We start from the raw sequence: 72,089 nt of genomic DNA, 5'->3' as shown, positions 1-72,089 counted from the left end.
CTGTCAACCGCAGATGTCCCTTGGCCTGTAGAAGCTTGGCTCTTCTGTCTTCCCCTGGTAATCTTTCTGGGTGCAGCTTTGTCTAGATTTGCCCTTTTATAAGGGACACAAGGCGTATTAGAGTAGAGCCCGCCTTAATGTCCTGCTTAACCTGATTGCCTGGTGTATGCAGATAAGGTCACATCCTGATGTAATGTTAGGCCTTTAGCATGTGAACTTTGGGTTCAGGTAGTGGGCCCCCTTTCTACCATCACAGTGGCCTTGAACAAGGATCTTCTCTTCTGTGAACTCAGTTCACCCATCTGCAAAATGAGATGTCGTATTAGGTAAACTCCAAGGGCTTCGGCCCCAGTGCCCTATGGGAGCCAAACAAATCCCAGTCCCCAGCAGGACGGGGGTACTGTACTTGCTGCAGGATTAGACTAGGCAGGTTTTCTTTTTTTAAATTTAAAAGAATTGAGATGAAATGTTTATATTTAACTGAGTCTAATTTATTAAAATAATTGCCTTAATCAATACTAATTACAAAATGCCCCAGAGACTGCAGAGACAGAGGCCACCACTCCAGCTTATAGCAGCAATGCCACCAGGAGCTGCCTGTCGAGGGGGAAGTGCCCTTCCCTGGCATTTTCAGGCTTTGTTTGGGGTACCCCGTCTCTCTCCAACGTCTGTGTTTGAGGACTCTGCTATCCTGGGTAGATGGAACCAGATTCTGGGTCTAGTCACTTGGAACCAGTCAGTCACTAGGGTGACCCAAGGCTGAACCAGAACCACTGGGAAGTGGCATTAGTCATCTACATTTCCATCCTGGACCACCATCAAACCATGCAGGCACAAGCATTCACGCCCTGTGCTCAGCTGCACCCAGGGGAGCTGGAGTCCTTGGGGGAGGCTGGCAACCCCTTGATGCACGTGGTCCCCTGTGTGGATTCCAAGCATAGTGTCCTGGCTCCGTCTGAGATTGATCCTCAGACCCCCAAACAGCAGCGACGACATGGCCGAGAGGGCTCCAGGAGCGCTGGCCAGGTGGCACCTCTGACTGATGTTTGCAGGTGAGGAATAGAGCAGCTCTGAGGATGCAGGTGCGTCTTTATTTGGTGTAACCAGAGCAGGAGGGTGTGCAGGGCAACTGTGGCTACACATTCAAGTCTGGAGTTTCCTGGATGTAACAGTAGTACGGAGTTGCTGGGGGGTGAGGGACACATTTTGTGACTACATGCACCAACAACTAGGCCAGGTCATTGGTCAAGGTCACTTCAGGGTCAAGCCCACCATCTTTGGTCTGCCCATCTCCATCCAAGTCTACCTGTGCTGTTCTTTCCCCTACCTCATTGATTGCCACTACCAGCTGCACCTACCCTAGGGTACTGGCAGCTCTGATTGTAGCATCGAAAGTTCCACATGCAGCCACCCCGAATATTGAGCAAACTGGGATGATTGGTCAGTTCACCCCAACCCCTCCTGGCCACAACTCCAAACACACATGCACTTAAACCCAAGATAAAAGTACAAATTCAAAATAGCTCCTGCAGCTTCTAAAACGAGCTGCCCTACCACTGCCAAGCCATCCTCAGGCCCTCACCATGCTTCCTGATATGCCTCACCAGCTCACTGTCATCATCTCCTCCTCATCTGTCACCCTCCAGGTCAGAAACCCCAACAGGGCAACGAGAGGGGACTGGACACAGGGTCTGCCCGAGGATGGGTGGATGTCCAGGCGGAGAAGAGAGCTCATCCTCACAGCTATTGCCTAGGGATGTGTGAAGAGAGGGCAGGGCTAACGCAGAGCCATACTGCTGTCTTGAAATAAATACAGGTGTTAAAAAGAAATCTAAACAACGCAGAAGCCAAAGTCTGATTCCCCTCCACTCCTCACTCCCACATCTCCTTCCCAGAGGCAACCTTCTCTGGTCAGTTTCCTGTGCACCCTTCTAGACAGATGTACGCAAGGCAAGCTTCTCTGTAAAGATGGCTACAAAATGCACGGCCTGTTCTGCACCTTGCCCTCCCCCTTGGCCCTGCTCCTCGGCTGTGAGCTGTAGTTAGCATTTGCAGGTCTACGTCTCACTCTCCTTTTATAGGATTCCTTCCTCAAGGCTGGCTGGTCCAGAGACTCCAGAACCCCTCCATCCTGGTACTGCTCACTCTCAGCCTCTTGGGCCTCTTGTCAGTCTTGAGCAGAGTTTTAGTTAATTAAATAATGTGCTGGGATGTTTAATGAGGAAATCAGGCTTGAATCACCAAATAGACCAGCGAAGTGTGTTTCAAAATCACCCCAGAGGCCCATTGGAATGAAATTTGTTGCCCTTTGCTTTCTTCTAAGCAATCGCAAAGATTCTGGTGGAATTCATAATTCATAAGTCATAATTTGTTGACCCACCTTGATCTGACTTTTGAGCAGGGTGAGAGAGAGGAATCTAGTTTCATTTTTCAACATATGGGTGTCCAGTTTTCCCACTTCCATTGGTTAAAAAGTCTATCTTTTCTTCAGTATATGTTTTTGGCAACTTTGCTGAGGATCAGATAACTGTAACTAAGGTGTGTCTCTGTGTCTTGTATTCTATTACACTGGTCTTCATTAATTTTGATACCAATACTGTTTTTGTTGCTCTGTAGTATAATTTAAAGTCACGTATGGTAATGCCTGTGATTGCTTTGGCTATTCTGGGTCTCTTACTTTTCCAAATGAATTTTAGGATGTTTCTTTCTAACTTTGTAAAGAATGTCCTTGCTATTCCGATGAGAATTGCACTGAATCAGCATAATGTTTTTGGTAGTAGGGTCAACAATCTTTATATTGGCACAGGCACTGACTTCTTAACAAGACCCCATAAAGTACAAGAAATAAATCAAGAATCCATAAGTAGGATGGCATCAAATTAAAAAGTGTCTGCACAGCGAGGGAAAATTTAAAGAGAGTGAAGAGACAGCCAACAGAAAAAAAAATCATTATCAGCTGCTCCTCCGACAAGGGATTAATATCCAGAATATATAGAAATCTCAAAAAGCTAACACCAAAGAGAAGGAGAAGGGGAGGGAACAAACAAACAAAAAAACTCGGTCAGTTAACAAGCAAAAGAACTAAACAGACATTTCATAAAGGAAGAAATGCAAATGGTGGACAAAAACAGGGGAAAATGTTCACTGTCTCTGTCAATCAAGGAAACGCAAATCAAAACTGCACTGAGATTTCATCTCACTCCAGTCAGAATGGCAAACATTAAGAAAACAAAAAATAGTAAATGCTGGTGAGGATGTGGGGGAAAAGGGGCACTCCTCCATTGTTGGTGGGACTGCAAATTAGTACCACCATTCTGGAAAGCTGTGGGGAGATTCTTCAAGACTAGGAAGGGGATCACTCTATGACCCAGCTCTCCCACTCTTTGGTATTTATTCTAAGGAACTAAAATCAGCAGACTATAGGGACACAGTCACATCAATGTTTAGAGCAGCATGATACACAATAATCAAGATGTGAAACCAGCGAGGTGCCTGTGAACAGAGGAGTGGATAAAGAAAATGTGGTATACATACACAATGGAGTTTTATCCAGCTGTATAGAAGAATGAAATTATTTCATTTGCTGGAAACTAAATGGAACTGGAGACTATTATCCTAAGTGAAATAATGGAGACTCAGATAATGGAGAGTTGAATGTTCTTTCTCATATGCAGCAGTTAGAGCAAAGTAAGGGCTGGCAGGTAGATCCCAGAAAGACAGGGGAGAAGAGTTGAAGTGAAATAGGGGAAATGGGAGGGACGGGGTACTGGGGACTTAAATGGAGTAAATCAAATCCCATGAATGTAAAATTATGTCAGAATGAACCCCACTAGCATGTATAACAATAATGCACCAATAAAAGCAAGATAAAAATATATATATATCAATTTCAGCTGTGTGGAGCCTATGCAGGAGGTTCAGCAGGCCTGAGCAGCTGCATCCCTCACATGTGCTGGTGCTGCTGGGGCACTGGCTGGGGAAGCCCATGCTCTCCTGTGCTCTCTTGCTGCAGGGAGCTTGGGTGCTCTGCTGCAGGCGTCAGAGCCGCCTCCAGTTCAGCTGGTTGGACAGGTTGCCCAGCCGCTCCCCTCTGCTCCCACCTTTGATCTGCCAACCCTCCCCTCATACCCTACTCCTGACCCCGTTCTTAGGAGAAGGGGCTTCAGACATGATCATCCTTTCCTCCCTGTGTTCTGGTGAGCAAACCAGGAGCGAGAGAGGTTCGGTGGCCTGCCCGGATGGACACAGTGCCAAAGACAGAGCCAGTGGCAGTGTTGAGGCCCAGGATGAGGCTGAGCCAGAGCACACGCCTTCTCTAATGAGATCTTTCAGCCCTTCACACAAGCTCTTCACCCATTCATTCATTTCCAGGCACTGGAAGGAAGTGCATTCAACTCCTGAATGCCAGGTTCGGTTCTGAGCTCAGGAGACACACTAGCAAGCGAGGGGGCTGCTCTGGACAACCAAGGTCAGGCACGTCCATCCTGGTGATGACCACCAAGGCCAAAGGACAGAGGTAGCAGCTGCAGTCCAGGGCTCGCACCTCACCCTCGCTGTCCGCTGAGGCAGGGCTGAGGCTGTGGCTCCTGGAAAGTTCCTACAGGGCGAGCCTGAGCAACCCCTGCCAGTCCTATCGGCTCCTGGGGTCTCAGTTTCCTCCCTGTGAAATGGAAAGGGTTCTTGTGGAAAGGGAATCAAAATGCATTCTGCTGTCATATATAACTAAATAAATAAACAGATGGATTTTTTAGAAATGGGAAAGGGTCACAGAAATGAACTCCCTGGGCAGTTGCAAGGCCAGGCCCTGGGGCCAGCCAGCACACACAGGATAGAAGTTCAACCCACTTCCGCCCTCCTGATCACCACTATGCTCTGCCCTGCACAGACACCTGCGCCTGGAGGCAGAGAGACAAACTACCAAAGAGAGCCATCTTGGACTCCTGGCTCTTCCCAGCCTCAGAAAGCCCTTCCCTCCTCCCTCCCTTCTTCCTTCCCCTCTCCCTCCCTCCCCTCCCCCCTCCTTTCCTTCTTCCTTCCTTCTTCCTTCCCTCCCTCCTGCCTCCCTCCCTCCCTTCCCTCCTTAGGGCTGTATTTTTATAGCCTCAGTAAATTCACTCATTGACTCATTCAAACAAGAAAACTTGATCTTGAAAATATCATAGTGATCTCTATTTCACAGGGATCTTGTTAAGATTGCACAAATCCACACATGGACAAGTCACTCCATGGCCATGCTTGAATCAGATAGCTGTCCCTGTGACACATAGGATAGAAAGAGGAAGCTGGTGCGACATTGTCCCCACTGTGATCATGGCTCAGGCCACCCCGGCAGCAGGCCTCCAGTGGTCAGGTGGGATCTAGAGAGGAACCACTAGGACACGTGAATGGGAAGAAGATGGCCCGAGTCAGCACCACAGCCTGGCAGAGCAGAAATACCACCCTGGCCCTGAGGCTGGGCACCCTGGAGGTGAATCGGCACCCTGGAGGTGAATCCTCACCTTGGAAAAGGCACGCCACTGCCCTGAGCTTCCATTCCCTCATATGGAAAGAGAAAACGCAATTCCTGAGTCTTAGCATGCTGACTGTGCAGATCCTGGGAGACCATGACAAGGACAACAGTCACTCTCACCTTGACTGACTGCTTGCTCTGAACCAGGCTGAGTCCTCATAATGACCTCCAGAGACAGGAACTGTCATATCCTCATTTTGCAGGTTAAATAACAGATAAAGTTGGGCCAGCACAGCTGCCAAAGGCCCACAGTTGGAAGCATCAAAGGGTGGGTGCACTGGCTCTGGGGCTCTCCACATAGCCATGGGCAACATTGTTTCCAATAGTCCATGGACAAGTCACACAACATGCACAAAAAACCCCCGGCTTGAGGTGCATGGGACAGGGTGATTGGGATGGCCAGGATCACCATGGGTGCTTTGCTGTCCATGGGCAACATCATCAGTTGTCTTTGGCCACTAGTGCTGAATGGACCCTGGGAACAGTGTCTGGCCAGTGTGCTGGGGACTAGCAGAGTCCTTGGCTTGGGGGGCAGCCCTCCCTTTGAAGACCTGGATTTTTAAGGCTGACCTTCTGAGTAGCAGGATTTTTCCTGGGTGTGTAGATCACAGTTTTCAAGTGAGTATTAAACATGTCACCTCCTCCTTTCAGGGAGGGTGAACTGAGTTGGCGAAGTGAACACTCTCGCTGCCTGGGCTGATATGTCTTCCGAACGGTGACTACATAGAAATATAGCCATATTTCCAAATTTGTTATTCTTTTTGTTTGTGTATATTCACCAGGAAAACCCTTCACTTCATGCTCATCAAAAAATCCTGGGTCCTCCATGGCGGAGCTCACCCTGCTGAAAACGTCACGTTGTGGGGTGGTCTCATCTGCTGCCAGGCTGGTGGCAGAAGAGCTTTGGTGGGGAAGACATGAGTGGAGGGGGTTGGGGGGGGACAACGGAGCCAGGCTGGCTCTAGACAGCTCTCGCTATTGACCCAGCTGTCCTCCTCTGAGTTATTGTTGTGCTACAAATTACTCCAAAACAGCAATTGCAAAAGCCAACATTGAGGACCCTGCAGTTTCTGGGGGTCAGGAATCTGCACACAGGCCAAAGGGTTCCACTCTAGGTTTTCCTGGGCTGTGAACGAGATGGCCCACCCTGTAGTCACCTTGAGGCCACAGATGCCCCTCCACTTACCATGGGGGTACGTCCTGCTAAGACTCCGGTGGGTTGAACACATTGTAAGTAAGCAATGCACTTACCACACCAGCCTGCCGAGAAGCATGGCTTAGCCCTGCCTACCTTGGATGTCCTCAGAACCCAGGTGGCCAGCAGGTGAACAGCCATCTACTTCAAGGCCTGTTTGGAAACAAAAAGCTGAACATCTGTGGAATTTACTGAATAGCAGGACACGTTCACACCCCAGCAAAGCTATCAAGCAGGGATATTGTAACCTGAGCCACTGTTAGTCAGGAACCACTTACAATTTCAGAAACTTCCATAGCTGTTGGCATTCGGCTGGCTACAGGCTGTGGGACTAAGTCACTGATCCTTGCTAGTTCCTGCCACCTGGGTCTCTCCTGTGTGGCCCTGAGCTTCCGCATAGTGAGCAAGGGTCAGTAACATAGAAACCTTCGTCTTGCATTTTCTGATCCCGGAAGAAACACTCCATCTCTCCTTGGTTTTCTTTTACTCTTTTCTCTTCTTCCATTGTCTTTTAGAGTATTTATTTTAAAAATTTAAATCTTCAATTGTGGTAGAATACACACAACAAGTTTTACCTACCTTAACCATTTTCAAGAGTTTAGTTCAGTAGTGTTAAGTACATTCACGTCGTTTCACAGTCCATTTCTAGAACTTTCTCTTGCAAAACTAAAAGTGTTCTCCCTAAATGACAACTTCCTGTTCCGCCCTTTCCTCCACACCTGACAGCCACACTCTACTGTCTGTACCCCAGCTATCTCCTATAAGTGAGTTCTTGTCTTTTTGTAAGTGGCGTATTTCACTTAGCATAGTGAACACTTTTTTCATGAAAGGGTATTGGATTCTGTCAAATGCTTTCTTTCTGCATCAATTGAGATGGTGTGTTTTCCCCCAACATCCTGAAATGGGAGGTAGTTTGTGGAGTAGATTTTTGTACTTTGAACCATATTGTCATTCCTGGAATATATCCCACTTGATAGTGGTGCCTCACACTTCTGGTGTACAGTTGAATTCTTTGGCTAGTATGTCGTTGAGAATTTTTGCATCAATATTTATCAGGGAAGCAGGTGTCATGGTGGCTCAGGCCTGTAATCCCAGCAGCTTAGTAGGCTGAGGCAGGAGGAGTAAACGTTCCAAGCCAGCCTCAGCAACTTAGCAAGGCCCTAAGCAACTTAGTGAGACCCTGCTCCCAAATAAAAATAAAAAGAACTGGTGATGTGCCTCAGTGGTTAAGCCCTTCTGGGTTTAATTCCCTGGACCATGGAAGAGTTTAAGGAAGACTAGTGTTGATTTTTCTTCTAATACTCCATAGAATTTGCCAGTAGCCATTTGGTCCTGAGCTTTTTTGGAGAAGGCAGGGTTTTTGCTATATATTGTTTTTTATAAGGAAGTCACTGGGTTCAGGTCTCATTTAAGAGGAGGGTATCATCAGGAGGAGGAAATACGTGTGCCTGTCTTGGAAGGCTGTGTAAATGGAACTGTGTCCCATCAGTGGGTCAAAGGAGAATCAGATGTGTAGGTGCCCGCACACTGAGCCTGGGGTCTCAGGAACTTGGTGAGCTGACACTCTCTCTATGTAACTGACTTCACAATGCCATCTGCTAAGTGCTCCATCCTATTCTATTCGGGTGGCCTAGATTGTTGATCAATGGGTATTTTTTTCATCTTTGCATAAAATTTACACTTTGACTCTTGAGATTCCAGTTCTCTCAAATAAAGAAGATTTCAGCCATCCTCGTCCTCTGTGTTTGTGTTCTGAATGAATGTCCTGGTTGTGACTGTAATTCTAACAATAGCTTTAACCCTTTAACTTTTAACCTGGGCATAGACCAGTGACATGACCTCCTGTTCCAGCCAGCCCTGTGACCAGAGGGGACTGCCATCACCCTCCAGGGTCTATTGCCCAGCTGGGACATGGGAGGTGAGGAGGATTCCTTGAACCCTCTGCCTGCCATATGTTCAGCTTCAATGTCTTCATCAGGATATGCACCCACTGGGCCCAGGAGATTCCATACTCGGGATGTCATCCCTTAGTGTGCTTCCAAGCCAGAAGCTCCTAGAGTCATATAAGTGTAGTAAAACAGCAAACAACAACAAAGAAGTCACTTGCAGCTAGAGTCCCCCAGAAGACATCCCTAGGATGAGGATCTGAGTGCAAGCAGATTACTTGAGAGGTGGTTCCAGGAAGCATGGTTGGGGGACAGAAAACCAGGAAAGGAAGCCAGTGTAGGTCCCATTAGTGAGCAGGTGACTAAGTGGGGTCCTTAAGCACAGAGTCATGGGAACTCTGTAGGACCGGTCTCAGAGTCGCTTCCCCTATACAGCACAGCAGCGGTGGCACTTACACCAGGCTCCTGGTTTTCAAGGGCTGCACTTCCTGGGCCTCTGTCCTGCTGCAGCCAGAGACAGACAACCTGACGGATCCTGAGAGCCAAGGGGGCTGGGGAGGGACATAGACGGCATCCGCTGCTAAGATGTGAAATCAGCTCCATAAACTAGGACCTGAGACCTGGTTCTGTCCCTGACCATCAAGATGTCCCTAAATATTCCCCCATCTACAGGGTGACCAACCTGGGATTTCTTTTTTGTGTGAAAACAACTACTTGGGATCACCGACAGCCACCTTTTCAGGGCCAGTGCCTGGGTTTCCTGTCCTCTGTGTGTGTCCCTCCCAAGGCACTATGGCCGAGGTCCCTAGAACAAGGCTGCTGGCTGCAGCTGATCCGCATGTGTAACCTCAAGAGGGTTCCCATCTGCCCGACGTGTTATTCATGTCATCTGATGCTCTGATCACTTTGTTCAGAGTGATGTCATTTGTGGATGAGCTTTTGTGAAATCTCCAGAACCCTCTGCTCTCCCGTCCTCTCACCTCCATGTCTTCTGACACAGTTGGTCCCATCTCTGGATGGGGAGCCCAAGGTGGTCTGGCCTGTGAGTCAGAGGCCCGCTGAATTTCTTGTTATAACCAGGGAGAAGAAGGAAACAGAACACATGCGAGGAAAGTTTGGGCCTGGCTTTGTTGGCATTGCTGATTGGGACTCAGGCAACAGAGACCCCGGTTCCACGTGTGCCTTCAGTCCTCCTGCTGTCTCTTGCCTCCCTCCCCATGTGTTAATCTCCATGATGTTAGGACCAAATAACTGCTTCCTGAGCGTGCATGGATGTGAATAAGTGTGGGGGAGAGGCTGCCCAGTCACAGACGCGAGAATGCCTGGAGCCCACAGGGTAACACGTGTCTGCTTCAGGACTTCTCAGAGCCTCGAGCTTGTGCACTCTGATTTTTACTGAGGAGGACCAAGCAGTGGTGTCCCCTAAATGAATGTGACCCCAGAACGCTTTCTGACAGCTGGGCTAGAGCTCTGGAGCATGAAGCTTGGGAAATGCTCCCCTGCATTTGCACCATAGAAACTAGAAGGAAGGGAAATTCAGAAGACCATGGCAGCCTGCAAGGGTTCAGTGGATGCAGCAGGCTGTGGGCACAGCTACTGGAAACCCTGTGAGTCTCTCACTTACTGAGTGTCCCCAGTGAGCTGGCGCTCTGCTGTAGAGACCCTCTTGGCTAGGAGAGAGAAAAGTGAAGGAACCTATGGGAAACCTTCCTGGAGAGGCATTTGGTAGCTCTGGGAAGAGTGGGGAGCCTCCGGGAGCTTCCTGTGCGGGGCTGAGCAGGACCTACACCCAGGGGCCAACTCTCGGCATGGTACCAGGACCAGCTCCAATGGACCACTGCAAAATGCAAATGTGGGGCCCCTTGTTTAAATATTTCTGAGAAAGTCAAGACCATGAGAGAAGAGCATGGGAGCAGGGCCAGGGCCTCCCAAGCTGCATGAAGCCAGCCACAGTGCAGCGTGGCCCTTCTGTAGGAGCACCCACCTGGGCCCTCTGTGGAACCCCTCAGGTGGAACCTAGCACCCTCCACCCCCACCTGGGTGCTGCTCCAGGACAGGCCTTCCCTGCACTGTCTAGGCAGAACACTGGTTCTGCCAGCTCTCCTGAGTCAGCGTGGATTAAGCACCTTGCCAGGGATTATCTAGGAGAAGCGTACATTTTTGGGAAGAGTCTGGGAGTTGAAATTCTCTCAACAATGATGGGCAGCTTTGAAACCTCTTTCTAGGCTTAGGAACCCTGAGTTGGGCAAAAGCGTTGGAAATGCACCTTTGGGCAAGAAGAGATCGCGTGAGGAGCCAGCGAGGGCGAGGCAGGTGTGCGCCTCTGCAGAGGGGCTGCTGGCACTTGGTCTCTGGAGACTTTCTGCTTTCTCATGTCCTGGCTTTCCCATTCAGCTGGTCTTTAGAGAGTGAGCGAGCAGGAACCAGGCAGAGGAAGGGTGAGGGCCATGCCAGGGTCCCCGCTGGAGGTGTGGGGTGCACAAGACTGAGAGCAGAGATCTGGAGACGGGCAGGGTCCCTCCCGTGCAACTCGACTCCGCCTCTGGGTCTGCAGCAGCTCGGCTGGCTGAGAAGACGGAAGCTAATGGTGGACAGAACCATGGGGCTGTCTGGGGACTTTAATCGTCCTCATCACCCACTGCACAGCAGCCCAGATCATTGATGGCAGGCCACTCACCAGCTTCAGGAGGCTCCAGACTCCGGGTGTCTTCAACCACCTCCAGCAATTAAGTTCAGTGTGTCAGACTTTTCTGAAATAAGAAGCCGAATGAATGGAATTAATCTCCCTGATTTAAATCCATTAGAGCCTGTGATATACTGGGGCAGGCATTTAAGAGCCACTTCACCTCACCCGGTCATGCCCGAAGGGTCACCGGTGACTCACACTTAATAGTGGGGAAGGCTTTCATGGAGGGGCGGCTTTGAAGACGCACAGGGTGTGTTCAGCAGCTTGAAGGTTTAATGCATTTTTAATTAAATGTGCTTTAATAGGATTCAGCACCAACTATCATGTCACTGCAGATAGGTTCATTGTATTTGTTCAGTTAATTACACGTGTGTTATTACCCAATTGTAAACTTTGATGACCTGGAAAGAAGCTTGACTTCCAGGAACACCCGAGAGTTCTGGCACTTTCAGGAGTAGCGTAGAGCACTCCCTGCCCTACAGCCCTGTGTCCTCTGTGTGTGCACACCCCACCCCACACATGTGCACACCTGCAAGCACACCAAGGAAAGAGCTACGTGTGTGTGCATGCATGTGCGCTGTTTTCAAAGAGAAAGGTTCGGAAGGAGATGGGCTTAGTCCTGCTTGATGAAAGTCCTTAGAGAAGACACTGAGTGTTTCTTGTCCTCAGTGTCCCTCTTCCATAAAACAATAATGAAAACTACATTCACTAGAGTGATGAGGTGGCTATCAGCGATGGCAATCTCTACACTTAAGAGTATTTTATGAGTCTCAAGAACCCAGTGTTATTGCTGTTGGTTGCAACCAGTCCACCCACATGCATTCCAAAACGCAGCCCCCTCTATCTACCTACTTTGTAAACTTAGTCTACTTACGTCCATTCTCTAAGCTCAATTCACCTATATCCATTCTGCAAACTCAGGCCTCCTATATTTGTTCATCTGCATCCATTCCATACACTTGGAGAAGGGAACTCTTGCTTTCTGAGTTTTTGTATGTTGAAGGATAGCTTCATTTGTCTGGGCAGAAGGCATGCCCTTCAAACACTCAGCAATGACCTTGTGAGCTTACCCTGGGCAGGTCAGGGTCCAAGCTTCCATATGCTTTTCATACCTGGTTGCTTCTCTACCAACAACCAGGAGAGTCTCTGTATATTGTAGATAGGAAACCAAGGCTTGGGTCATTGAAGTATTCACTGCTATCTATTGGACCTGAGCACATGCTAAGTGTTATGTCAGGAGTTGCATAAAAAGAGGAAATCCAAACATGTGGCCCTCACCTTCAAGGATCTGACTTGGTGCAGGAAGTCCTGAGAGCGCAGGAGGAATTGCTTGTGCTCCTGGCTCTTTAGTTTTTCGCTGGGATCAAACTGAAAAGATGAGCATATAGTGCCTAGAGATTCCCACTCCCTCCCTCCCCACAAGGCCAACTCTGAGCTTGGGAGAGGCAGGAGCAGTGGGGGCCTGGGAAGGACATCCAGCACACCCAGGAGAGACCCACCTGAAACGTCCCAGACAAGCCTCGAAGACCCTGCTTCTTGACTCCAGGTGCTTACAGTGGGGATCTTGCTAAAACACAGATTCCTGTTCAGTAATGTTACAGGTGGGAAGAATGTGGTGGCTAATTTCATAGATCAACTTGGCTAGCCCACGGTACCCAGTTGTTTGGTCCAACACCAGTCAAGATGTAGATGATTTTTTTTAAAGATAAGATTACTTTTTAAATAACAGATTATGAGTAAAGCAAATTCTTATCCCTTGCAATGGGGATGGGCCTAGTCCAATCAGTTTAAGGCCTTAAGAGAAAATACTGCAGTCCTCTGAGGAGGAAGAAATTCTGGCTTCATTACTACCTTTGGATTAAAGCTGAAACACCAGTTCTTTCCTAGGCCTTCAGCCTGCCAGCTTTCCCTGCTCATTTTGGTGTTATCAGCCCCCTGATCCCATGAGCCAATTCTTGAAAAATCTTATCAGTGAGTGCAATGGTAATGCCAAGAACTCAGGAGGCTGAGGCAGGAGGATTGGAATTTCAAAGTCCTCCTGGGCAACTAACTTAGCAAGACACTGCCGCCTCAGAATAAAATATACAAAGGACCGGGGTGTGGCTCAGTGGTAGTAAGCATTCCTGCATTCAACCAACAGTACCCAAAATAGGGAATCTACCTGTAACTTGTGCACCCATGTCTATGTCTGTGTCTGTCTGCATCTAAATGCTGTGGATTCTGCTTCTCTGAAGAACCCTGACCAATACTGAGGGGCCCCACACTGCCTTTCCTGGGGGCTCCAGGGCATGCCAATCCCCTGCTCTGTGAACCAGACTCGGGCATAGCTGTAGACCAAAGTGACATTGGCAAGTGCCAGCACTGTCGCGTGAAGAGCCAGGCGCATCACATCGCCCTAGACCTCCCAAGTTCAACTCTGGCTGCTGCTGCACTGTGCCAGCCCATGACTAAATTCTCCCTTGTCCTCGGGTCCCACGATTGGTCCAGGCTGGTGAACAGCTGGCGTCTCTAAGAGCGGCCCAGGCTATGCTCCATCTCGTGGCATTCAGTTGCATAAACATAGCTTTTCCGACACACTCTCAAGTCCAGCAGAGGCTTCGGGACCCCGTGCCAAGCAGCTGGCTAGAAGCTGAACAGGGAGGGGATCAGAGATGGTGTGAATTCCATCCAGCATCCCAGATGCCTGGTGTCCCACAGACACCAACAGTGGCCTCAGCAACCGCCTACCCACTGACACCAAGGTGGAAAGGGTTTTTTGCCTGGAGTGGCTAGTCCCCTCTACACTGGCTGCCTAGGTATACAAGCTCTCCCAGACCCCCAGGAGGGAGGGGGTCTTCCGCATGGAGGGCAAGTCCTCTTTACCCTGGCTAATGCAGTATACAAGCTCCCCCAGAACCCTGGTGGGAGGCGTCTCCTGCCTGTAGGAGCGATTCCCCTCTACCCTGGCTGCAGAGGTATAGGAGCTCCCCTGAACCCAGATGGAAGGGGTTTCTCCCCTGGAGGGCGAGTCCCCTCTACCCTGGCTTCTGTGGTATACAAGCTCCCCCTGACAAGCAGGTGGGAGGGGTCTCCCATCCCGAGGGGCGAGTCCCCTCTACTTTGGCTGCTGCCCTATAAGAGCTCCCTGGACACCCAGGTGGGAGGTGTCTTTCGCCTGCAGGGCTGAACCCCTTTTCCCTGGTTGGGAAACTATAAGAAGCTCTGGACACCCTGGTGGGAGGGGTCTCATTCCTGTAGGAGCAAGTCACTTCTACCCTGTCTGTAGTGGTATAGGAGCTCCCCCGACACCCAGGTGGGAGGGGTATGGCGCCTGGAGTGGCAAGTACACTCTACTTTGGCTGCAGGGGTAAACAAGTCCCCACACACACCCAAGTGGGAGGGGTTTACTGCCTAGAGTGGCAAGTCTCCTCCACCCTGGCTGTGCAGTATAGGATCTCCCCACGACACCCAGGTTGGAGGGGTCTCCCTCCTCTAGGGGCGAGTCCCCTCTACCCTGGCTGCATTGGTATTTGATCTCCACCTGACAACCAGGTGGGAGTGGTCTTCCGACTGGAGGGGTGAGTCCCCTCTACCTTGGCTGAGGAGGTATAGGAGCTGCCCTGACACCCAGGTGGGAGGGGTCTCTTGCCTAGACTGGTGAGTCCCCTCTACATCGGCTCTCCATTCCCTGGCCTGGCTCCTCCCTGGAGCCTCCAGTGCCCCTTCTTGCTCCTTGTGTCCCTGGGCTTTGACTTTGCACCCCTCGCTTGGGCCTATTTTCTGCTTCCCTTGACTTCCCTTCCCTGCAGAACCCTAGTACTGCCTGCCTGCCCAGTTCTGCCCTTCCCTGCTCTGCACTGGCATAGGACCACATCTAGATCCCTAGCCTGGTCTCCTTGCAGGAGTCCTGGCCCCCAGCCCAACCACACCCATCCTTTGGCCTATTCCTCTCTGCCCTCCTTTGGAACTCCTGTTGTCCCTGTCCCTGCCCTGCCCCTTTTCCTGATCCCTTTACTAGGATGCACACTAAGGCTTGGGACTTGACCTGGTCTTTTATCTCTTTGGGATCCCTTTGGGAAAATGTAGCCCTGCCCCTTGCCTGGGCCCTTTGGCCGCCCTCTGCCTGGGCCCTGCTCCCCAACCCTGACATCCAGCAGTGGACCTGGTCTTTGAGTCCTCCTCTTCCTGTGCCACCGGCTCCCATTTTTATTCTCCCTCCCCTCACCAGCCTTGTTCGTTTTCATGAGACACCTGCCTAGTTCCCGCCACTTGGCTCTCCATTTCTTGGCTTCATCCCTCCCTTGAAGCCCTGGCTGCCCTTCTCGAGGATCCTGACCCTCTCCTGTGATTTCAGGCCCACTTTCTGGCCTCCTCCTGTGCCACCCCTCTCTTCCCCTTGTATTGTGGTATCCTGGCACTACCTGGACCCTCCCCCTGTTTCTCCGTAGCCTGGGCTCCTAAAAGGGGTCCTGGCTCCCTAGCGACCCTGCCCCCAAATCTAGAGGAAAGGTATCCCCTCACAGTGCCCTCCTTTGGCCCTCCTTTGGTCCTGGTCTCTCTGTGAGGTTCTACTCACCTGGGGCAGAGGAGTGGAATTGGCTGGCTTCTGGGCCCTGAAGGCTCCCTATGGGAAACCCAGCCCTGCCCCTCTCCTGGACCCCCTTCACCTTCCAAACCTTGACACCTGGCAGTGGACTTGGGCCTTCCACTGACCTTGCCCTGAGCACTCATCTCCCTTCCCTCCCCTACCATCTAGCCTTGCATGATGCCCCTGCCCCAACCCAGCCCTCCCTAATCCTGATATTTCGTGCTCCAGTTTCTGGGCCTGGATACTTGCATGATCCCTGGACCAAGTTCCTCTTGTTGTGTGGCAGCCAGGGTAGAGAGGACTTGCCCCTCTAGGTGGGAGGATAGAAGGAGGGAGGAGTGGGAGAGAGGGGAGGAGGAGAGAAAAGAGGGAGAATAGTGAGGAGAGTGCAGAAGGGGAAGAAGGATGGGAGGAGGGGAGGAGAGGGAGGAGGGAAAGAGAAGAGGGGAATGAGGTGGGAGGAGCCAGGAAGAGGAAAGCAGGGGCAGAGGGGAGGGGTCAAGGCAGATAGAAGGATGTGCTGAGGGAAGGCAGGAAAGAGGAAGGACTTTTCAGGACTCACCCAGCAACTGCAGGAGCACAGGAGCCAGCAGGCCAGATGCTGCTGAGGTCAGCAGCTCACCTCAGCAGCCCACAGAGCTCAGGTGGGATTGTCATCTTTGGTGTCTTTCTCGGGGACCCTCTGTTCCCAGATCCCCCTACTCTGAACTGTCCCTAACATGGGCTGAGGACCTACCTGACAAGGCCAAGAGACAGTTCAGGGCTGACAGTATTACAAGTCCAGAGCATCAACCACCAGCTCAGTTCCCTAGTGTCTTCATACCTGCCCCAAGAGAAACACCCAAAAAATCATTGGGACATCTGACTAGCTTGAGGTAGCAGGCACTAATAAGAATCAGTTTTCTGATCAATATTACCAGTCTGTTTTCAGATTAGGAAACTGAGGCAGTGAATGGTTAAGGCCTGTCCTGCTCTTATCACAAGACCACCCAGTAGGAAGGAAAGGGAAGAACAGGAGTTACACTTCTCCCTGAAGGTGACCTCTAAGAGTCCAGCTGATACACTAAGCTTGGCTTCTGTGTGGCCTGGGCAGGAACAGTGGCCATGAGGATGCTGGGGCCCAGGATGCAAGCCTGTTGGGTAGGTACTGGGAGCACATGATTTTCTCTGGTGCCATTAGTGGCTGGAAGGGACATTTTCAGGGAGGTCCTGAGCTGAGGCCCCTATCTAGAGGCTGGTGTCAGAAGGCTGTAGAGGGTTGGGACATTGGTCATCTCAGGATTCATAGATCCAACAGATACCAACAATGTCCCTGTGAAGTGGTCATGTCACAGACCACAGTTACAAGGCAAAACGGCTCAGCACACTGAGACCAGAAATAGATCCAGGTGGGGGTGGAGGGCCCAGAGTCATCCCCACAGTGGAAAGGGTCAGGGCACCCCATACTCTGCATGATGCTGACTTTTACCAGCCCCCCATCACTGACTCACCACCCCCTACCAGCCATCTGTTCTCCTCATCCTCACATCTCACATACACTACCCATCCTCCATCTATTCTCGGCCCTGAAGACATGTGAAGGGGCAATTCAAATTCCCATGGTGCTTCCTGTGCCCTTCCCATACCCCAAGTGCTAGAGACAGAGGGTAACAGTGGCTCTAGAGGGGGTCAAATCACTATGTGTCTCCAAGGGTTGTGGCTCCCAGCCCCTGCTACACTGTCCAGGGGTCCCAGAGGCCCCATCATTATTGATCTTGGCTGCAGGGATGGCATGCAGGTCAGGTCAATAATGGGAAAAGCCACCAACCATGGCAGGAGAGCACCTGACACAAGTTGAGATGCTTCAGGTCCAGCCATGTGCAGTGGGGAAACGGACTAGTTTGGGCAGAAACCTACCTGCAATCCTACTATGACTGGGACAGAGCTGCTGGGACCAACTTGACTCTGCTAGGTGTTCCCTCTGCCCCTCTGGCCATAGGCCTTGCTCTTGCCCAGCCTGTCTGCTTTGTGACATTGGGATTACCTGAGAGAATAGGGTGCCTTTAGACCTAGGCCTGGGGCTAAGTCCCTAAGTCTGCTGATGACTCCTAAGGGTCAAATTTTGTTGACTCACTTTATAGATGAAGAAAATGAAGTTTGCTGGTTAGGGGGAAGCTAGAATTCCTACCCCAAACCCATGACAACAGGGGCACTGAAAGACTACTACCCTACACACCCCTAACCAAAGTTCTATCCTCCCCCCACCAAAGAAAAGTTTTCAGCCAACACAGCACCCTTAGTGTCTACCTTGAGCCCTTTTCAAGCTAAGGACATGGAGGCTGGCAGGGGAGGGTCCTGGCTTGAGGGCCCTTCACAAAGAGAAACACTGCAACAGAGGCCATCCACTCACTCACTCCTCCCTGTGTCCCTCCAACATAAGTCAGGAGGTCCCTTCCCCAGGGTCTGTCCTGTGTGTTGCAGATGGAAGAACAAGCATAATAGCAGGTACCATACACCAGGAGGGGTGTGTGGGAATGGGGGGGTGTTAGTGGCCACAGTCAGCATGAGGATGTTGGGGAGAGTCCACTGTCAGCAGACCCTCTGGTGTGTAGAGTTCACAACTCAGGATCCAGACCTCAGGGATTCATTCATGGTTAAGGCTGGGCTGCTAATCCAAGGGCTCCAGAACCTCCCATCTGATGCCCATCTTGCTGGTCCCAACTAGTGAGCCTTACCCTGGAGATCCACAAGTACCTGGAGGCTCTCTCTAAAGCCCCATACTGCCCTAGGACACAGATAGTTCAGGCTGCCCCAATTCCATGGATTCAGTCAATGTGTCCTCGAGTGGTGGCTGGTAGCTACTCCTGTTCCTCCTTCTTCAGGTGGCAGCAAACACCCACTGTTTAATTTCCTGAAGGATTCTGTCTCCAAAATATTTCACTATGGTCCTGTGGCTAATATGGTCCCAGCTAGCAGCCTGGGATCCAGTCCCGGGTTCTCAGGAGAACTAATAAGGAACTAGCCACTAGCCCACATGCCCCTGACCTTGGGAGTGGCATTTTAAGAATGGGAACTCCTATGCCTGGCCTGGGCTCCTGCACTGCTGCACACTTGCCCCCACATCCATCTGCCAACCCTGCCCCTTCCCAGGATACCCAGCTTGGCAGGCTCCACAGTGCTGGGTCTTGCCCTCCCTTATGCCCCACACCCACTCCCAGGTCTAGCACCCTGACCTGAGCTGCTAACCCTGGATCTTCTGCTGACACCAAGCTGACCATTGCCTGTGAGGCTCAGAGTGTCAGCCTCTGACAGGGATTCTTGAAGTACCCAAGTGTGTACAAGGGGTATGTGCAACAGGAACACATATTCAAAGGCACAAAATCAGACAATAAGAGTGCATGGGGGGGCAAACAATGGAAGTGAATGTTGAGGGTGCATACAATAGGAATGCACTGTTAGCATGATTAGTATGCAAAACAGGAGAACATCCTAAGAACACAGAACAAAAGTAAGTATACTTAGGCGTTGGGCTGCTGGAGTTGCTAATGTTGGGGCCACAAAGATCTAGAAAGCTGGTAGAGGGTCTCCTTTCACTGTAGTGGGAGGAAGTGGTTAGGAACCTCTCCATGTCTTCTTGAGCCCTCAGCAGTTGTAAAACATGACCAGCCAGGCAGGTGGATGGCCTCTGCCCAGGCAGAATTCATTCTTCTCTGAAAAGTCACATACATGCAGATCTTGAAGCCACCCTCTGGAATCAGCCCATCCTGCCTCTCAGCCTCTTGTTAGGAGAACAGCCAGCCAGGCTGCCACTGGAGACATCTAAGTATAGATCAAGCCTGGCACATCCTCCTGACCAGGGTCTGCTCCTGCTTCCCAGAGACCTTTGAAAGACCTGAGGAAGTTAGCAGCACATGGCACACTGGCAGCACACTAAGAAACCCTGTGAGGGCTTGTGAGTGTGCCTGGCCAAGACAGGTAGGACCCCCACTGGAGTAATTCCCAGTGAGGCCAGAATGGTGAGACCACAGAACCCAGTCTAGGGTGCCATAGGGAAGCCCTCATCAAAGACAACGGGCCTTCTTACCTCCTTTTCAACAAGCACTCGGCAAACTGGCTCAAGAATTGGCTGCTGCTTGTGTAAATAATGTGTTTTTGGCACAGGTCACACCAATGTGTTCAAGTAGTGTCTGAGACAACTCATTGGCAGGGTTGAGTTGTTAAGACACACCACCATGTGGCCCACAACACTGGGGTGATCTAGTGTTATACCCTTTACAGAAACAGTTTGCTGAGCTGGTTTGTGACTGACCCCCTGCTACATGTTGGTGATGCCACATTCACTCTCACAGTGGCCCAGTAGAAGCCACTCAACTTCTCACCTAATGAAAAGGAAAGCAAGGGTTGGAGAGGACCACTGTCTTGCTGAGGCCATGTGACTGAATGTGAAAAGCCAAGAGGCATCTCACTTGATGTGGAGTCAACCCCCCAGGAGACCTGGGCAAGGTTAGCATCTCACTGGGTTGCGGGTGAAGGATATGAGGAGAGACGTAACAAATTCTTAAATACTGGTCAGGCCCATGGAAAAACAATTATTTTGATGAAGAGGCTTATAGTTTCAGTCCATGGTCTTTTAGTCCTGTTGCCTTTGGGCCTGTGGTTAGGCAGCACATCATGGTGGGAAGATATAGCAGAGGAAGCTGCTTATTTCGTCATGCGCTTCCAGCCCATGCCTGCAGTAACCTAACATGGCTTGTAACCAAACATGCATAAAAGGTCAACTTAAAAATACAAAGAGCTGGGTGAGGTGGCACTCATCTATCATCCCAGCAACTTGAGAACCTGAGGCAGGAGGATTGCCAGTTCAAGGCCAGCCTCAGCAATTGAGCAAGGCCATCAGTAAATTAGTGAGACTGTGTCTCAAAATTCAATAAATAAATAAATTAATTAAAAGGGCTAGGGATGGACTCAGTGGCTAAAAACCTCTGGTTTCAATCCCTGCTACCAAAACAAACAAACAAACAGTAAAGAGAATAAAACTAGTAATAAGGACCAGACAGCTATCTCTAGGCACTGGGAGGAGGTGCAAAGCAACACAGTCCTCACATGGGAGGAAAGGATGATGGCACTTCATGGAGACAAATATAGGGGGGATGGTTTCTGAGCAGGCAGTAATTTAGCTGAGCTGGGAGGCCTCTGGGGCCATGGCTTCTCCATGCCAATCTAACCACCCCCAGGATCCTGCTGGGGTTGGGATGCCTCTTGTTATACCATGTTCCAGGGACTCTGGCTAGTCACATCAAGGATGCTTGCTGACCTGATGACACCAAGATAAGTCCTTGGGGTGGGCATGGCCTGGAAGGAGTCTACATGTGCAGGTCAGTGCCTCTTTACAAACAGGCAGTTCTGCACCACCTTTGATGGCCATGAGCCCAGCCATATATGAAGTCCCATGTCCAGCATAATGAAGGGAATGTGGGCTGTAGAGGTGTCTTCTATTCTTGGCATTGTTATCATCACCCCCACTACCACCATCATTATCTTCATCATCGTCATAATCACTGTAACTGCATTAGTCATCTTTCTGTCACTATGACAAGATATGTGAGAAAATAAACTTCCAAGAAGGAAAGGTTTATTTTGACTTATGGTTTCACTCCATGGTCTTTCATCTCTGTTGCCTTTGGGCCTGTGGTGAGGCAGCACATCATGGTAGGAAGATATAGCAGAGGAATTTGCTTATTTCATCAGCTAGGAAGAGAGAGAGAGAGAGAGAGAGAGAGAGAGAGAGAGAGAGAGAGAGAGAGAGAGAGAGAGAGAAAGAAGAAGAAGAAGAAGAAGAAGAAGAAGGAGAAGAAGGAGAAGAAGGAGAAGAAGGAGAAGAAGGAGAAGAAGGAGAAGAAGGAGAAGAAGGAGAAGAAGGAGAAGAAGGAGAAGAAGGAGAAGAAGAAGAAGAAGAAGAAGAAGAAAAGAGAAGAGAGAAGAGAGAGGAGAGAGAGAGAGAGAGAGAGAGAGAGAGAGAGAGAGAGAGAGAGAGAGAGAGAGAGAGAGAAGAGAGAGAGAAGAGGGGCCAGTATTCCAGTATGTGCTTCAAGCCCATGCGTGTAGTAACCTAACTTCCTTCCACTAGAAATATTCCATCTTCTAAAATGATTCAGTACTTTCCAATACTGCCTCAGGCAAGAGACCAAGCTTTTAACACATGGGTCTTTGGGGTACATTTAGGATCCAAACTATAGCAATCACCATCACCCTCACCACCACTAATACTACCATCATCACCACCACCACCTTATGCAAAGCTTTTGGATGAAGGGCAACATGAGGCAGACCTGTAACCCACACAGAACACAGCCAGTCTCATACAAGGGCAGAGAGACCGAAAGGCAAGTTCTATACAGACATCTGACATCCCTGGGTAAATGCCTTGGCCCAATGACATCTCATACCAGCATCAGAGCCTTGAGGTCATTTAGGGGCTTTTTGGATGAACATCTGTCTCCTAAGTAGGCACTGTCAGTACACTGTCATACCCCTAGACTCACACAGAGCCCAGTAGCAGGGAAGGGCAAGGGAAAGGCTGAGGAAGGGAAGAGGAGATGGGGTCTCTGGTTCCTTTGGGACAGTCCACTGTGTGGATATTTCTTATTTCTGGAAGTTTCATGACATCCCCACAGTGCATTCTCCCATAGCACAGTGAAGAGGTGACAATCATCACCTCTCCTCAGACAACAGTCTTGAGGCTTGACAAGATCAATAGCAGGGCACCAGAGAGGCCAGGGTATAGGGCACATAATGAGGCCCTAGGGTACCCTCCATTATGATCAGAGTCAACTACGAGCCCCAAAGACCAAACAGCAGAGAACAGCAGCCACTTTGGGCACCCTGACGCCCTAAAGCACTTTTTCCTTAACCTAGGCCTCCTTCCCTGGACTGGCCGAGGGTAGACCCTGGGATGGTTTTTTAGCCCTGGACTCAGATGCAGCCTTTGTACCCACTCTAAGACTAGTTGGAGACGTTGTCAGCCCCATCTGTCTGTAATCACACCAACAATATGAGGATGATGATGGGCTAGCACCCACCTCCCCAGGATCTCAGACATATTCTCACCTAAGTCTGGCCTCTGTGAACAGTGCCCTGCCTATCTAGAGGCCAATCTGGGTCCTGGTACCTAAGTCCAGGATAGGTAGGCTTCTGGTGAGACCGTGGCCTTGCTCTATGTAGGCAGGAGCTCAGCTGTGTCTAAGTTGGAGGAGGTAATGCTGGCCAGGCTGCATGGCAAACATACCTACAGTCACTTTCCAATTTCAGTCTCAGCAAAGAAAGGAACCTGGCAGATAAATCTAGAGCCCAGCATAGCCTGCCTCACCTTGAGAGATGCCACCCTCACTCAGCATTAAGTTGTTGCTGCTTTTCATACAACACTGGTGGTTCCCCTCCTCTTCCCACCACCATGTTAGACACTGTGATCTATGTTAGAGACATGTGTTGTTCCCCTTCCTGATATGATGGTGACACAGAGCACACCCTTGGAAAGGCAGGAAACAGGATGATGAAATGTTTCCCCTATGGAAACATTCAGAGAAGGGGTCTTCAGCACTAGAATATTGGGGTACCCTGGATAGCTCCTGCCTGATACTTGAAATTTATCATAGGATAAGCTCAATCTCTCCCCAAACTAGAAGAAAAATCTAATTAGTATCCTCCTACAGATAGAAGGAGATTTATAAGAAGAACCGTGTGCTATGACCAAGGAGCCACCAGAACAAGAAACAATGTCTAGAAATTAAAAATAGAATTGGTAAAATTAAAAAAAATCAATAGAAGTGGTGGAAAACAAAAGTGTAATAGCTTCAAAACTCAGGGGTCACAATTTTCAAAATGGCATTCTGGAGCCAGCCAATTCATCTAAACAAACTTGTAGCCATGGGAGGATTCAGAGAATGTTCTTCACTATATTTTCCTTAGAATGTTTAGTTGGAGTTGTGCTTCAGCCTCTGTAAACCCAGAGGAAAAAAAATTTCATACACTGAAAGTTGGATGAAACCTTAATAGTGGTTAAATGAATTCATGGGGCAGCAGGAAAAGGGCCTGAGATCTTTCCAGGGAGAAAATAAGAAACCCACTACAAACTCTGACATGGGAAAGAATAAGCTCATGAAATGGGACAAAAGGGGAAAACAATACAAAACACCAAAACCCAAAGTCTAGTATAAACCCCGGGGAAAACCAAAGACTATGCAAGAGAGGGGCTAGTGTGGGAGCCTCAGAAATGCAAAGGTCATCATTTACAAAGGAAATGGGGGTAACAGTGGCTGCCTTCAGGGAGGACTGCAGGCAGGAGTTGAACAAACTCATTTTCCAGATCAATAGCTGGGTAGAGATTTTAACCTTGTGCAACATATTGTTGACCAAAATGTTATAGTTAAAAAAAAAAGCATACATATTTGGAAGTTATAACAGAAATTTTAGAGATAATAAAAAAGAAAGGAAAGTGCATCCTCCAGAAGGTGGAGACAAATGTGGGTTAGAAAGTGTCGTGTCGTCTCCGAGGTGCAGCAGGAAAAAGCCCCTGCACACACAGCCTTGGGTATCTGGCATCTGGGGCACCGTCTGAGCCCTGCACACTACACTGTGACCCCCAACTCATCTAAGTGTGGTTGAAGACACATCAGGTCTCCAGGGACACTCTGGGCTCTTGGTTACAGAGGCTTCTGCAATCCAGACACTTGAAAGGGCAGCTTCTGGCCCAAAATTCTCTGTGCTCAAGCTTTCTTTGCCACTCCTCCTTGATCTGCCTGATGTTCCTTCATGGCCACCTGGCCCAGCCCCTAACTTCCTGACAAATACTCACTCCTGGACCCCTCTTCATCTTTGCCTGCTCCTGTCCTCTGTCACAAGGCACCTCCCCCACCAGGCTGGTGGGTCACCCAGCAGGGGTCACATTCCACTGGAATAGGGTCTGCAGCCACTGGGCCTTAGACCTGACCTTGGCTGGAAATGAAGAGGCATCTTCCACTTCTGTGAGAGACCCCAGTGCATTCCTGCAACAGAGCTTGCTATGTGCTCAGGCAAGGACAATGTGAATAAGTAATTGCTCTTTTATAAACGAGTGATAAATTATTCCTATATGATTGTGTGTGATAACTGTTTATTAGAAATCAAATCTGTGCAGGTGAGAGGCCCAGACGCCACTGCCCTTAGAAAAGGAGGTCAGTGTATTTGGCTACATCCCTACATGCTGAGGCTGACACGTGTACTGGGTGCTCCTGCAGGAATGAGGGAAAGAGGGTGGGATGCCCTAGGGCTGTGGAGTAGGTGGAGGCAGGGAACTTCCAGCTTCATTTCCTTAGCACCTTGGTCTAGGACTCAGGAGGGGGTCAGTTCAGGCTCCCAGCACTCCCTCTCCCACCCACCTTACCCCCTTGCAGTTCTTAAAAGAGGCTGATCCAGTCTACTGACCCAGGACACAGATGCTCCTAGGGCTGAGGAAGGACCAGCCTCAGAAAGGAGACTCTAAGCCAAGGGACCATCACAGGCACCAGTAGCCATAGCTGAGCCACCAGGAATCAGTGGCTATCCCCACATCTTACTGTACTCATTTCTCCCAAGTGACCCCCGAGGATCTATACTGTTTGATTTTTTACCCAGAGGATACACCTACCTCCTAGTTGCCCTCCCTGGACCCCTTTCTTAGGTTACATCAGATGCTCTCAATTATCAAACCTGGAAGAGCTTCTGTCTTTTCCCTAGTAATTGTCATAACGATTTTACAACACAGCCACCCTATCCCTTCCATTTCTCTCCTAGCCAAATACAAAAGGGTCCCTGGAAAGCCTAGGTCTGGATCAGATATGCACCCAATATCCTCCCTGCACCCAATGTCCCTTGAATGTCTACAACTTTCAGAGATTCCCAATCCTCAGCCTGCTAGGAGTAGTGCCCTGCACCCTAGCCCATACCTCAGTACCTAGTCCTGAGAATGCACATTTAAAACATTATATCCCACCCACCAGCAGTGACAACTCCCTGCCAGGCCGGGCCCTCAGGGAGCCAAGCCCTGCTCACTTGCTCCTATGAACATTCCTTTATCCCCTCATTGTGGCTGCAGCAAACCAGTGAGACTCAGATACCTCCAAGCCCACCTGTGTGACCCAGCGCAGGCCCATCTGGAGCCTGGGTTTCTTATCTGTGAAATGAGAGGACTAGGGATACAGATGGGGCACATCAGTGGATCAATCCCAGGGTCCTCCTGACATCCACCCTCTAATTCCTATCCACTGCCAGGGTACCCATTCTACCTCATTCTTCCTGCTGCTCAACCTAGCAGGCCTCTGCATGGCTTGTTTCTGTTGACTGTCCCTTGTCTGTGGGCTCCATGCGTGCAATATCATGGTTGACTAGCATGCTGTGAAATGTCACAAAGGTGCTTTTGGCTTATTCTGTATTGTCTCATGCTGATGCTAAAACAGGTGAAAGGATGGGTGATTCATGAGTCCCTATGGCACCAGGTCCCTACATGTAACCCTGCAGGGAGGCCCTGAACTCTGTCTCAGGCAGGTCATTCCATCACATGAAAAATGGAGATAACAAGATTCACCTCACAGGGTGCTATAGGGCCACATATATACAGGGCAAATGCAAAGAGGAAATGCCTGGCTCATCAGCCCAGGAGTTGGCAGCCTTCACCATTGTCCCCACTCTATAGAGAAGAAAGCCAAACCCAGATTCCAAGGTCAAGTTGGAGCTAGAAGGGGCATTGCTGGCATCTGATGTAACCCTAACTCTGGCACACTAACTGTTCTGCGAGGCTCTGGCTTTCTCATGCCTGCTTTGCTCAGGCAACTCCCCTCCTCCAGTGCCTGCCACAGTCTCAGGCATATTCCCCCCAGGCCGCTCTTCTCCTGGACCCTTCAGGAGGCTGGACTCTTCCCAACTCCCCTTTTCATCTTAGGACAGTCTTGCTCCAAGGACGTGGAAAGCCTGCCTGGGGCCATTATCCATTCCCATCTGTGGATTACTTGGTGGGGACAGAGCATCAATCTGGCTGAGTGAGGTCTACATACACACTGGACCTGGTAGCCCCACACAAGGTGGGGAAATGAACATGATGTCTGGTACCTAGCAGGAAATGAGCCATTAAGATTGGGAGCGTATAGGCCTATAGTTTCCACTGCAGAGCAACATCCTGCTACCCCCAAGGGCCCTTATTACAGCTGAAACCCAGTGACAGCATGATGAAGATTGTCATGTGACCTCTGTGCTTGAGATCCCAACTTCCAGAGTTCCCTGGATATCCTGGGACAGTCATGGTACCCCAGGTGGGGTCATTAGAATGACTAACTAAAGGGAGTTTAGCCAGAGAAAGGAACAAAGGTGTTGCTACCTTGTGCCAAAGCTGAGGCTCAAATGTGCTCTGTCTGAAAAGCAGGGGGTAGAGATGCTGGGACCCTGGGGTCCAACTGTGACAGAGGTTCTGTGAGTATGGAGGGAATGGGCAGGCCAGTGTCAGGGAGGGCTCCATTGCCTTTTGGCTGGATCACAGCTCCAGCAGCAGGTGAAGAATGGAGTCCATTAGGGCCACCATCTGTCTTGGCCGTGACAGGTCCTCCCGGTGAGATCCGGGAGGTATGTAGATGGAATATCTTTTTGGAGAGAGTTTTTCTTTTGCCAATTTTTGAACAGGTAGCCAGACATTTATCACATCTGTCCTGTGTCAGCCTCTGCCTGACATAAATTGGGGATGAGGCAAGGAGATGAAAGACAGCCTGGACACAGTCCAGTGTGCAGGGGCCACGTGTCAGGCCACGGAGCCCAAAGAATCACTGGCAGGCCTCTCACTGAAATGGTGGTGGGAGAGTAAGTCATTCATCTATTGCTCTCCCCCAATATTTTCCCTCCCCACCTGAGGCCAGGCTTACCACATCCTCCACATCCTCATGCAGTGCCTCACTTACTGCCTCAGAATGAAGACTGTTCAGCATCTTTTAGCCTTCTCTTTAGCTCTGAAAAATCTGGCAGCCTAGGACCCCTCCCCTTTGGCCAGCAGCTTCAGTACCTCCATGAGACCTGGTGGGGGCCCTAGAGTTCTCTCCACAAGCCCTGTTGGCACTCACACCAACACTGCTCTTTCTCATGGATTTCCGCAGCATCTCTTTGGAACCTGGGGAAGTCTTGAAAGCAGACTATGTTGCAAGATTCTCAGGGTCCCTGCTGCCCAGCACAGGACTGACCTAGAACTGATGCCAGGAATAATTCACTGAGAGAATAGGGGGAGAGGTCATTGACTCTAGAGATTCCCTCATGGTAGAACCTGCCCAGGATCTGTTCTCTCTCCACTGTATGTGCATCATGATACCTGTTAATCCCACAGAGGGTTGTGGGGGTGCGCTCCCCAGGGGATGCTGCCAATTAACCTGCTAAGCCACACTCAAGATCATAGCCCTCATGGACTCTGCAGGTGGGGCAGGAGAATCTCCCAGCTAAGAGGATATGATTAGTCCTGTTGCTTCCTTAGATGTCCCTGGAGGGTTCATTTGTAGCCCTCAAGGAGACCTGAGAGGCAAGTCCCGGGCACATAGGCCACATACCTCATCCCTTGTAGGCCAGTGAGTACTGGAAGATAGGGGCTGGGCAAGGTGTGACTTGCCAGCTGTGTGCTCTCTGAGGACAAAGGGGACTGAATGTATCCAGGAGACCTGAGGCCTCCACCAGGGTAGATGAGAGAAGCTGATAGTTGAGAACATGTGGGGAGGACACTTGATTGGGCTTGATGAAAGGGGAGGTACACTAGGGCCAACTCCTAGGTTCCTGGCTGGGTACAGCATGCAGACAGGTAGGGCCAAGAAAGCTGGGTGTGGCACCTCTTGGGATGGACCACAATCTTCCCTTAGTCATTTTGGTGGCTGGCCAATGCTGGGGAGCAACATAACCCATAGCCCAAGGAAAGAGTTTCTGGGGTAGAGGCCATACCTAGAGGACAGGTGGGCCAGCCTCCCAATGCCCAGACCTCCTACAAGGACTAGGCAGGAATACATGCAGCCCCTCCCATGGCACCATCAACCAAACTAACTCAAAGTGAATGGTGGGACAAAAGCCTCCAAACTGTTAAGACAGAAAATTTCAAATGTCCCTCTAAGCACAAAGTTCCTATGGCTCAAGTCTGTTCAGGGGCTTGAGCTAAACCTCAGTTTCCTCACTAAGAAGTGGAAACACCCCCCCTCTGGAATCCCCAGATGCTAGACCTGCCTGGAACCTATGCAGCCCCACCCTCATCCTACTATGACTTAGGTCCCATTTGGGCTCTCCACAGCTTGAACCAATGCTTTACTCCTCACAGAATGGCCAGCATAGACCTTGATGGAAAAGAACCTGTGTGGGAGAGGCCAGACAAGAGTTCCTTCTATGTGCCTTCCACAGCCCAGCAGAGGTTTTTGCTCCAGGAATCTTTGTAGGGTACACATGCCTATCTCCTTTGGCTGCCTGAGTTCTACCCTGGATTTCCTTGGAGTAGGACAGGTGGGAAGGAGGCTCAGGGAGATAGGGGCCTCATTTCCGACTAAGGGGCCTGAAGTGCCATCAACAGTCTCAGTTTCCTCAGTGAGTTCCCAAGCTCAGGGCATGAAGTATAGGAGGTTTTCTAGAGTGCATAGGAAGGAGTCCCAGGAACTGGCCAGAGCATCCAAAAGAATTTCTCAGGGTCCAGGCACTATAGGCAGCACTCCCTCACCAGTGAATCCACCTTCATACCATCCATGTACGGAAAGGAGGCTGGGGGTAGAGTCTGAAGCACACCAACTAGCCCATGCTAGACAGCCAGCCCTAAGGGACCCTGACTTTGGCATCTCTCAGAGCTGACTCGGGGGCATAGAGGAACCCAGGCATGGTTACATCTGTGAGAATGCTGCTTCTCACTGACAGTTGTTTCTTGGGCTCTCCCTATATGGGGTGCTGTAGATATATCCACCCAAATTTTAATGGCTCTCTGCACCCTCATGCCAGGGTTAGACTGTTTGGGAGACATGGAGATGGGGTGACAGAAAATAGCACCTGGAGTTTCCCCCAGCAAAGGTGGAAGAAAAGGTTCTTACATGAGATCCTCTGGCCCAGGCCCTGAAAGTAAGGAGAAAAAGCTTCACCTAATGGCATCCTTGGGAGGGTTTAGGCAGGAAGGGTGGAAAATACCATCTTATTGGAAATAAGATGGTAGGCAGGCGTGACTGTGGTCTTGAGCCAGGAGGTGGAGGGGGTGATCTAATAAGGCAGGCCTGCCATGAGGAATAAAAGGGAATGGACAGGGAGAAGGTCAGACTTTGTAAAATGAACCTGTCTTTGGGGATAGGTAGAGTGGGCAGGCCAGGATTGTGGGGTTGGATGTTCAATACAAAGGATATGATATCACATAGACTGAATTTGGGGATCCTGGATGCCCAGTGGAGTGCAGCTGTGTACAGGGGTGATGTGGAGCTGTTAGGAGGAAGTAGCCAAGGGAGTCCGAGACCCTCTGTTCAGCTGCATAGGTTCCACATGTGGCAGGGAGGTGGTCAGCATTCACTGGACAACCTTCCAGATCTGAGAACCAGTGCAGAGCCCAGTGACAAGACAGGCTGAGCTGTATGTGGTGGGGGAGGGATAGGGGACCAAGTGACCATGGTGAACATGGATTCTCAGCTAGCTTAAGACTTTTTATGACTTCCATGTTACTCACTATTTTTTACTGAGCATCTACAAGGTGCAGGGTCTACTCCAGGCCCTGGGGCTGCTATGGGATGCTACAAGCCAATCTTCATCCTGGCCTTGCACCCATCCCTACCTAGCTCCCCCAGAGCCCCACACTCAACAATCCTAGGACTTGGAGTATTTCCTACTCATGAGGGCACTGAGCCAGGAAACACCATCTCTGGTCAACAGCCGTGGATTATAGATGAGGCCTCCAGTGACCAGGGAAGGGTGGTGCTACCCAATGTCACACAGCCAGCCAGTACTGCACAAGCTGATCCTATGGCTGCACAGATTTGGGGGAGGGGGGACTTCTGACATGTCCCAGAGCCCGCCCCATTTGGGCGCTGGCAGGAGGGCGAACAAAAGCAACATCTTAAGAAGGTCACAATGGCTGGGACAAATTGAGGACACAGTGTTGGAGACCGAGGCAAGCAAGGAGCAATCTGAGATGGCTTCCTGGAGATGATGAGGGGCCTGAAGTCTCACCCTGGCTTAAGTCCCTGGGTCCTCCAGCCTCCTCATCCTCACCCTCTTTCTTGATGGGCCCCTCTCCCAGCTTCAGCCTTGGCCTGACATTTCCCGTGACATTTGCTGCAAAGAAATAGAGTCATAAATCCAAAGGTTAAATTTGCACAGTGCCTTGCATGGATGGTAAAAACTATGGTCCCTCCACCCATCAGGAACCCCATGGGTGGAGGTTTGTGTTGGATGGCCCACCTATCTCACCACTTCTCTAAGGCAACCCAGTCACCAGGTCCCCAAATGGGTACCTGGGCCCACCAGGCCCTGAAGTTGGGCTCATAGGGATGATTATCAGAGAGAATATTACCTTCCCTACTCTAAAACCAAGACCTTGAGATGTCCTGCAGTAAAGAAGAAAAGAAAGGGTTTCAGCATGATTTAACACAGCTGATCCCAAATTTGACCATAAAACCCTTGTTTGACATCTGCCAATTGTGAAGCTTCAAATCCATGGACTGTGATTCATGAGGGCCAGTTAAGAATGTTGAGGTATTGACTGGAGGGCCAAAGAGCACCCCTGGGCATGAGACAGGCTATCTGAATGAGGCTAAGTCAGTTCCTAACACCCCTACATCCCAGATCAGCCCAGGTCCATGTATCAGAGTGCTGAACGGGGCTCACTGCCTGCTAGGGTCCAACTGGGCTGACCTGGGAACTCTGGTTTCTGTTCACTCTGCATCTCTCCAAGGGTGCTTAGGAAGGTCTTCCAATAGCCTCTGCCTCCTGGTCCCATTGACTGGGTCTGGCTACCCTGAGGAGGGTCATCAGGGTCCATGGACAGCCTCCATCAGAACAAGACAGTCAGAAGAAAGCATCAGACTGCCATCAAAAAAGGCAGGTCAGTGCCACCATCATTTCAGTCTATCTTACCACAGCAGAGCAAGGCCATGGACTCGACCCAGAGATAGGGAAGACTATTAGACTCAGCTAATGAGGCTGGAAGCTATGTAACGAGGGTTGGAGAGAAGGGGCCCTGAAGCAACCCCTGCAGAGATGGCCATCCTTAGAGCTGAGAACCTGCTGGGTTATGTGCATGAGAGGGGAGCTGCATCTCTAGAGTCCTGCTACATGGCCATGGCCAGTATAAGAGGCCAAGGCAGGTTTGAATAAGTAAATTATCTTGCATTTTCTGGAAGGGATTCCACACATACCAATAAAGCATGATGAACAAAAATAGTTTCTGATGTGCAAAATATTTAAAATACAGTGACAAGAGAAGAAAATGCAGCACAAAACACCTGGTATGGTGGGACCCAGCCAGGCCCATGCACTCTGGAGATGGTGTAGAGTGATACAGGGGTGTGGGACTGTGGGCCCACCCTGCTGGCTGGGCATCCAGTGGTGGCTCTGTAACTGTCTGTGCTTTAAAGCACTTAACCCTCGGGGAAGATCACTTTCCTTCATTTGTCTGGTTCAGATTAGGGTCTGCAGACCAGGAATGAATGAACAAATAAGTAGATGGTGGTTAGCAAATGCAATATCTAGAATTTGGTCACAAGGAGGATGTTAGTGACGTTGATCAAGCTGTGGGTGCACTTAGCTACAGGGAAGGGACACTAAGAGGTGCAGAGACTGGCCCCTGAGAGAGTACTCATGGGGCTGGAGAGGAGGTAGGGTGTACAGTTCTTAGGGCTTATACCATGGGTAGTTACTGAAGGTTGAGCAGTCCTGCTTGAGGGTCAGAGGTCAGGGCTCACCAGGCTGGGTACCTGGAAGCATGAACTTCACTGATGAGGCACAACCAAGTACCTAGGGCCCTCAGTAACCCTATGACAGGGTTGGGGTAGGTGTCACTTGCTCATACACTCCCTCCACTGAGGACACACACACACACACACACACACACACACATTCTCTCTCTCTCTCTCTCTCTCTCTCTCTCTCTCTCTCTCTCTCTCTCTCTCTCTCTCTCTCTCTCTCTCCCTTCTACTGACCTTTCTTCCAGATGCACAGACTGAGAACCCCTGAGGAGAAATTCTAGGCCACAGGCCCAGGACTGCAGGAGGGCTCATTCTGCCTCTCTACCATCCTGGCTTTGCCAGCTGGACCCCTCTTGGTGCTGTACTGACTGCCATAGGCATCCAGGCCACAAAGCCAGAATTTCAAGCCAGGGCAGGAGCAGAAGGGCAGGGGGGGGGGCGATATAGTCAGGACTGGGTAGCATAGGGAGGGTGAGCCCAGTGCCTGAACATTTTTGGAAGTCTTGTATCCACAATCCCTGACCCTCACAGACAGCTTATCACTTGCATTAAAATAAAGGGTAATAAATTGTGCTCCTCTATTCAGGGATGGACTCTTGGAATACCCTCCTCCTCTTTGCCCAACTCAGATCCTACCCACACATATTCACCTTCCCCATCACTCCTGAGAACTAGGCTGTCCACAGAGTTCAGGGCACACCAATGCCATTGGCTTCCCAAATTCTTAAATTCAGAGCTCACTTCAATTCCTTATCCAATGGTAGGTGTGGGTACAAAAGAGAAATAGGAGGAAGCTAAGAAGGAAACTGCCAGACAAAAGGCCTGCCAAGAACTTCAGACATGTGCCAACAATGAGCTCCTAACTCCCAGGGAACCATGTGCCCAAGGAAACAGGTGCTCATAATTTCTAAGACCTTGCTGGAGGGAAATGAGACAGGGCATCTTGCACCACAATTACAGGTGGAGACATGTTTTATCTGAGGCTTCCACACTAAGGGGACTTGGGTTATGATGTACACACAGGTGACCAATTTGTGGCCTGAGAACATAGTGAACCTTTAAAATGTGTGGCACAGAAGGTCACCTGCCATCTTCCTTTGGTGACAGGGAAGTCATTATTTATTGTGAGTATTTCATTCAATTGTGGACATCAGCAGGAAAACTAGGTCCTGTATTGGGACTTTCTCCATGAGGCAGTGACTAGCAGGGTTGGATATCCAGCCACTCTCTGACCATGAAGGAATGGTGAGTCTGTGGCCCAGCCCCCTACCTGCTCATGCAGTACCTGAGCTCCAGTCTCTTTACTCTACCATGGAAGTAGGCAGGGTTGGGCTCAGGGCCTAGGATCATGCCTCTGTCATCATGGACAGGGGCAGTGGAGGGGCCACAATCAGTACCCCGCTCCTCTGGGAGTTTTCTGTGGCTGCTGAAATAGATCACTGCTATACAGTGGCTCAAAACAACATGCATTTATTCTCTCACAGGTCTGGAGGTCAGAAGTCCAAAATGCTTCCTGGGGATTAGAACCAAGGTGTTGGGAGGCCAGGCTCCTTCGAGGGACTAAGGAAGAGACCATTGCCTTACGTTTTCCAGCTCCTAGAGGATACCACATCCCTGGACTCCTATCCCTTCCTCCAGTTTCAAAGCCAGCTCTGCAGCACCTACAAATCTCTCTTTCTGGCTTTCTCTTCCCCTCTCCCCTCTCTCCTTCTCTTCTCTTCTCTCTCCCTCATCCCTCTTCTCTTCTCTCCATTCCCCTTCTCTCTCTCTCTCTCTCTCTCTCTCTCTCTCTCTCTCTCTCTCTCTCTCTCTCTCTCTTTCATCTCCTTCCATTCCCACATTCCTTCTCTTATTCTGACCTCCCACCTCTCTCTTTCCATTACCTTGGACCACCCAGATAAATTAGCATAATCCTCCATCTCAGGCCCCTTAACATCATTCCCTGGGTAAGGTCCCTTTTGTTACACACCGTAATATATTCACAGGTTCCAGGATTAGGAATTAATATTCTTAGGGCCCCTCATTCAGTCTCAAGCTCAGCTTTGATCCTAATTCCATGGAGATCTGGGAAGACATCTCCCCAATTTCTCTCCCTTTCTAACTCTTTCCATCCCCAATCTGGGTATTTCTGGGACCACCCAGACTCAACCCTGCCCACATGTCTGGTCTTCCACAGTCCCTACTTTGTCTAGGATCACAGGGAAGGGACTAGGATTTCAGTCATATCGCTGAGACGTTTTCTTCCCATGACCCCCTGGTCTGCTTCTCTGTCACCAAGATGCTCTTGGAGGAAGATCTTATGAGGATCTTCAGTCTACAATGGAGACACCATGGCCCAGAGACTCTGAGTGATTTGTCAGAAGTAGATCACTGGGCTGTCACTTTCCTGCCCCTACCATTATCAGCGTGTCTCTAAGGACTCCTGGACTCCATGTCCTCCCTTTCCAAGTTAAGCCCAGAATCATGTCCTCTCTGTACACTTCCCATGGCACTGATGACCTTCAAGTGGCTTGATTCAAGGATCCTCTCACTGTCCTCCTCTGTTGTTCTTGGCCCTGAACACTCCATGTCACTCTCACCACTTTGAATCTCCTCACCCTTCTGAGCCCCTCTGTCTGGTCCTCTATGCTGGTGCTGCCCTGTCAGGACTATTGGGAACTGGCTCCCTGTGTACTCTGGGCCTTTTGCTTCTTTGCCTGTTCAATCCTTAGCCTTGCTGGGGCTTGAAGGCTGCTGCAAGCTGTAATTTGGCTTTCCTGGTGGCAGCCCTGCCCCAGGATTGGGTTACCATTCATTCTGAGTCCCTACTGGAGGCAGGAACCCTGTGACAAGGGCTGTGTCTCTAGCAGCCTGTCCCTCAGAGGTTCAGCTGGGTTCTGGACTGGACCTTACTGAGCCCTCCATGTTTGCTGTTTCACTGTAACATTGCTCCCAGTTCTGTGCAGATATGATGCCACCTGCCACCATCTGTCAACAGAGTGACCTTGGCTGAGGGTTGCTTTCAGGGAAATGCTGAGCTGGTATCTGACATGTTTTATATTTTGTGATTCAGACCACCTTGGAGGCAGATGTCCATACTCCCACACCTTGTGAATGAGGAGACAGAGGTTCCAAGAGTGAAGACAGGTCGTGTGAGTCCCACAGCTACACAGATGGTGAGCACCTGGGTTCATTAGCCCAAGGGCAACCCAAGCTGACTACGTCTTCCCCCATGCCTGACTGTAAGGGCCAAGCCAGCTTAGGTGGCATAGGTGTTAAAGACCACATGTATGTTGGGTCACTCTCCCTCCTAGGCAGGCTGTGCCTATACAAGGCCAAGAGAAGACTCTGAGCATATAAAGGTTTGTGGTTCTGTGGAGTTGGAGGACCTGGATTCTTCTGTCTACCCTGGCTCAATGGATCCACAAAGCAAACTAAACAAGATATTTGTGTGCCTATTTCTGAGATGAGAGGATGGAGGCTCCAACAATAAGTGAATGATCCAGTCAGGGTCACAGTGAATTGTGGGGTGACCTATCCCCAGGCTCTTTCCACATATCCTCATCCCTGTGACTCCTTGTCATTTAATCATTAGTTCACTCACACATTCATTTAACAAGCCCTGAGTGAGCATAGATGTAAAATAGACCAAGTGCTGGGTGGAGAGACATGAGGACCACCTGCCCTGGAGGAATTCACAAGCTGCTAGGGGACAATTTGGAATTTACTACTTCTCCCCTCCTCAAGTTCCTGGAGGTCAACACCATTCAGGCAGACCAGGGAATGTCAGATACAGGAAAGGAATCTCCCCATAATCTTGAGATGAATTTAACAAACAGAAGCATGTATGAGATGACTCATCTGCCAGCCATGGGCCACTTAGGGCAAGTCACAATACCTCATTGACCCTCCAGTGACTCTGAGATGTGGGGGCTATGATTGCCCATTTCACAGATGAACTCAGAGACATACACAGTCTACCCAGGTTCTACATAGCCCAAAGGCAGCGGATCCAGACCTAATCCCATGCATCTGCTCCCATCTCTGTGCCCAACCCAGACCTATATTTTTTCTAGGGAGTAACAGCCCCACCACACAGGGCAGGTCTATGCTAGGAAAGCCCTTCAATGTACAAGGAAGAATGTCAGCATCCAGTAGCTGATGACCATGGGGTGAGACAAAATTCACAGAGTCAGAAGAGGGAGGGAGACTGGCTTCCTCTACAGCAAAAGTCATAGCCCAGAATGGCATGAGTGGTTGTTGGGGAGCCCTAGGGAGCAGACTCTGGGGCTGTAGAAGAGGGACAATGAAGTGGCTGCTCTGGCCTGGGAGACGGGAAGCAAATGGCTGTTTGGGGTCCCTAGGGAAGGGAGAAGCAGAGCCAGCAGCTCCTGCTGAGTTGAGCTGGGTGACAATCTCATCTGCCCCAACCCCCCTGTGAGATCTGCAAAGGCACCAGGAGAATATCCTCCTCCAGGTCTGGACAGGAGACACCCATATCCTTCATCCCACAGTACTCATGGCCCCCAGCATGTACTTCCCAACACACAGGTCCAAAACAAAGTTTTCAAGCCAACTAGAAATGTGAACTTCTAGAAGTATGGATGACATAGGCACTGTCCACTGTACTGCTCACTGACATTTAATGACAGCATAATGTTAATGGACTTTGCCCTTTCTTCCTGACACATCAGCTTCTTCACCAGGGTCTCTATCACTCCTGGGCCAGTTTTCCTGTCTCACACCTCATTTCCAGAGCATTTCCCTGCTGCTGTCTGAATCCTTGAGATCTCACAGAAACCCCAGACTTCATCCCCCATTCAGGATGGGTTTCCATGGCTCTGAAGAAGCCACATGTCTTGGCCTTGAATCAATGCTCCCTCTTGAGGCTCCTCAATGAGATATGCATGAGGAACAGTTCCAAATCAACCTGGATCCTCAGACACATGAGATTGGATGACTTTTCCTGAATACCTGCCTAGTTACTTCGAATCTGAAACCTAATCTGTTAGGGCAATAGTTCCACAGAACCACTCTAGACCAGAGCAGCTCTATGAAGAACGGCTCTAGGCCTAGATCCCGGGTTTCCTCAGACCTTCCTAATTTGTGCCTGTTGAACTCACATAATTATTACTAGTGTCTTCTCCACCCCCAGAAAGCCCCAATATAGATGATGAATTTTTATCATTCTATCTCAAATAACTGTCAAATGACTCAATGATGATCATGATGAGAAGGAAGAATGAGATAAGGTCAAGGATGGTGATCATGACTGAATGATTTCCCTCAACTCATAAGATCACCTGTCCTTATCTCTAGGCTGGATCTTTCCATTCCACAATGTTCTTTCTTCCTTTTCTGAGGGCCAGGCCTGATGCTGAAGGCTAATAAACCCCACATGTCAATGACCTTGTAGATGAAAAAGATGGCATAAAAGATATCATGCTGGGTTCAGGGGGGAGCCCCTGGGAGTTCCCTGAGACAGTTCTGCTTCTCTCCTGTTGGGGTGCATGTCTCACTCCTGCCTCTGGCCTTGGACTCCACACATTCTGGGGACTGGTGGCAGGTTCCATCTTAGGAGTCTGGGCTACAGCTTCTCCTTCCACAGCACCCCCATATGGGCATGACTCTCCCACTACTCAGGACCCAGAAGCTGTGGTTCCCCCTAGGAACTGTCCCAGGTCTCAGGGAGAAAAAAAGAGACTGTGCCTAAACATAGCATCCCAGCTATACCAATGCCCAGCCTCAGCTCCCCTCCCGCCACCATCTCCTGCACCTGCAGCAGATGTCTCACCACACACCACATCCTCACATGGTGGACACACTCAGAAATTCAGAAATTTGGGGTTGGCTGGATCCTGGAAATCCTCAGGGGGCTTGGCAGGGGACCTCCCCAGCTGTTGCAGCTGCAGCTCTAGAGGCCCTCGCACTCCCTGCTCCATACTGACATACACTGAGAGCTGAATTCTGGCAGTGACAGAGGAGTTTTGGTCTAGCTGGCCCTTTTTTCAATGTTCATGGGGCCTGGATTTTCTCTCTTGGGTTAAACATGTAGGTATGCCCTTGTAGTTTCTCCTCTGTCAGAAGGACTTGCCCTAGCTTCCTGCTGCTTCCTTTACTCACAGGCCTCAGTGACTCCCTGTGAGTATAGGGTGCTCGTCCTTCCCAGGCCCAGGTGTCCTCAGCTTCCTGCTCCATGCCACCCACTATGGTTCTTCTCATGTCATGTCATTGCCCCACTGTAGAGTGGGGAATTGGGGATTCTGAGGCAGAGGATGACAGTATTGTTCTGGGAACATAAGAATGGTTCTGAGCCTCTGAATTCTCAGTTTGGGGCTAGCTCTGTGTATTCAAGCCCCATTAGAGAGGCCTCCAAGATCTTAAGAACGTTGCCTCCTCTGGTAATATTTGGGGAGGAGAGCATCCCCTACCCCAGCTTTCCCTAGGAATTGGAAGACTCTTCTGCCCTAGTAGAATATGGTAACACACACTCACTGACCTGACATGGATATTCTAGTTCCTTCTATTGATGAATCCATGTAGGAAGGGAGAGGGAGTTTTTCTTGCCTAAGACACCCAGCAACTTTGTATAAAGTCTGCGTCCTGGGACTTGACCAGTACCAGCCAAGACCTGGGAGGGCCAGACATTTTAAAGCACCTGGGACGAAGCCAGACTGAAACTGGATGCTGGTTTTTTTTTTTTTTTGCGGGGGAGGGGGGGCAATTTTAATTCCTTAACTTCAATCTCTCCATCCAAGTGCTTAGAGTGCAACCTGACATGGAAAGTCCAATATGGGGCAGCAGAGACCAGTGATGTGGAGCCGAGAGCCAGAAAGTGTTGAAGCTCTTCTTCATGGGGGCAGCTGGACATCAGGTAGAAGGCTGCAGGATTGGTTACAGGAGGAGGGATATATGTATATGCTACTCGTTCTGCATTCCTGCAGTGATAGCTTTCTATCATTCTTACAAACACCAGAAATAATCAACTTGCATGGATAAAATATCTCTTCTTCCTGTCAGGTGTGGACATTTTGGTCCATGATCAGTTGACTCCATCACTTTGGTCCTGAAGTAAGGAAGTCGACCACGTTGGGCAGCACATGGTAGAGAGGATGTGCCCACTGCATGGTGGTAAAGAAAAGAGGAAAAGAGAGGGAAACAGCGACTCCATAATCCCCTTGAAGGGCACACCATCTATGACTGGAGACCTTCCACAAGCCCCAGATCTTGAAGGTTTCACCATCTCAACACTGCCATAATACCAGACTGCAAATCAGTGACCTTTCTGCCTGCACTCACTGCTCAACTTCCAGCTCAAGAACTTGAGATGGCTTTAAAAAAACTTGTTAAAAAAAGTTAGAAACTGCATTGTTAACAAAACAGAATGTTACAGTGTTTTGTTTTGTTTTTTGTTACAATAATACTTCACGAGAATGTTTATGTTTTTTTGCCATAGGACTGTAGAGAAAAGGCCTGAAAGGAAATAAAAAAAATACCAAAGACCTTTCAAATCAGAATTAACATGGTCTGCAACATAATGTTCAAAGGAAGATGCATTCAAAGGCAAACACTAACCACAATTTTGTTCACAAAGCTCAATGTTAAATGAGTCCTATGTAAAAACTCACTTAGAAATTATATCCCTGCATGGACTTCTAAAGCTGATCTTACAATTTTTTTTTTGAAAAATATTTAACTAAAGAATGTTTTGTTCAGCAGAGCTAGTCATTAGGCTGGCTTTTTCATCATTTTAACAATTTCCATCTTTTCTCCAGTCACATTTCAGCTAACTACTACATGGGACCATGTGATGATGCTTTGGAACCCAAGCACATTTTGTATTGTTTGGGATCCAGATTGGGGTCATGACAGACAGGAGGGCATTGGACATGCACTGCACCTGCTTTCTGGCTTCTGAACATCTTCTAACCTGCTTGAGAACACTGTTGAAGATGTCCACATCCTTCAGCCCTCGCCATGGATGGAAATTGCCACCCACTTGGACAAGATGTCCCTTATAAGTACAACTCATGCCAAACCCATGGTTTCTCCAGAAGCCAGTTTTTGAGTAAAAGGAAAAATGGTTGTCCCTGGTAACTTTCCCGCCATGAATAATCTTTTAATCATACTGTCTAAAGATGAGTGGGGAATGTGTTTATTGGCCCCAAACTCCATTGGCTCCACACTGTTGCAGGAGTTCCATAGTAAACACCAGGTCAACTTCACAGAAGAGTGAAAATATTTGTTATGAAATGGCAAGATCCCACTCTGAGGGCCACAACAATTTAAAATTCAACAGATACAGGCAAAATCTTCATAACACCTTTAGGGTACTTACTGCTATAATCTCATCAGTTCCACTAGTTTGGCCTTATCAGGGTTGGAGTTAGAATTAAAACCTAGTACAACCAATTTGGCATGATGATTTAGGGTGGGACATGTCTTCCCCAAGTTTCCCAGAAACCTCACAAACATGTCAGAACGTCCAGACAATGGCATCAATATATGACATTTTCATCTTTGGGCTCTTTGCTTTTGTTCATGGATCCAGGGAACTGGAAAGGAACAAGCTTCTTCAGGGAATTGGAGAGGAAGTATAGGTATCCAGACTTCTGGTTGATTCTGCTGGCCAGCTCCTGAGTCTCCAGTTCTTCATGCTCCACAAACTGGATCTTGCTGAAAATCTGCTGTAGGTATGCATGCCTCCTCATAGGAACTGTCATCTTCTTGCCTTTATACTTCCTGCATAGAAGCAGAAGGTTCAGAATGTACTCTGCCCTATACATGGGATTCACCACAGGATGATAGCCACAATGTATCTCCTTTAAGTCCATGATGATTTCCCGGGTCTTGATGATGGCCTTGATCATTTCCACTACCTACATGAAGATGTCATCCAAGGCTTCCATCTAGGCTGAGTCCATTCTCCTTGGAAGGGAGGGATGCAGGTTGGCTAATGGTCCACAGCCAAGTGCAAATTCTTCCCATTCAGAAATTCCCATAGCAGGATTTCCTCTTGAGGGCAGACCTGAAACCTCTTGAAGGAAGCAGGGATTCCCAGATGTTGGTCTTCTTTATGCATCTCTGTGTTTCTGTATTTGTTCATTAGGCTGATTTCTCAGTGGAGCTGTATTATGTGATGATGCTGCTCTGCAATCTGGCAACTGAGAATGTAGCTGTGCAGTTTGTACTTGTAGCTTGGGTTTTTGTTCAGGTTGTATGTGATAGCTTGGTGAATCTTACTGTTCTGGAGATCTCAGATGTACCCCTTTTTGTTTTTTTTTTTCTCATTAAAAAAAAAAGCTGATGCATCTCAAAAGACCCATGACACTTCTGTAGAGCTGAGTCCTATCTGCCTGAGAAACAGGGCTCACTGATATTCAAGCTCCTCAGGAATCTCTTCAGATGAACTCCTTTGATGTAAAGATAATCATCTGCTTCTAGATCATAGTCCAAGCAGTGCTCATGCATATACTTGAGCATCATAAATGTCTTGTGGGATGAGTAAGTACCATCCACGCCTCATAGTGGCACTACTGGAATTGGTACAGATGTGTCTGAACACTCACTAGAGAAAAACACCATTATTCCATGAATTGTTTTGGATCCTGTTCTGAAGACGGCCACAGAAGGAGTCTGAAGTATTTCTGGGTGGTCATGACTATGACACAGAGAAGTTTCCTGTCATGTGAGGCCAACAACTGGGCCAAGCCTAGTGGCCACAGCTGAGCCCCAGACATCTTCTTGTGTCCTGCAGGCCTGGGATCCTTTTGCTGTGCCCACAGTCATCTAGTCTGGTGCAGCGCCACAGAAACACTGGTTTCAGCTCTGAAGCATGGGGCATGACAAACCTGTGAGGCCAGCACAAAGCCCAGCAGGAGTCAGATCTGAGGCAATAAGCAGAGCTAGGCTCACCAACTTTCCTGGAGTCATGTCCTGCCGTTCTGACTGTGGGGCTGCTACCACCACCTCTGTTTAGGAGCCCGCCCACCACAGCTCCCAGTGGCAGACAACAGCTCTCCCTTGTGCCAGAAGGCCTGGTCCCAGATGCTCAGTGGGTGCCTAAGGCCAGCTATGCCCATAACATCCCCGGAACTGACAGCAGGCCTCGTGCTGAAGCTTCATTATACACACCTGTCTGCACCACACTGACCTGCTCCTTTAAGAGGGGAACATGTCTTGCACATGCAATCTGCATATCCTGAGCAAGGCCACCATGACTATTCTTGCTTTGGCACAGAAGTGAATGAGCAGTGCAAAGGCAATAGCAATGACATCTGCTCAGAGACTTTGTCCTGCCCTGATGGTGCCCCAGCAGGCTCTGCCTCTGTTCTCCTTGTGGCCTAGACTGCTGCTGCTGCTACACATCCTCACACCTGGCTCACCATTGCCCTTTGATATATTTTGAGTTAATTTTTGTGCATTGTGAGAAATAAGGGTCTAGTTTTATTCTTCTACATATTCTACCATGTTTTTCTGTGATAGAGTCAGAAGCTCATGGAGATCTGTGAAGCCATGGGCCAAAACTTAATGCTCCCTTCTAACTTGTTCCTGTTAGGTATAATGGTCACAGTGAAAAAAAGCTGACAACCACCAATGGAACAGTTACAGAGCACATTTGGGATTCTGGTAGTCCTACCCAGCATGCAATACTGAGGGGAGACCTAAGACGTAAAAAGGGTAAGAGATGGGAACTTGAGAACTTGAAGAATTAATATCTCTGCTAAAGGTACTTACATAGCTGATCATAAATACTAACAATGATATAGTTTTGTACTTTAGTTTCTAACATATTACCATGTGAATTAAAGACAGGAGAAATTAAGTTCACAGTTTGAATCAATAATGGAAATGAACACAAGAATGCCAGTATGCACATCATACTTGTGACCACAGCATCATAAACAAGAAGGAATAGATGAGGGTAGGAGGAGAGGGAACATGGTAATAGAACTCAGGTAGCATCATTGCAAACTATGTTGATAATGATGTAAAGCATATAGAAACCACTGTAAAATTAAATTTCAAATAGAGATAAAAGGAAATGAAAGGTAACAAAAGTGGTATGTTGGGAAAAATAAACCAATCCCAATAGAAGCTGCTAGTGGAGCAGTGAGGAATCTAAAAAAAAGGATAAAACACATGTAGAAAACAGCACATTGACAGAAGTGTATTATTATCTGTGATGACATTAAATGGAACACATGAGTCTTCGTTTCTCAATACCTAAGAAGCCTGCATCCACACAAAGTTTCACACAATTTCTCTACACTATTGCATGTGGGGAGATAGGCTTGGGTTTGATGGATTCTCTTCTAACAGAAACATAGCATTTGGTGCGTGAACTTGACTTGCCATGACTTCCTATGCACTGTCAATGCCATCAATCTGAGACACAGGACAGGGTACATTTTGGCACCACTGGCACAGAATGAGGCTGGACATACTGAAAATAGGCTCTCCAGTGACAGAAGATTTGGGGTCCTCAGGAGCGGGGCTGCTACTCTGTGAATCCTCAACCAGCAAGTGTCAGTGGAGGGGCATTCAGAGGAATCCAGAAGAGAAGCTGGGGTTGCACAGAGTTCAGGATCACTCCTGAACTGGGGGTGAAAAGGAGGAGTCCAACTATAGTCCCTGACTGGACATCAGGAGAATTTAAACTGTGTCTGGGGTTGCAGTGACATTACAGTGATATTCTGAGGGTCTGAGTAACACAGGGTCACCCCCAGGACACTGGAAATAGCCAAGGCACAAAAAGAACCTCACCTGGGAAATGTACTGAAGGAGGCTGATTGTATGTGTAAGCATGGCAGACCAGCTGGTTGAATTTCATAAGGGAGAGCACACTAAGCTCAGATGCTGTAGGAGGGAGCACAGTGTGAGAAGATGGGGCTCCTGGGGTCTATTTTCTTCTCCCAGCATGACTGCATGTGCCTCCTGCTAATCTCAGGGAACTATTTACCACTGTCCAGAAGTCAACACTGGGAAGGCTTCTCTATCCTAGGGTCTTCCAAAGATGCCTACACAGTCTTCTCTGGAATTTCCTCCCACCTCCAGCCATACATACCTTTACTCAGGAAGAATTTCCTATGTGGTCTTGCAGGAGGGAAGAGTGCACTTGGTCACTTCTCCCTGCATGGACAGGCTCCCTGAGGAGAATCTCAGATTGACACCGACTTTCACCTGCCTCAGTTCATAGCCCTGAACCTGGAATTCACCTTAGTTCAGAGGCAGGATCCTCTCTGCTTGAGGAATACTTGACAACTCATTTTTAAAGTTCATCCATGGAAACTGTGACACTGATGAACTTCACAGAAAATAAGGGACCTAAATTTGTTTTTGTTTTTTTTTTTTTTTTGTCTGATAGGACTGGATTGTGGTGCTTTTTAACATGTCACATATAGCATGGAAAATTAAAAAATAAGAATAAACGTGGCCACTTATGGTACACTACAGAATGAGATGTGTCAAACACAATGTTTGAGACTAAAATTGGTGGCAAATCCACAAAAGTAGGCAGTTGATTAATTTAAAAATGTATAACATGTGAAATGCATAAAAGCATGTCAACAAGAACAGAAATATGAAATGAAATGCCAAAGATGAAACCAAAGTCCATGTAGGAGATACTGAGAGGACTATGAGGAATGTGAGAGTCCATGGTGACCTTATGCTGAGTCACTTGTCATCAGTGGTCTCTCAGCAGGGAGTTGCCTTACCCTTGAACAGGAACAAGAAAGGACAGCAGCCCATCTGAAGTAGACCCAGATGAAAAGCAAACAAACAAATAAACAAACCACAACAACAAAAAAAAACAGCTCAGAAGAATTGGAAAAGTGGCAAAAGGGTCAACACCTGGAAAGTGACTCTAACCAGCAGTCAGGAAAGTCAAGGTGATATTTTGCCCAAAGCAGCTTGAAGCAAGTTGAATGCTGAACCTCCAACTCCTCTTTTTTTGTCTCTTCTTTTGTCCCCACAGCTGATTTGATGGGCTTCCTATTAGTAGTACACCCAGAGGATTCATAACTTTCATGTTGACCAAACACACACTTACCCCCAAAATCTAGAGATGAACAAGAGTGGTCTCAGGGAGCCTGGCTGTAACTGTGCATTTGAGGAAAGAAACCAATGAAGAAAGTTGTCCAGCAAAGGCACCTCAGGGACTCTTATGGTTTGGATATAGGGTGTGCCACAAATACCATGGGGGAGGCAATGCAAGAATCTTTTTTTTTTTATGTCAAGGTGAGTTTATTGTCCAAATAGCATAACCTAATTGCATCCAAAACCAATTTCAAATACATCTTCAAATCCATCTTTAAACTAGTCAAAAGAACTGCTTATTACTTTTTAAAGTCACTTAACACTGAACAGATAAGACTTCTTAAAAGGCAGCTACTTTTATCATGTCATCATCATAGTCAATACATTTTTTTCCATACTTCCTAAAACACTTTTTTTTGTTCACACTCATCATCCTACGTTAGCACTTTCTAGCATCCTGACCAAATAAACACCCACACCTCTTATAGAGTACATTGTGAGAGAATAACATTGACTTGATATGGCATCACACTCGTTTTAAAGCAAATTAAAAAAAGAAATAATAATCCAAGACAAGAAACTATATCAGAGAGAGAGAGAGAGAGAGAGAGAGAGAGAGAGAGAGAGAGAGAGAGAGAGAGGTCTGAGGTACATGGTACAAGGGTAATGAACATAATGGAAAAAATCCAATGGCCTGGTGGAGTTGCTGGGGATGTAAGAGTTGGCCAGTAATAAGAACTAAACCAATTAAAAATAAGAAAGAAACTTTTTTTTCCCCAAGGACAGGCACCTGTCAAAATATATTGGACACTGTAATGGCTACAGTCAGTAAGGCACTTTTTTCCCCAAAGTGAGCTGCAGGCAAAGGATGCACCCTGCAGCTACAGTGTAGCTGTATACATCTGCTGATGGCTTCTTAAAACCTGAGCCAAGAACAGGGTTGACAGCCCAGCCAAGTTCAAAAGCAGAGACGCACAAGTGTAGGAGGAGAGTTCTGGCTGAAGTGACTATTCTGGGTTGTTTAGAATCCAGAATCATCAAGAGTCATGGGGTCTGGGGAAGTCATAAACATCCTCTCAGATCTTCCTACCCTATTTTGTACAAATGGATGACTGCACTGCAGCTCTTGAAAACTGCTCCAAGTCCGCAACAGTGTAGGCTGTGCTCAATCTATACCTAGAGAGGGTTTGTTGGCTGACGGGGACTTCACTGTCTCAGCATCCATTTCCCTTTTAAAGCTATTCCCAAGGATGGACTGTCTCAAAGATCAACAAAGAGGAATCCTTTTGGCTTAGAAGTTAACCTGCTTACTCAGACTTCCTCCTTCTTCCTACCTCCCATTTCCACACTATCAATATATCACCTGCTTGAACTAGAAAATTAATATTTACAGGACATAAGGTGCAAGTCTATCTCTTCTCCTAGCGCTGTCCTCTGTGGCCCATGGAGAGAAAATTCCCCTGCGCTCTTGGAGAAACTCATCCAAGCCTGCCCTCATTGGAAAGTCATCCAGCTCACCTGTCACTCCTACAGCTCCCAAGGCTCAGCCTGGAGAGTCTGTGGGAAAGCCCCAGAGCTCCCTCTGAGATATCACCTATCCTGCTAGCACAGGGAGGCAGAGTGAGGCAGGCTGCGGAAGCTCCACGGACGACCCTGCCCTGGCTGACAGAAGCAAGATGGACCCTCCAGTAGAAAGCACGCAGACCAAGGGTGCTCTTCAGTGGGGTCCCGGGACAGTTCAAAATGAAGAAACTTCTAAGAACAGCCCCTCTGGAAGGAGTTCGTGCCTCTCAGCACGTGGGACATTCAGCCGAGAGAACCTCCCCCTTGCGTCCTGCAGGATTCCTGGCTGTTATGAATCTGCATGGAATTTTCTTATGCTTAGCATATATTTTTGGCATACGGAGATCTCTTCCCCTGACAATTTGGTCAAAACAGGGAAAGGATTAAAATTTGGCAGGCTGGGGGAACAAACTTCGTCCCCACTGATGGAGGAAAAACAACAAAAGAGGAATAAAGAAGAATAGACGGTAAGGTAGGAAAAGAATAAATCTGGAATCCCTTTATCGGGTGGTGAGAAAGAGGGAAAGAAAGGTGGGGGAAAGGAAGTTCAAATCAATCCATGGGGAGAATTCAACCCCTCTGGGATTAAAAACTCCTACCAAGGAGTTCAAATCCAAGAAGGGGGTTCCAGTTACTTAAATGAATCCAGGATTCCTTCTTTTGTGTCAGAAAAGCCAAACAGCCCCATACCTATTATCACAGTAGGCCCCAAGGATGGGAAAGGGGAAAAGCTAGAAGTGTCCAGTGTCACCTGGGCTCAAGGAAAAGTGGACAGTTACAGACTGTGGGTAGAGTCTCAGGGCCTGTTCCTTCCTTATCTGTCAGGTCCTGTCATCTGCTGCTTTGTTTAAGACCACGGTTTGGTCATTGTTAAATGAAGGTGCACTTTGTTTTCTCATTGGGCTTCAAGTCTCCTGGTTCTAGGGGACAGCTCCCCATAGAGGACTGGCTAACTACTGGCTGCTCAATTTCCCTCTCCAAAAACTTCTGAATTTACCACCCACTGACCCACCAGAAATTCCCTCTCATTTCAGGATTGCGTTAACTCACAAATTCCTGAACCCTCCACCACACACTTCCCGAGAGACTGGCTCACCTGGAATTCACCTCCACAGAGAAGCAGCCTCCTCGCCTCCTTTCCACTTCCAGCCCTGACTCGTCATACCTGTTCTTCCCACCATGCCATTTCAATGTGATTCAGAACCTGCAGACCATTGAGTGCCACCAAGGGAGAGGACCTGGCCCCTGCACGGTGCTTGCCTGGCCACAGCCAAGAACAGAGGTGAGAGAAGGAAGCACCATAGATACCGCCAGCCCTAGACTCATCCGCCCACAGATTCAGGCCTAGGAGAACCATGGAGACGATCTTACTCCTGGTGGGGGGGGGGGGTCCAGGCCAGGGAAGGGGAAAGACAGAGGAGGAAGTGAGAAACTTCCAAGATGAAGGGGCCTTAAGCAGACGAAAACCCTGCTTCTGAAAGGTCTACAAGAAGAGGATCTCCAAACAGCCTGCTGGAGTTTGTTTTCATTGTTTCCTGATACCTGGTGCCTTGTGGGAACCGAGTTCCTAGTCCATGGCATGATGTTCGGGTTGAATGTCTGCCATGAGGGGGAGGGAGGGAGGATCCCTGGGTTCAATGTATTTTTTTCCATCATGATGAGGATACCGGAGTCAAAATGGGAGCCTGGTGACTTCCAAAACCGAGAAGGTCCCCAGGTGTGAGACCTGGGGTTCAAATCTTTCCTGCCTTCCCCAAGGGGCCTTCGGCTTCCCCTCCTGCCTGCTCTACTCCTCACGAGAGTGGGCTCCCAAGCAGAAACTGTACGGTTGTGAGGTATAATGGAAACAAAAAAAAATGTGAACCATTGTCCTTTGTACTTATTGATTTTTGTCTAGTAAACCTGAGGTAAAGAATATTCTGTCTTTGAAGAATGTGATCAGAGGAAACCAAACCAACCCCCCGCAAAAAAAAAAAAAAAAAAAAAAAAAAAAGGAAAAAAGGAAAAAAAAAAAAAAAAAACCAACCATGAATCTGCTACCCGAAGAAAACAAACTATGGAAGGGCTTTTCCAGTATGAAGAACTGATATCTCAACCACCTACTTCAGGACTTGGAATTTAAGCAGTAAAATAATATATTATAAAAATGTTTATAAAATAGCAGCACACTCTGTGAAACATTACAGCTAGGTACTGTTAATGTGAATAAGGATGAATGATCTTAGCTTTTTAGCAGCGCAAAAAAAAATAACAATAAACTGAATGAAATAAAATGAAAGATAAGAGACCCTTAGATGTTTCTCCATCTTCAACCCTCATACTATGAAATAAGGCAGAACCTGCACATAATTCTTCAAAGCAGCCCTGTTCTGATTTTGTTTTTTTTTACTTAAAAAAAGACAAATCTTTTAACAAATAGCTTCATTACCTGTCAATTACAATTGTGCAAAAAACAAAAAACAAAAAAACAAAAAAACAAAAAACCCTCTGCTAACTGAATGCCTCTAAGAAGTGGAGGGGGGGGGAATTCAAGTACACTGAATACAACTTTGCAATAAAATTAACAAAAAAACAGAAAAGGAAACAAAATGCCACACCCTGATGTTTGGCTGTCTATCTGTCTTTGCACCAGCAATTAACTTTCATGTCCAAAGGAGAAGTATATATAGATGGGAATTCAGATCCTTCTATGCCATCAAATGGTAACAGACCTTTGTTTTTAGGCTTTTCTGAGGAATGGTGTGATGGGAATGTTAGCAGAAAGAGTTGTCTCTTGAGCCCTGGCAGGGGTACTAGAACTATGTACTAGAAAATGCCAGATTCCAGAAATGAAGAGTAACCGGACTTGGGGCAGGAAGGGAAGGGGCAAAAAAGAGAAGAGGGAAGGAGTATTCAGCACAATTTGCATAAACCATTCCATCTATCCCCCGGGAACAATTTTTCAAAGTGCTTTGCGAATGGAATGGTTTATAACAATGCTAAACTGTGGACCAGACATGCCAATCAGCACCAAAAATTATTATTATTTTTTTCTAATAAGGGATGCCAAGGTCACCTCACCCTCTTCCATAACATAGAAGATTCCATTCTAGATCCCGCCCTTGGTCTCCATCTGCCTCCATTTCAGATGAGTTTTGGTTATGGACCATAGCAAAATTTCCTCATTAGATAACAATATAGTGGTGTCTGCAATGAACCTTGTTTGGAAGAAGAAGCAGAAAGTCACCCAACACGAAACCCAGGAGCCAATCACCTGTGTCCAATTGGCAAAACCCAACATCTCTTTTAGGTAGCAGCTACTGTAGGTAAGAGTAGGTTAACATAGAGATCCAACATTGTTCCTGTCTTAGGAACATGTGGTTAGGCGTGAAGGTGCTTCTACCTCCAAAATGGTCCAATTGTGTGGACAGGTTGCTTTGTACCCCCCCCCATCATGCTTTCTTGTTTCTAATTCCTTCTTGAGTTCACTGCTTCGCAATCTAATCATGCCATAAATGGCATGCACAGTTCCTTGCAATTCCACTAAAAGGGGCACATGCACTAGTTCATAACATGTAAAACAGAGTCTTCTCTAATTTGTTCCCATGTTGCAGGCTAGCTACTTTGTAGGTTTTCCTGTAAGCATTTTACTATTGCTTTTACATAATCAAATGATAACTTCGCATATACAAGGGATTCCCTTATGTTGTACTTTGAATAGGCACCAAATGCTTTTTTAATTATTCCGTTGTTATAGGACCTTTTTCTCTCACTTCTAAAAGATCTTTAAATATGATCTAGGTGGGGGCAGAATTTTATCCTAAAACACAAAGAACAAAACATAACCAGAGAGAGGGAGAGAGCAGGTGATGAACGCGCCTCTCTCCCTGGGCCCGAATGGCAGCCTCACAGGTCGATATCCCGCACGTCCGTAGGGGTGGTGGCTTGGTCCAGTTCATCCTCCATCTTAGATCCATCGCGCTGTTCCTGACAGACCTGTTGCAGGCTGTTGAGCAGCACAGCCTCGATCTGCTCCTGGCAGGCCTTGAGACAATCCAAATCTGTGTTGGTGATCTTGGCCAGCAGCTCAGTCAGGGCATCACAAGTCAGAGAGCTCACTTCCTCATCCTGCTGGAGTCCACAGATGGCTGCTCCCACACTTCCAGTTGCAATCATCGAGGGCGGATACATGGCAAACTTAAAGTCGGTGGCACACAGAGCGATGAAAGTCTGGGCATGTTTGCGGATCAGAGAAAACTTCTCCCTCTGCTGGGATAGCTTGCGTAGGATGTGCTCGATGAAGTCATGAGGGGTGATAGCAGCCAGGTTCCACTTCAATTTGCCCAACACCACCAATTCCCACTCCAGCAGCTCCTGGGGCTTGATGGAGTTGTCAGTGTAAATGCACAACTTTTCCGCGGTCAGCGGGATGGTTTCTTTGAGCTTGGAGGCCAGAAACATGCAGACAGCACCCAGGAGCTGCAGATGGGTCTTCGGAGTCGGAACCCCAGCCAAGAAAAGGTCCAGGTAATTCATGGCCAGAGGGAAGACTTCCTCTTCACACTTCTGTTCCTCACAAACCTCCAGCATCCAAGTAGCCACCATCCTGCGCATGTATGGCTGGATATCCTTCTGCACGCACTTGAAGTAAGAGCACTGAGGAAGGTAGCGCTCCTCGATGGTGAGCAAATTCTGCAGGACGCGGTCGTCCAGCAGGTTGCGGTCCGGCACGGCCCTGCGGACAGGGTCCACCTCGCAGCACAGCAGCTCCATGGCCAGCCGAGCGACTCGTTCTCCTGATTTCTCCGACTGGAAAAGTTTTATTTTATTTTGTCGAAGGGGGAGGGGCGTGGGTTCCCCTTACCTCCTTCCTTTGGCAAAATCGGGGGTTTCCGGGGGAAAGATGAGGGCAGAGAGAGAAGCTGGGAGAGAAGAGAGGAAGGGATGGACGGTGGGCGAGCAGAGCCTCAGGGGCTGCCTAACTCGCACCGGTCCTCGCCTTCAAACTCGTCTTGCTCTCCCCAGCTCGCTCTTCTCTGCTCTGAGGCAGTGACCCAAGCTGGCTGGGCAGTTAGGTCTCCTCCCTCTGCCTCGCTCCCCTCTCCAATGCAAGAATCTTGAGAGGAAAAAATGTAAAGGTTGTGCAGTGTAAACTAACCAAGGTTAAATCCAGTGATATAGGTGTTAACTATATGCAGGTAGACTGTGGCTGAATGAGGTTGTCTTGGGATGAGACTTTGGGGTTTCTAGTTTGTTCCTGGTTTCCCTGGGAGACAGAGGTCTCTCTGCTTCGTGATTGTTATGATTCAAGATATTTTTCTTGTCTATGTCATTTGGCCATGATATTCTGCCTCAGTTTAGAAACAGCAATTGAAATGGCCATATATGACCTGACAAATCTCAGAGCCTGAGTCAAAAAAGAAAATTCCTCCTCTCATTTTTTCTTGTCAGATTTTGATCACAGCAACAACCTACCTGACCAGTCATGAACCAGGAAGGCCATTCTATATTCAGAAAGATGCTCTAGGCTGCTCAATTCCATGGTAAATATCCTGATGCCCCATCTAGTACCCCTCATTCCTTGCATTTTGTAAATTGAGCCAGATGTCCTAGTTATTCTGGGTTATGAAAGAGTTGAAGCCTCAGAACCATGCTGGAGGTGAATCCAAGGACATGTGAACAACCGGACCACTCCTCTCTATGTAGTGCCCTAACAGATACCCATATGCAGGCATGAGTCACACGATTGAAGGGATTCACTTCTAGCTTCCATGGCTTGTACAACAGAAATCATTCCTCCTACTACCAGAAATATACATGTGATCAATTTTGAGAAATACACTGAAGCTATCACATTTTTAACTAAACATGGCACCATATTCCGTGAGTGTCAAGCAGAAACTCATTGCCACTTCCATGATCACTCAGTCTCCACCTATACATAATTATGATATCCAGGCTTCATGTAATAAGATGATCCATCAAACTGCCACCCCCCAAAATGTGCATCTTTTCCAAGCAAGAGAATACAATACACTTTTTGACCTCAAGTACGTTCATTGTCCTCCACCTGTGATATCCTGTAAATTAAATATTGAAATAAAATGTTAACTTTTATTTTCCTTTTGAAGCAGGGATTGAACTCAGGGTCACTAGACCACTGAGTCACATCCCCAAGCCTATCTTGTGTTTTATTTACAGAAAGGGTCTCACTGAATAGTTTAGTGCCTTGCTTTTCTTGAGGCTTCTTTCATAACATGATCCTGCTTCAGTCTCCCAAGCAGCTGGGATTACAGGCATGTGACACCGGGCTTGGATAGTTACATAATTTTAACACACCTATGTTAGATGACACTAGAATCAGACAGAGGAAGGAAAACATATTCAAATACATTCTCATTAAAATAAATATTTTCCATAGAATTCTAATTCCTGTGATTATCATTGGTAATTTCTCACTTGTCTATTCTAATTCCCTTGACCACCAAAAAAAATGCTTTGGCTAGTGTTGATCTCTAGATAGTACTGCCAGGTGGTAGGCACAAATCATCACTCCATACAACATAGGTGCACCAGTAGCCCTGCTGAGTTGGATTGTCTTGGTATTCTGACCTTAACTGCAGTCCAAGGAAGGACTAGAGAACATGCTTCTTTCCATGCATTGCCTCCTTATTTTGAGTCAGCAATGGAAAAATAATTCCCCTGATTATCAGGACCAATCATGACCTCATAGCCACAACTTGGTCTAATGATTCCTTGTCATGAGTAGCAAAATAGAGGCTTAAACCCAGGTTACAGCAGTCATTCTTGTGTCCTGTGTTTGGAACTAAGTCCTCTTCACTACATCAATAATAGGGTTCAATTACTGAAATGGGAAGCAAACATTGTGCTAGTGAGTCACTAGTGTGTGGAGTCATTGCCAGTCCCAGGCCCTCATTCTAGCTTCAGGAATACTGCTTATTCCACAAACATCATGTATTGGATATGGGTGTAACCACTCACCAAGATTCATCTTGACTCCTCAAAAGCCAGTCAACCTGTTTGTCAGACCTGGTGTTTTAGGACATTGGGGAAATGTAAGAGTAGTAATGGCAGGAATATGGCTTGATTGCTCCCCTTTATTGGCTGTGACATAAGCATTGTGCTCAGAAGCCCCATGTTGAATACCACAATGGTGGTTAAGGTGTTCACTAAGTCCATGGATAACAGTTTTGGCAGAAGCACTGCAGGCAAGGAAAACAAGCTCCCTCAAGGGTAAATGCATGTTTCACTGAGAACTAATGTCAGTCTGCCATGATGTAAGGTTTAGTGTCATCAATCTGCTCTGAGATACGTGGCTGCTTCCCATAGGAAATAATCTTATGTTAGAACTCAGGGTTGGATTCGGCTGTTGCCACCTGGTTATAGGCAGGTCACCTCTGTGAGTGGAAATCTGTTTTCATGACCACATGAATAATCTCTCTTCATGAAAGCATGGACATTGTGTTCATGACCTGCTTGGGAAAACATGTCTAGGGAAGGAAGCCACCTGAGACACATCAATTGAATTAATTCAAGAACCACCTCATCCTCAGGATCATTTCCTTCTCTGTTCACTCTTTGTTGATTATGACCTGGCACCAAAATACCTTTATGACTTTGCAAACAAGAGTTTATTTTCTTTGTGGTAAAACTGTGATGGTGAAAATGGTCACTTAAAAGAAACACTGAATTTCTGTGAACATAAATGTGAAAATAGAAGAAGCTTGTAACATTGAACAGTGAAAGACTGCTTTTTTATACCCCTAAATTAGATTATTTATATAACTTCTGTCTCTATATATGAATACACAACCAGTGTAACTCTGCATCATGTATAACCACAAGAATGGTAAATTATATTCCATATATATCCAAAACCACTCTACTGTCATGTATATCTAAAAAGAATAAAACTTTTAAACAATTATACTATATAGATTTAGAAGTGTTGTGTTAGTATACTACTTAAATTATGAAACAAACATCCATTTTCTTTAATCTTAAATTTATTCTAATAAACACAAATCAAATTTACATGGCTGGCTGTAAATATCAAAGGGTAAATATTATTTCTGTTAATAACTCAGTGGTTAGAAAATTACCAATCATACTTTGGTTATTTCATTAAGAAAATCTACCTTAAAAATGTCAATGAGAAAACAGAAAAAAGATCATACATTTCTGAGAAAAATTTACTGTCTAAATTGACATGTAACATAAATATATAAAACTTATTTCAAAGAAATGACACGAGAAAAAGAATATGAATTATATCATAAATAAGTGTTCATCCAATCTTTGTTAAAATGATACTTCTTTGCTATAGTGGGTTATATAACATTATTAAAATAATTACGCATGCCTGTTTAATGTGGTTAAGAGACTTTGCAAAAGCTGCTTTCATGGTATTATTATTAGACATCTTTGGACCAGAGTCCTCAGATAGCAGTAGTGTCACACTCACTTTTTACCCAAAGCCTCACCTCCTCCCATAGGACATACATATGGGACTCCTGGGACAGTGTCTGGTACTGGGAAGTTGGAAACATGGGGCCTTTACCATGTGCCCATGCAGGGTACTGGGAGCGAGCCCTGCTCTTACTCCTTCTCAGATGCAAATTATCCATGATGCTAAGTCTCCTTGACCTTCTCACTGGCAAATCACACAGTTCTGGCTTCATATTAAAGTGATGACTGATGTCGTTTTGTACCTATCAGCAACAGGCTTTGCACCATGAGTTGTTCTTCAAAAGATGTGTAATTCTCTACAGCAGGTGGCATGACAGTTCCCAAACTCCCATGGTCTACATTGGGATTCTCCTAGGGACCTTTTCCTAAATAGCAGATTTTGTCTCCTATCACAAGTCCTCTATTTATATACATTATATATATATATATATATATATATATATATATATATATATATATATATATAGAGAGAGAGAGAGAGAGAGAGAGAGAGAGAGAGAGAGGATAAGTTTAAGCTTGTCCATACAGCTGGGGACCAGAACCACTGTGGCTTATGTCACAGGGTCTCCTCACACTGGAATACATACACATTCATCAACATTCACTGTAGCTCCTATAGACGCCTCCATGGGCCTCAGCTCTGTGCCCAGAGCAGGACCCAGTGCAGAGAGGTACACTAGGTCCTCAGCAGACAGTTCCCAGGTTTACCCCCACCCATACCTCCTTTCTGGAATTGGTGCCAAGGCATAGGGTAATGTGATCTGTGGAGACTGGAATATGGTCAGGGGAAATGGTAATCCCAGATAACCTGATGCAGTTGGTGAAAGACAAGAAGCTCTTGAGCATCCTGTCCAAATTCTGAGGGATCTTCAACCACCTTCATCGGCTGCCAGAGAAAGGAATTAGCAGACTACATAAAGTCATGTACACACATTAAATGGTAGTACAAAAAAGAAAAGGAGTGCAAAATGTCCTAATTCTGTGGGGCCTATTATTCAGTTATGAGAGAAACTAAATGTGTCTGTAGAGAATGATTTTTGTGACTCCAAAATGGTGTGACCACTTTGGAAAGCAGATTGCAGATTCCTTAGAAATTTTTCAATGGAATCACCATTTGACCCAGGTTTCCCACTCTTAGATGGATACACCAAAGACTTAAAATCACACCATAGTGATGCAGTGACATCAGTGTTCATAGCAGCTTAATTCACAGTAGCTAAACTGTGGAAACAATCTAGATGCCCTTAAACATTTGAATGTATAAACAAACTGTGGTACATTTGCAGAATGGAATATTACTTAGCCTTAAAGAAGAATGAAATATAGCATTGACAGATAAGTGGACAGAGTTGGGAATATCATGGAACAAAATAAGTCATTCCCCAAAAGCCAAAGCCCAAATATTTACTCAGATAAGTGGATCAGGCCCATAATATTCTGGGGGAAAGTCAAGAGAATAATGGGAAATTTTGGATTGAGCAGAAAAGAGGAGGTGGAGGGGAGGGTGTATGGGGGCAAGATGGTTGAATGAAAAACACATTACTACCCTTTGTAGGTATGATTTAATGAATGGAGTGACTCTGCATCATCTACAACAAGAGAAATGAAAATTTGTGCTCTATTCATGTAAAAAAAAATCCAAAATATCTAGATTTTAATTTTCTTGGTAGGATCTTTGGCCCAGAGGATTCACAGCCAAAGAGCTACAGGCAGAAGCTGGAGGTAAAACAATGGCCGGAGGCAAAGTCTCAAAGATAAAGAGAAGGAGCAGCAAGATAGAGCAAACTGAATTGGAAGCATACACATGAAGATTCAGATGTACTAATCACTGTGGAAGTTGATAAGAATAGAGCAAAGTAAACTATAGAGGGCCATTGAAGAATTGATGAAAATACTGGTACCTGCAGCAGAATGGGAAAAGTGTTCAAACTGAGTTAAAATTATAGAACCTTTATTTTATCCATCCTTAATAAAAATTTGAGAACAAGGTACTCAAAATGATGTGCCATGATGTGTCACTGTATTGGGCAAACTTAAGAAGATGCAGTTGATGAAACTTCTGATTCTGAATGACACCTGCAGAGGTGCCAACTCTAAATCATCTACCCTTGCCTTTTCTCTTGTTGCAACAGCCCAGGCTGCTCCTAGGATCATACCTGGGACTGCACCTTTTCTCTCAGCAGTGACGCTGAGTACTCGTCTCCAGCTGGCCCTACCATAATACCTTTGATCAGACAAATACAGACCTCTGTCATGCCAAAAGGAACTCCTCACATTGATGCTGTGATAGCCCCTCCAGGGCCAGAGACTGGGTTGATCTACACACCCTACAAATATCTGACACGTTGGCACCAGCCACTTCAGTTCTTGAGTGCCCTTTGAACCCAATGGTGTATGAGGTGCAGTGTCTACTAAAGTTCGAAGGCACAATATGTGTGTCCGTCCTTTCCAAAGGATTGTGACTGAAGGTGGAGCTGACACTGGCAACTAACCTATGAACTTCTTATCTCTGAACTCTTTGCCCAGGAATGACCTGACCATGCCTGCCTGCTGATCACTTAAATGGTTATTGCCTTTTCTTGCCTGTGGTCATTGCAGCAGGTAACATTGACAGTGAAAAATGACACTATAATTTTCATCTTCATGTCAAATATATTTAATATGAATATTTTGTATGTTTATCAAATACTTTGTATGTTTTATTATTGAGAAAGTAAATTTATGAAATAATAGATGAGTAACATTTATGAGTAATGTTGGCTCTGGACAAATTTTGAAAACTTAGTTGACAAAATATTGGATCAATGAAAAAGAAGCATGAATTTTGAAATCTGAATGCATTGGTTCTCAGTACCTTTTCTCTTACATATTTTTTTAGTTATCAATGAACCTTTATTTTATTTATTTATATGTGGTGCTAAGAATCGTACCCAGTGCTTCACATAGGCTAGGCGAGTGCTCTATCATTGAGCTATATCCCCAGCCCATCATTTAAAAAAAACATTTTTAGTTGTAGATGGACACAATGCCTTTACATTATTTATTATATGTAGTGCTTAGGATAAAACCCATGGCCTCATACATGTGAGGTAAGTAGTCTACCACTTAGCTATAATCCCAATCCCTGTATCATCATTCTTTATTGAATTTACTTCTTATTAAAGTATATAGTTTTAAGACATATTTTTACAGTATTATGTGATTTTAGCATGGTTAGATTGGAGTGATGCCTATATGTTACCATAGAGCAGACATTTATATTTTGTCTAGACTTTATTATTATCTTGGTAGTTTTCATGCTCTCTCTATATAGAAACCAACCTATTTCCAATGAGAAACATGTCATTTAATGTATTTATCACCATTGGTACAAGTTTATAATGTACGTTTCCAACTAGTTTTATATGTATGTGATATATTACAAAAAATATTCTTGAGAAAACAATACAAAAATGTAAAACCACAATAATTATAAATGAAAATTGCCAATTGTTTCCCAGCCCTTTCTTATATTGGGTGTCTTGAGATTCAGTTAGCTAATGAATAAATCAATTAAACACTTATGAAATTTAGTTGGAATTTCACTTAGCTTGCAATTTAATTATTCATTTTATTTCACCTACTCACCCACATTGTTAATTTAGTGAATGTTATAATACCAACCTGAAAAACAACCTAAAAAGCAAACTGAGGTGTATGGGAGGAGAGTACTGATGGTGATGGGGGTCACCAGGGTAACTAGTTTGTAATTCATTGAGATCTCCCTCAGGCATATCTACCTCGTTTTAGTGTGTTTTACTTTATAGGATGAGTTGAAAAAGCAACTCTTATCAAGGAAATATAATTTTATATAAAAATTTAACAAGAAGGACTAATATTAAAATTATTAAAGAACACACAAATCTGTAAATTCTATACATAATAGACTGTTATGTCTTTGGAACCATAAAAACAGCCTCTGCTCCAAGTCTTGATGGCTAATTCCAGGTGCTGTGCACTGCAGGTATCATCTCTCCTGTGTTCCAGGGCCAAAATTGCTTCTCTCCCAGGTGTTTTACAGACTATAACACAGAATCTGGGAAAAGGTCACTTGGGATGAATTGCTGGCCACAGAGAGTGGCCAGGACCACAATTGTCCTCAGGATTTGCAAGATGAACTTGGGCCCCGATCTCTCCTGGGGTCTGGGCAGGGAGCACTGAGGCTGGTATGCTGCCCTCAGCTGAGGGTATTGTCTGTGGGAAGAGTGTCTATGAATGTCCTCAGGAGCAAATTCCCATGGACATTCACCTTCAGAACCTTCTGAGTCTGCTTCCCTAGAGAGTGAACATGAGGCAATGGGAAGGGTTCTCTAGGACATTTGGGTGTAAAGGCTGAGTAGCACACACCTGGGACCCTGAGGAGCAGCACCTGTGATGACACAGGGTGGAGCAAGGACGTTGCTCTTCCAGTCCTATCCTCTTTAGCTGTATCCTCAGACAGCTCCATGCACTGAATTTAACCAAATTGTACCTCCCCTTGCATGGCCATAGTCACATGCAACTGGGGACACTTGAGTGCTCTAATTTCTTCTGATTCACTGCATATAGCACAACAAAGAAATTTAAGAAAGCAATGGAGAATATTTTAATTTTGACCTCTGCTCTCCCTCCCATTTTTTTCCACACTCAAATTGCCACTTCCTAAACTGCTTCATCACTTTTGCTGCATTGAGCCCACATTTTAAACCAGGAGAGGGCCCCTGGAAACAATTCATGTTATGGGAACTACTTTCCAACTGTGTAATCTTGACCTAGGAAAGGAAGGGTAAATTCATGCATGCTCAGAGCCAGCAAAGGCAGGAAAACCCAGCTATTCAGTGGTCAGTAAAACAGAACCAGATTGTTTATGTCTCATGCATCAGGCAACAACTCAATATTTCTGAAGCCCCCTGCACTCAAGCTCAGTACATGGACATGCAGTATTGCTCAGCATGATTCAGTGGTGTGGCCTGTGGTCAAAACCAGAGCAAGACTAAGAATGCTAGTGCAGAGAGATTTAACAGAAATTAAAGGTCCAAGGACCTCAAAGATCTAAATGAGGATAGCATATTTAGAAAAGTCATAAATGTGGGAAATATGAAACATATAAAAGCTACAGAAGCTATACATAAGAAAGGATAAATAAGAGAACCAACAGAAAATCAATTACATACAGATTTATGGTCCTTTTCTCCTCCTATTTCTCCTCCTCCTTCCCCCCCTCCTCCTCCTCCTCCTCTTCCTCCTCTTCCTTGTTCTCCTCCTCCTCTTCCTCTTCCTACTCTTCCTCCTCCTCCTCCTCCTCCTCCTCCTCCTCCTCCTCCTCCTCTGCATCAGATTCTATGTCTTCTCTGTGGACCATGGCCATGATGGTGATGATGTGGCCTTAGAAAAAGAAAAGGCAGAGTTAAAGTCAAGGTGAGAACATGAGTTGCTCCTTCTCCTGGTGTTCTAGAGCCAAAGTCAAAGCTCTCCATTTTTCATCTTGTCTGCACTCCTGTCTCCTGGCCTCCATCACCTCACCTCTGCAATGAGAAATAGATCTAGGATCCCAAGAGCTCCTTTCACGTTCATATTCTGCCGCTGTACTCAGTAGGGATGTCTGTGTCATCATTTTACTTTAAGAGGCTGCCACAGTCTCCCTGATTTTCTGAACTTAGGCCTCTGGAATACAAGCACATTCAGATGTTCCGCCTAGTCCCAGGGCTTGAGAATTAGATGAAGACTGGAGGATAGAAACATGTTCAAGGAGGAACTTCTCCCCACTCTTTTATAGGAGAACATAGTGAGCTGTCCAGGGAGCACTGAAACAATTTTCTTTAAGTCCCTCACAGTTGGGAGTTTATTTTAAACCAGGAGTAGACAAAACATAGAAGAGAAAGTGCTGCTCTAAGAAGAGAACATGCAGAGGGAATTTGTGACTTTTTATTTACTGCTTAGCACTAGTGAGAGCTTCAATTACAGTTTCACAAAGTCACTTTATGAAAGTGTGTTCCACTAGATTCCTTCGGTTGTGCATCAAACCTAAAGTGCTAAATGCCAAAAAATAGCCAATAATAAAAGCCAAGCTACTTGATGCTTAGAAGAGGCAAATTCAGGACAGAGTGGGGCTTGTATAGAAGATTGTGTATAACTATCAAAGCAGAAAAATGTCTTCTTACAAACAGGATGATCAAAGTCATGACGACTATTAACTGTTATTTTTATAAAAGCAATACATATTTCTGTTTATTTCTATTTCATGCCCACTCCTCATTTTCCACATGAGTTAGGTGAACTAAACTCCTAGAAGGAAACTTCCCATTTTGTCATACCCTTAGGGCTGTTCCTACCTGCAGTCTCTTCCTCGTCACTGCTGGATTCATAATTTTTGCTCCATGTCCAACCTTTAGAGACACAAAAATCAGCAAGAGCATTACTTAAGATTGCCTCATGCATTCTTTGTCACAATTAAGCTCATGATGGTAACTTGGGTTCATAATATTTGTACTGCACAGAATTGTGTGATTGAGGCTTGGTCCTTAGAATGGTCATGATGACAGTTGTGACATCTGTATGAGGAAGGGTTGGCTTGGAGGTGATGAGGTCTTTTAAGGGTATGAGACTCAGAAGTAGGAATATAGTTTTCTCAAACCCTTGTTAGATCCTGGTTATATAAGAAGAGAAAATGAATCATCTGATCACTGCTGGCTTCCTATCTCCCCATGTGATATCTCCCTCCTGCACCTGCATCCATGCTGACACCACCAATCATGCAATGCAGCTAAGAGGGCATTCACAAAAGCCAAGTGTTTGCCAGCACCATGGTCTTGTATCTCCAGAACTGTAAGCTAAACCACCTGTATAAATTATTCAGTCTCAAGGGTTTTCTTATTAGCAAGAAAAACAGAGTCTTACTAATATTAATAGTCAGGATCACCCTGATCTCTGATGTGGCTTCTTAGACCCTCTCTTAGCTCTGGGGAGTCAGAGGCCTCAAACAGGATGCTGCAAACAATTGCAAACCTTCAAGATTGAGAGTGGAACTGAAGGAGTCAAATTTTAACTACTTCCTTCCATTGGCACATTATTACTCTCTCCTTGAAACAGACCAAGCTGACATGCAAACTGTGATGCCAACAGTTTCAGGAATACAAACTCACAGAACAAATACTGTGCCATCATCACAGCAGCTGCCCACAAGAGAGTGCTCTCTGCCTTATGCACATGGGTCTGCTGGCCACTTGAAATGTGGAACTTGGATGAGACTTTGAAGGTTTTTAGTTAAAAATTAAATAAAATTAAAAATACATTTTAATAATAAAATTAAAAATATCCAAATAGTGATTGCTATTTTGTATGGCCAAGACCTGGAGTTTGAAAATGAAGCAAGCATAAATTTCCTTCCCCTGGGTTTCCTTAGACAGCTGTTTGCTAGCATAAGCTCACTCCTCATTTGTAAGTAGACTATAAACTCATGCAAAAGGGCCAGGAACTCTCTGAGGGACTGAGGACTCTGCATCAACAAAATCAGCATTAAAATCCAGATGGCTCCCCACAAGGTGAGGCTATCCCACCTAGAGCTGATGAGAAATGTGGGTGCAGAGCTTGGACGCAATGCTATCTTCTAAACTTCCCTAACGATTCTGGCTGGTTCTGGTGAGATGCCAGGTGGATAAGTGGCTCACTGTGGAGCCCCACATGCTGGACAAGTGAGTTCTTAGCACAGAGGGGCATTCAACAAATACTGATAGGGACTAAGATGAAGACACTCTGCCCAGGGATGAGCTCAGAAATGAGGAGGAATGATGAGCACAGTGGTCCCACCCTCCCAGTGACCAGTCAGTGTCAGTATCCATATATGTGTGATTAGGAGGACCTGGATAGCATTTGAGACCAACAATGTGAAGACCTATCAGAGACACTGTCAATGTGATATCCTGCGGGGCACACAGGAAGCAGCACAGACCTAAACTGTGGGATCAGACACCACTGTTGAGCTGAGCTTGATCTTCACTGGAGCCCATCTTTAGCTCTGTAACTAGATGAGCTGCAGATGCATTGGTCATCCCTGATGAAGGTCCCTCCAGTTTAAACATGTTTCCCATAAAGTGTTGTCTACCAAACGACCCAAAAAGGCAGGTTTCAATGTCAGTTGGAACATGCAAACAAATCCCTTCCTTAGCTACAGGAAACTCTGTCCTGTGCATCTTCCCTGTCTCAGATTCCTACCATAAGTGAGCACAGTGTGCTGGTGGACCTGAGAGTCACTGTTAAGGATGGACCCTGTCCAGAACTTTGTGCTTAGAATAGGATTGGAAAATGAATTCTGACACCTCTCAGAGAAAATGTATATGAATGTGAAAAACTGTCATGAGTGAAGTGTGATGAACAATCAAATGCCCTGACTAAATACAGGGCCTATTGACAGGTGAGGTTTGTTATTAAGTGAAGTTGCTACTGGTGCAGTGACAGGAATGAAACTGAGCTTTTTCTTATTGAGTGTCATGAAAATTTTCCAGGTTTGGATGGGATATATTTTGCAGGTTAATTGAGGTATTCTTGGCATGGAATGAACTGCACCCCATGGAAAGTTTATCATTTGCTCTATTTACTCATATGCAAAATCATGATCTAATGGACATAGCATTTTTTGTTTAAACGTGGACTTTGGCATCTTGGTGTGTATATATCTAGAGAAACACACAAATGTGCAAAAACGAATGCACAGGCACACTCAGATTCAAGTGACATGGATGTACACAGAGCAACACATACAAATCTCTCATGGAACTAACCACAACATTCAACTCACACAGGTGTTATCAGGAAATATGGAGAATGGCCATAGTTTTTTATGTTTTTTTTTGTGTGGGGGGTGTCTGTGTGTTTGTGTGTGTGTTTTTTTTAAATCAATTTGGACCACAATCTCCTCACTTCTCATTCTCAAGGAGGCAGTGGAATTACTTAGACTCTGCACTCAAAAAGAAGGGAGACGGTCTGACCCTTGGCATCATTTACATTTTGCATCAGGAAGAGAGTGAGGCCAGGATACATACCACTTATGGCTCCTCTTGAATCCTCCTGTGAATACAGAAAAGGAGTCACTATGAATGTCAAGCCATGCTCTGTCCTGTGTGTACAAATCTTTTTATTTTTAATTGGTGACATTAGAAAATCCAATGAGAAAATGGTCAAGTCAAGGGAACTCAAAGGCAAGGACAAAGCAAATGTGCATTCATCAAATGACACAAGGTTCTATAGGGGAATTTGTGTTACAGGCCTAGATTAGGTGATAAATAAGGAATTCAATGGCCAGGAGGGAAACCACAGCCAGACACAGAGCTTGTTATCACACAGTGTGTTGCTGATATTCTTTCTCATTAATGTTGCCTTCAGTGTGGTCTCAGTTGGCCATAGACACCCCCATGAAAATCTGCACACTCAGAAAATTGTTTATATCATCTCCAAGAAATCATATGATATTACAAGGGAAAGAGAAACTAAAAAGCAACACTTGGATTTCAGAGGAAGATAAGCAAAAACTTACCATGGCTTTTGATGGGGACTCCTGACCCACGCTTTCTCTAGAAATTAACTCCATCATGCCATTTGGGGGAACTAGGAGGATACAGAATGACTATTATTATACAACTTATTGCTTGTGAATTGTTCAGGGCATTTCTTGATATTAACAGCAGTGAAAATACACAGCAAAAAAAGAACAAGAATGAATGAGAAGCAGAGCCTTTGGTTTTCCAGCTAGACTAGAACCACGTGTGATATGTACTTTTGAAATTTTGTACCCCTAGGTGTCTATCTTTCTAGAGATGACCACTGAGGCCATTTTAAAAGTGTGGAAAATATTTCACATCTCTGTAGGAGATATGAGTAGACTAATATATTGGAATAACCTGGAGTGTGATATATCACTAAATGATGAATACATTTCCCTTTCCAAAGCATTACCATCAGAACAATTTTCTGAATTCTTATATCTTCTATAACTTGCATACTCAAGAACCTGAATCTTTTGACTCAGCATCATCTCTATCTACAGAGTAGGCCTAGTAACCAGAATTTAATATCTGGGTGTCATAAAATGTGAAGGAATTGTATCATAAAAATCATGCATTAGTGTGGGTTTTTAGTTTTAAAAAATGGAATTTTGTACTGGGCATGTTAGAACAGAATTTCTGAGGAAGCACCCACAGCTTCACAAATGCATACACAATTATTACACAAGGACATGCTCAGAGATGCCTCCCCACCTTCATTCACTTAAATGCACACTACCAAAAAGACAGCTGTTTCAGGATCATGGTAGATGGCCATAATCCTTCACTGGTTTTTCGCTTTGTCAGCACATGCCAATCCTCATTTCCAAAAGAAATCTAAATCCAAGATAAATGTTTACATAGAAACAGGAAGGAATGTCTGACCTATCTAAGCATAGAGGTTTTCCTCAGCATGTTAGGGAGTTGAGAATACTTACATTTCTCATTTGCTGCAGAGGCTACCTGTAGTTACAGAAAGGAAGACAGTGTGAGCAGGAGATCACTTTCACAAGTCTACTGTTGGCTATGGTGGCATTAGTTAACTAGATGGGAAAGAGCAGTTGGGGCAAAGATCACAAAGTAAGGCAGAGGGCATCTGTGAAAAGACATGAGCTTTGCACGAGGGATTTCTCAGGTACAATTTGATGACATGCACAAAATTCTTTTTCTATCAAGGAAAATTGCCACTGAAGAAAATGCTCACTACAATCATTTGACAATGGTTGTTCTCACATGTGAATGTCATCTTGAATCATTCTCACAGGGAATAGATGAGCAGTTGTAATTCCACCACCTATGAGTCACCTATAATGAACACTGTCATATTTTCATGCAGGGATTTGAATTAAAAGGAATAAAACAACACTTATATCTTAGACAAAGAAGAATCACATTACCTCAGCAATATAGTTTTCTTGGTCTCCTCCCAAATCAACGGATACCACCTCCATTATTACTTTATAGCAATCTAGGGAAATATAGAGTAACTGTCAGTATATTGGTTTGCTGAAGAAACACTCCAGGGGCTTCCTAACTGTGGACATGGGTCTAGAGTGTATGGAGATGGTTGTTTAACACACACAGGCTCAATTACTGCTGGAACATGATTGTTTCTGAATGGCAAGAGAAGGAGCATACCAGGAAAAAAAACAAAATAGACAAAACATTGAAGGAACTACAATGAGAAATTAAATACTCTACTGTTACACTAGAAGGTTTCAGCATTCCTTTATAACACTTGACAGATCCATCAGGAAGTAAAGAAAAAGCATACTTTTGAATCAATCATTTCTGTTATGGGTCAAATTACTTACACACAAATACATGTTTAAGTTCTAAACATGGTTAAGTTAGAACTTAAACAGTACCTCCAAATTTTACTGGGTTTGAAATGAGAGTCATTGTGATCTTAGCAATTAAAAGTATCCTCTTTGAACAGGGTGGACCCATTCCCCAAATAGGGCATCTGTCCTCATGAAGATGGGGCACATTCATGAGAGACTAATGCCATGTGATGATACAAGCAGAGAGTAAAGTGCTACAGTTGAAAACCAAGCAGATCAAGGATGGCCACCAAACCAGGAACAGTTAAGAATGGGCAGAAAAAATCCTTCCTTAAAGTTTTCAGAAGTAGCATGTTTCTGCTAACAGGTCAATGTGGGATTCCTAGGGAATAGAGCTCTAAGACAGTACACTTGCATTACTTCAACCCATGAAAGCTGGTAGTTAGACATGGCAACCCTAGGAATTTACCAAAACCATTATCAATCACATAGATCTATTTGGCATTTGTACAAATACTTCATACAACAGTGAGAGGATAAAATTTGTTTTCAAGTTAACTTGAGGTATTCATCAAGATAAAATATATTTTGGCCCCAAACATTCCTTGGCATGTTGAGAAATTGTGCAAATTTGCTGTCAGGAGAAGAGAAGTTGGCAAATTGGAGGAAGGATGCACCCACCACAGTTCTTCAGTGCCAGACTTAGAAGGCAAGAAGACTGCTTCTCAGTGAGAGGGGAAATAAAGGAAGTCACCAAAACTTAATAGTGAGTGGAAAAAAATCATACAGGTATATAAAGTCAAAAACTCAAGCAAAAGAAATAATACATTATAAGACAGAAGCAAATTTAAGATAGAGAGAACCTTTATTTCTTGCAGCTCCACAACCTGTAATTCAAACAGCGTGAATACTCCTTCCTCCCAGATGGGCAAAAGAGGGGTTTCACTAAAATTCAATAGTGGACACTCAGGGAGTCTTAGAGAATCAGAAAATTGGCTACATTAAACAAAGACAAAAAAAGAAAGTACATTGGATCCAAGCTGATTGTGGCAGCAGCAGCAGCAGCAGCAGGAATAGTGTGGCACAGCTAGATCACAGAAAGAGGAAAAATGCACAGAAACAAAACAGACAGATTCAGTGTGAAAATCCTGAGATCATAGAGGCAATGTTTTCTTGGCTGAAGAAGAGGCTTCTTTGCACTGCGCACTGTACATGAAGGGAGATCTGTGATTCCTGCTGTCCCAAGAGAGCAAGGCAGGAGCCACCTTGACACAGCCAAGCTGATGCTGCCACTGCAGGAGCCAGGAGCTGGGAGATCTGAGCAGGTAGGCACACATGGACCTGAAAGGCACCTGCCACAGCACCTAGGCTTTGCCTGGCTGAGCTAGAGCAAAAGACATGGAGAGCATTCTCCCCAGGGGAACTCAAGTCAGAGATGGGCAGGAAAGCTCTGGTCCTTTCCTCCTTGAGTCTGGTGCCTCCCAGGACCAGCTGAAGGGGATTGAGAATTTGAAGGAGCTGGTGTAAAAATGGGCTGCTGTGAATAGCTGCCCAGACCATAAGCCCAGGAAGCATGGAAAGGTTGCTCCACAGGCAGCAGAGTGGGTGGGGGGAAGCTGACTAGCACACCCATAGTTGGAATTAAGAACAAGATTCATAAAATAGATGTAGAAAAGCTAATGATTAAAAAAAAGAAACAATTCATTTCAAAACCAAAGGAGAAACCTGGAATAGAAGGAACTTAGTTTCAATATTATAAAAGCCATATATGAGAAATCCAAAGCCAACATCACACTGAACAGAGATAAAAAGGAACGGTCTTCCTCAAATATTCAGAAGAAGAAAAGAATGTCTACTTTTGCCAATTTTATTCAATGTATTTTTCTGAAGTAATGTCAGCACAATTAGGCAAAAGTAGGAAATTAATAGGATACAATAAGAAAAATTCAAATTGTCCACATTACCTGGTGACATGATTCTATATTTAGAAGGCCCAGAAATTTTCACCAGAAGAATTCTAGAAGTAATAAATTTAGCAATGTAGCAGGATAAAAGATCAACACAAATAAATCAATATTGTCACTATACTCCAACATTGCTGCAACTGATATAGAATTCAAGAAAACCATTTCCTTTATAATAATATAAAAAATCTACCAAACAGGATGTAAGATCTCTACAACAAAAACTATAGAACCCTGAAAAAGAAATGGAAGAAGACCTCAGAAGGGGCAAAGAAGTTCTGTGTTCTTGGATAGGCAGAATTAATATTGTCAAAGTGGCCATAATATCAACAGCAATATCCAGGTTCAATGAATTCAATACAATCCCCTTCAAACTACAAATGATATTCCTTACAGTATTGAAAAACCAACCCTGAAATTCAATTGAGATGATGATGATGATAACAACAGTAATATTATTATTATTATATTAATTATTATATTTATTATTATTTTATAATAATAATAACAATTATTTGGCAAAGCAATTCTGAGCAAGAAAATGTAATAACCAATCTTATATTGTATTACAGAGATGAGTAGCAAAAACAGTATCTTATTGAAGTGAAAATAGATATGAAGATCCTTGAATAGAATATACCACACAGAGACAATCCACCTGATACTTACATCCACCTGAAACCAGACAACAGCACCGAAAAATATGTTAGAGAGGAGATTATGGTTTAAACCAATAGTGCTGGGAAAACTGGATAAGCATAGAAATACCAGGAAGGATAGGAGAAAAAAGGTACACTGACACAATGTTGTTGGGTCTGTAAATTATTATGACAACTCTGGAAAGCAATGTGCAGATTCCTGAAAAGCCCAAGAGTGGAACTCATAGGACTCAGCTATTACACTCCCTCCCTGCTTATTCTATAGAACTACAAGTCAGCATACTATAGTGATACAATCACTTCAATGTTTGTAGCATTCACCATAAACACATTGTATGATCAACCCAGATGTCCATCAACAGTTGAGAGAATCAAGTGCACAAAATTAAAAGATAACTAGATCTTAACTTCTGGAGCTATAGTACTGCTGAATGACTCAAAGCATGTAAATTTGTACATGTTAAATAAAAAAATTGGAACTCTGAATCAACTAGAATCATTATTGCAGAATGAACACAATTTCAGGAATTCCACAGTACCTTTGTTGGACTTTTCATTTTGCACAACACTATTTGGTGGCCAGAGGCGGACTCCTCTGGACCAAGGCCTGCGTAAGTCTTCTGTGGGGGGTTTCTTCCAACATGGGAGGCAACAGCCTGGGAAATGTGATAAAACAGAGCTGTTGACAAGATGCTAGCAAGAAAACACAGGGTCATCAATAATAATTCAAATAACAGTTCAACCAGTTTTAATTGATAACTGATCATTGTAAATATCTGGGGGTATAATTTGAGCTTTGAATTCAAGTATATATATATATATATATATATATATATATATATATATATATATCCACTAATAGCATGCCCACAAACTTAAATATTTCTTGTATTTTTTTGCTCTGTCATTTTCAACCACAAGAGGTGATAATTATGTTATCAGAAATAGGTCTGGGACACAAAGATAAATGCTGCATAATATCACTCTTTTGTGGAAACTGAAAAATTGATCATAGAAGGTGAGAGTAGAGTATTAGTTAGCAGAGCAGGGGGGACAATGTTACAATTGAGTATTAGAAAAAAAAGTTCTGACATATTTTTTGCAGTCTGTTAACAGAGTTAAAAATAATAAAATCTGAGTCTCAGGTTGTGGCTCCTTTGGAGAGTGCTTGCCTTGCATGTGTGAGGCATGGGGTTTGATTCCGAGCACCACATTTAAATAAATAAATAAAGGTCCACGGATAACTAATAAAAATTTTTAAAAATAACAAAAATTATGTTTAATAAATTTTGAAGGAAGGATTTGAATGTTATTAGAGTTCACACTACTGAGTTCATTTTTCACCATTGGGGAAGCAAAGCACCTGAGTCAGATTGAGCTTTAGGATAACATTGCAATGTGTGAGGTCTACAACCCAACACAATATTATGTGGTCAAAACGAATTACTAAGGGGGAATCATAGAAAGGCAGAGGAAACAGTGACCATCAACAGAGGCTGTGGTTATGTATGTGGCTTTTGTTCAAATCCTACCTCAAAAATTAAATACCTGTGCAGTTAAATAAACCCCTTCCCAATTGTTTGCAAAAAGTGTGCATCTGATCCACGTAATGGTATAAGGCTGACAATGATCACATCCACGCATCCTTAAGAGGACTGGTGCTTCATATGGCTGCTAATGTGTCCTGTCATTAAATAGGACACTTCATTAAATGTGTGGAGAAATAAGCTCAATCGTTGACAGTGTTTGAACAGAGAGGTGTCAAACAGAGGTCATCCTCCAGAGCAATGGGTCAAGAAAGTCTATTCCTCATTCTTTATAGATGGATAATATCTGTGACCTCCTGTGACTCCATATCAGCCTAAAGGGAAGGGTGGAGCAGAGTCTGTCCACCACAATTTTGAGTTTAGGTGTTTGTAATTTAGAGATTTTATGTGACTTGCCCAGATTCACAAGAATGATGAGCAGTGGATGTGGGACAGGAATTTACCTGGGACCAGAAATCCCTGAGCAATTGAGTCCTCTAGCATATATCCTAGAACCAGGAAGCCAGAACTCTTCTCAGTTCTTTTCAAATACTCCTTCCTTCAGGCCTCTTTGGCATGAGGTTTCAGTAGCAGACACCATGAAAAATGTTCAAGTTATAACCCGGGCTCCTGTCTCTTCATTACAATTACTGACTTAAAAATGATGATTTCATGCAAATGAAGCCTATCTGCAGGTCAATGGTAGAGTCCACACTTGTAGCCATCCTCCCCCAGGGTCGTCTCACTGCCAGCTGCCTCCCAGTGAGCCTTCCTGATGAGCAGTTGAC

General features: G+C 46.1%; 4 pseudogenes; 1 reads left to right on the top strand and 3 right to left on the bottom strand.

Moving 5' to 3' along the window:
• Positions 1 to 35,627: 35,627 nt before the first annotated feature.
• Positions 35,628 to 42,059, bottom strand: LOC144368235 (chondroitin sulfate synthase 1 pseudogene; annotated as a pseudogene).
• Positions 42,060 to 42,089: 30 nt separating this feature from the next.
• LOC144368233 (chondroitin sulfate synthase 1 pseudogene) lies at positions 42,090 to 42,622 on the bottom strand (annotated as a pseudogene).
• Positions 42,623 to 51,122: 8,500 nt separating this feature from the next.
• Positions 51,123 to 52,370, bottom strand: LOC144375181 (G1/S-specific cyclin-D2 pseudogene; annotated as a pseudogene).
• A 4,132-nt stretch (positions 52,371 to 56,502) lies between these two features.
• On the top strand, positions 56,503 to 58,305 carry LOC144369848 (KH domain-containing RNA-binding protein QKI-like; annotated as a pseudogene).
• The last annotated feature ends 13,784 nt before the right edge of the window (positions 58,306 to 72,089 follow it).

Source organism: Ictidomys tridecemlineatus, chromosome 2 (genome assembly GCF_052094955.1).
Source record: "Ictidomys tridecemlineatus isolate mIctTri1 chromosome 2, mIctTri1.hap1, whole genome shotgun sequence".
Classification (NCBI taxonomy): domain Eukaryota; kingdom Metazoa; phylum Chordata; class Mammalia; order Rodentia; family Sciuridae; genus Ictidomys; species Ictidomys tridecemlineatus.
This window is presented reverse-complemented; position numbering and strand designations above follow the sequence as displayed.